Source organism: Chamaea fasciata, unplaced genomic scaffold (genome assembly GCF_029207755.1).
Source record: "Chamaea fasciata isolate MVZ Bird 193981 ecotype frontalis unplaced genomic scaffold, bChaFas1.0.hap1 SCAF_18, whole genome shotgun sequence".
NCBI lineage: Eukaryota > Metazoa > Chordata > Aves > Passeriformes > Sylviidae > Chamaea > Chamaea fasciata.
Window position 1 is genome coordinate 7,646,808 of NW_027094103.1, and position 70,962 is coordinate 7,717,769.

The 70,962-nt window shown below is 46.2% G+C and overlaps 2 long non-coding RNA genes across 4 annotated transcripts; both read left to right on the top strand.

Moving 5' to 3' along the window:
- The first annotated feature begins 2,638 nt into the window (after positions 1-2,638).
- LOC136298902 (uncharacterized) lies at positions 2,639-20,095 on the top strand. Of its 2 annotated transcripts, XR_010723406.1 has the most exons (5): positions 2,639-2,714; positions 2,934-2,973; positions 3,285-3,404; positions 3,853-3,961; positions 19,077-20,095. It is a non-coding gene; the product is annotated as an uncharacterized lncRNA (long non-coding RNA). The 2 variants fall into 2 exon arrangements; XR_010723407.1 differs by lacking the exon at positions 2,934-2,973 and having other exon boundaries at positions 2,642-2,714.
- A 2,883-nt stretch (positions 20,096-22,978) lies between these two features.
- LOC136298903 (uncharacterized) lies at positions 22,979-41,374 on the top strand. 2 transcript variants are annotated; one of them, XR_010723408.1, is made up of 4 exons: positions 22,979-23,123; positions 36,260-36,370; positions 39,692-39,818; positions 39,987-41,374. It is a non-coding gene; the product is annotated as an uncharacterized lncRNA (long non-coding RNA). The 2 variants fall into 2 exon arrangements; XR_010723409.1 differs by lacking the exon at positions 36,260-36,370.
- Positions 41,375-70,962: the final 29,588 nt, after the last annotated feature.

A 70,962-nucleotide genomic window follows, 5' to 3' on the forward strand; every position in this document is an offset into this window, starting at 1 on the left:
ACTTACACTGAGTTCACTAAGTTATTTTTACACTAGTGAGTCTGTCCTTTTATTTAGAAGGTAATTTCTGTGTTGCTTATAAGTACATCATAAGGGTAAGTCATTAAAAAAGAGAAACTGGGGCATTTTTAACAGTTTCTCTTGCTAGGACTCATCTCACTCCTGTTGTGCTATAGGCCCTCCATCATTAATATGCATTTCCAGTTCTCTTTTTTTCATTCACTTCCAAATTTGCTGACAAACAAGGACAGTGGAAATTGCCTGTAAAGTTCTTTTCTTTATTTCCTGTCAGCAGGGTCATCAAGATTCTCATCCCGTGTTTACGTACAGGAGTTTAATGTCACTGGGTACGTAAACCAAAGGTGCCTTCTGGGACAAGTTGTGAATACCATTATTTTTTTCAATTAACTCCACAAATTCAGCAGCACTATGATTGTCCGTAGTTATTCTCATTTTTGTATATATATTTCTTCTTGTTGAAAGGTGCACCAGAAGGGTCATCCAAAGGAATTAACAAAAGCAAACAGTCCACATGGGAAAGGATGCCTCTGCTTGAAACAGCATCTCTGAATCAATCATGCCTTTCCTTCCACCGAGGCAATTTCGTGTTTTCAATAGAAGGCAGACGTACAGTGGTTTTGTTTCCCCCCAGCATCAAATGGCATTCCATACAATGATATTCATCATGTTATAACTCTAGGTGAATGATAATGGATCAGAGGGAATGAAAACAGATGGATGTTAAAACAGACAATTCCCTGCCACAAACCTGGGAGCCCTCCGCTGCTGCCTAGTCCATTCATTCGGTGGATAATTGTATTAGGCGTTCCAACAATAGAGAGGCCTTCTTCATTAATCCTGAATTTACTGAAAAGAAGCTTTGCAGACTATAGCTCTTTCGGTGCTTAGACAACATCAGGGAAAATTTACCACAGACTTAAATGTCCAAAACTCAACTGGATAGAAACTTGCACAGAGAATTCCAAAAGCAAGAGAGATGGGCAAGTGAGGCCAGGGGACGGGACATCCCAGGTAGGCAGGGGACATGAATGCCTTTGGAGCACAGCTGCAGCTCAGGTGATGCCAAGGAAATTCATTGAAAGGCTTTCCCCTGGCTGGAGTGCAGGCGCAGCTGAACTTATCAATATTGGAGGTGGGTGTGAGCTGATTGTCCCTTTCCTGCCCCCAGCTCGCCACATGAGCCAGTGGATGCCAATCCCTGCCATGTGATGGGGCACAACCGTTCTGTAACCCTGGTCTGCATCAGGTGACTGGGGCTAAGCAATACAGATCAAGTCTCTTACCAGCTGTCCTGTGAGTCAGACCTTGATTACAATATTGACATTAACATTTTAATCACATGCATGCTGCTGCGGATTTTAATGACAAACTTGCTGTGCCTTTGCCTTTTGAGGATCAGAAATTAGACCCTCATTCATAGCTGGAATGAGTGTGGCATCAGAGCAGCAGCAACCACTGCAGTAAACATGGCATTGCTCTCGCCACGAGCCTGCCCCTGGACATTAACCTTGCTGGCACTGAGCACCTCGCTGGAGCAGGGACTTTGTTCTCAATTACTCTGTTCCTGTGTCTGGGGCAGTACTGGAAGTTATGAAGAAGGAGAAAGGCGGTGCTTTTGTATTCTCTGCAGCCTGAGGCAATGTGAAAATCCACCCAGTCCCTGTGTAACTATCATTTTCGATTCCCAGGTACTTTAATCAGGGCAGAGTAATCCAGAGACATTTCCTTCATCCAGTGGAGGTGGAAGCAGGGTTGCTCCTGTACTTTTTCTGCCCAGTGCCATCAGAGCGAGGCAAAGAAAATTCAACGCAAATGAGAATCTTGCCCCAAATCTGCGTTGTTCCTCTCACCCCAGACATGCTCCACAATCTGTTGCAAATGCTGCAAGCTGAGTCTGCGAGGCTTTGCTTTGTTAAAGACTGTCATGTCCAAGGTGGAAGGACAACCAAAAGGTCACAATAAATAAACTGAATACAGAATTGCTTAAGGCAATAAAAGGAGACCACAGACTTTCATTACAGCTCTGACATGCACCAGGAGACACTTCAGGATGTTAAATAAGCTGAGGTTTGTGTCAATGGGCTTAGTTGTTTTCTGTTGTTTCTTTCCCTGCTACGACAATAGTTTGCCAAAACAATCAGGCCTTAACTGCTTGGTATCCGTTTCACAAACATCGGCTGCCTTTATCACTTGCTTCATCATGGTCATTTGCACTGAAAATACATAATCACTGTCAGAGTACAAAGAATCATTACGAATAATTAGTTACTTCCAATATGGCAAGTCAGTCTCATAAATCTTGAATATTTGGCTTTGGTTTTGGAAAGAGATTCCTTAATGGCTACACTTGTGAGACTCTGTTAATTGATATAAAATTGTATTCAAAATTAAATTTGTTTAAACAGATCTAAATCACCCCAATAAATCAGCTTCAGCCTATCTGCTCTAAGGGTTCAAGTACACTTTTTTTTTTTTTTTTTTTTTTTGCCTTTGGGAGAAACTGTGAGCTTGCAATCAATGCTCAGAGAGCTGGAAATGACCCTCCCCTCATTGACTAATTGCTTCCATATGCTGACATGGGGTGATTTTGCTGGTCAGAGGAGTCATAAAAGGAGGGGGTGGAAGGTGCAGCCCCTCTGCCTTGCCTAGCCCAGCCCAGCCGCTCTGGGGCACTCAGCCTTCCTGCCAGGCAGGTGTGTGAGGAGCGGGGGCTTCTGTCCCAGTTCACCTCGCAGCCAGGGTGGGAGGGAGGAACTGCCTGCCCCTGTTCTGCGTGGGCAAAGGAGAGGGGCTTTTAATAGGAAAGAAGGAGTTTAAGTCTATCTGTTATAGTCAGATATTGAGGGTTTATGCTATTATAGGTAAAGGCAGTGTGAATGGTGGTTCTTAGGATGCTTTTTTTCCTTCTTTAGAGAAACTGTCTTTTTCATCTGATATCATGGGTGCAAGAAGGTGAGAGTTAATAACAATAGTTTAATTTTACTTGACTGTATAGACTCTATTTAGCTCCTGAAATTGTTTCAGGACAGGATGTTATTATCTTTATCCTTGCTTTAAACCACAGACGTGGAGCTCGAGAGACAAAAGCCCAGTGTTCCTCTCCTGTAATGTCTTTTTAGTAGGTTGTATTCCTCACCTAGGCAGCAGTGAGCCCAAACTCTTCCTGTGATCCTGTGTGGTAAAAATCTGTTGGAAGAATTCCTTATTTGCATCCTGCCTGTTATCTTAAGTATCTCTCCAATTTTTTTTTTCTTCTCTTCCAGAGATTCTTTCCTACCTACTTCATCTCAGCAAAACTTTCCCCACCCCTCTCACAGCTGGGTCTGTATTTTCTGCCTGTCTGATCTCCCTGGGCTGGCAAGTGTGGAATCCTCTGGGTGTGGGTAAGTTTAGTGCTGGGGCGCCTGGGATTTGCATGGTGTGGGGAGGCTTTGGGGGGCTCTGAGCTCCTCTTGCCTCACCTGGGAAAAGCCAGAGCACCGTGTCTGCTGTCAAGCCCTGCAGAGCAGTGATGGTCAGCTAATGCTGTGTCTTGCTTGGCTAGGGATGCTTAAATCCTGTTGGGCTCAGTCATCTATTTAATGATTCTTTTGCTTGCCTTTAGAATGCTGTGAGTGCATGACCGCTGTCCTCACCACTTGGTGTGTTGCAGTGCAGGGTGTTTAGGGGTGAATAAAAGTGACAATCTTTTCAGTTTTATTAGGTAAAACTGCTGGAAGTGTTAGACGTTTTCCTCAGGTAGCAGTTGCTTTTGTTTCCAAGTGTCTTGTAGGTTGTGCTCAATTTACTCTTAAATTTGCTAAAGCAATGAGTTTCATTTTAATCCCTCAGCGCATATTATTAATCAGCTAATGCTACAAAGAAAAAAATATTTGAAATTCACGAATGAACAACAAAGAACCCTCACCCACCCACCTTGGGAGACCTGAAGATTAAGACTGTAAGTATGGTTTTGTGTTCTAAGCCTGGAAAGTGAGGGGAGAGCTAGTAAGAACTGATTCAGAGAAGGTATATTTGGCAGTCTACAACTTGCAGACCTCTCCTAATAAAGGCTGGCAGGGTGTGCAAATGGAGCTTAACACATGGTCGTGATAAACAGGTGCTGAAACATTTCTGCAGCATTTCTTCCACTAATATTTTGTCTCTTTAAAGCAATCATCAGGAAGTTGTGTCATCTTAATTACAGAATCTGGGAGTGAGCTATTTACTAGTAGCTGTATAACTTGTTAATAAAGGCTTCCCTGCAGTGGGATTTTGGCTCTCTGTGTAGCAGCAGCAGGCTAAGCGCTGAGGGAGGCTGGCAAAATCACGATGATACATGATTTACACTGGGTCAAGTTACTGTTCGTGGCAAGTAGATGAGCTGGACAAGTGTTAAACAGGGCTTCACCTTCACTGCTGTCCATGGCTATGATGGGAAATTTATTCCCGGAATGGATGAGGCTTAACTAATTACTGCACAGTTGTGTGTCCTGATGCCTTTGGGTCACCAGACCAACTTTGCACGAGCCAAATCAGAAGTGGATTAAGAGACAGAAGAATGTAATTGTCAAAAAGATTGGCTTGACTGCCTGGAATCGTTTTGCAAAGAGAAAGGTAGAACTGGAAGTTAGATGAAAGGGAAACAGGAAAAGATGGGAATGGCTCTGTTAGAGTGAGTGTGTAATAAGGGCTGAATTATTCTTAACACAGAGAATTTTTGCATGTACCTCATACTATTGCTAATCTTTTGTTGTCCTTCATCTGATTCACTGATTTAATTTCACTTCTGCAAATGAAGTAAGGAGCCTCAGTTTATTGAGGGGGCTGTGAGGGCCTTTGGAAGGGAATGTATTGAATTTCAGAAAGCATTTTACAAGAAAGTAGCCTGCCACAGTCTTGTGCTGTAGGACTTCCTTTGGAAGCATATATTTCTCCCCCATAAGTCTTTTGAACAGTTTTATACCACACATGTTTCAAGAGAATTAAATCAATAACAATCTGTACCTTTCTAACCTGAAATGCAAGCTCTGCACGGCAGGAGATCAAGCTATGCAATTAACTGTTGTCCTTTCAAAGGAATTCTGACAGATATTTATAGTTTACTGTATTCCATTTTCCTGCCATTGGAATATAACAGTGCAACTGAATGCAGCTGACTGGAACTATGAAATAATTATAGCAATAACTATTTTCTTCTCTACTGGGGAAATCTTGTAAAGTGCTGCATGTGGGAACTGCTGATGTTCTTGCCCCTCAAAATCCGGTCCTTACCTCCAGTTTATCGTGCATCCCTGGCTAAGTCACCCAAGAGAGAGTTTTTGTTCCATTACCTTCAGCTTTTTCTAAAGTCATGTTCTGAATCTCACGTTCATCTCGATGTGGAATGAATCAACACTGTGGAAATAAATGCACTTTAAAAAGCTTTCTATATTTGTGCATGGACAGTGTATGCAGTAGAAAGACCTCTCTGTAGTAAAATAAGTCATATCTTTGTGGGGGAGTTTGGAGCAGTCTATTAAGAGGAAACTATGCAATATTACCAGAAGTGAATAGATTGGCATTTGACTGCTAAGCACTTTGCAAATTTCGATATAAAGGCACTTATTTTATACCCTGAGCTGTCACTGTAACTTATGTGCTCGTGCTGGTGACTTAGTAGCATAATGACAGGCCATTGTTACTGAGCTAATTAGTTTTAAGCAATCTTTCCTAACAGTATGCTCGAGGATGACATTCATTTGCTGCAAACTTATGAGACGTTGATGCATCAGGAAAATAGTGATGCTGAATCTTTGAGTTACCTCTCTTGCTGGCTCACTGTGAGTGTCTTACCAGGGGATAGTTGCTGTGTTGGACACTTTAGATGCCTCTTGCCAGTAGTAACACCCTTAGCTACTGTACTTAAAACTAAGGGCTCTAAGCTTCCAGCTTTAGGGCTGTAAACCTGCAGAGGAACCCTGTAGCTTCCAACATATGGTGGGATCTAATCGTTGCTCTGCTACATGGCCATTTTCTATCACTCTGGTTTGAATGTGTGCAGGTGCTTCCCAGGACCTTGCAAACCAGAATCAGATACATCTGGTGCTTTGGGGAGCAGTGTGGTAGGGGATTGTGGTGTCATTTTAAAAACCCACAAGTTCAGGGTAGGATAAGTAGAAGTGGAAAATGCTCTTCAAAGAAAGTATTGGAATCCTTTTCCTATCAATGTTCACCAAGGTATAGTAAAGAAGTGTCCAGATGCCCTCTGCCTTTACCCACATGGACTGGGCATGAAGTTAACCACTCCTTCCAACATGAAAAGAATGAGAATAGGGAAGAGAAACTGTCCTCACTTCATTCTCACAGGTGGCACCAACAGCTTGTGGCTGTTGAGTAATACCACATTGTGCAGCTGCCTTAGAAACTGGTGGTACTGAGTCATTCCCAGGTAATAATTTTGTTGTGGAGTCCCCCCAACTTATATTAAGACTGGGTGGATAAGCAGTGGTACTGTAACAGGAGGAAAAATTCAACCATCAGCCTCTCCCACGTTTGCATTTCCTGGAACTGCTGTCATAAATGGGAAGTCCACCAGAAGGAAAGAAGTGAAGGAAATGGAGAAAGTCTTCTAAACTAACCAGACCTGGGAGCTCCTCATGTTTTTCCATTAGAGGCTGTGGAATGCAGCTGTGTGACCCTACGGTGTAGTAAAGCCTGACTCTGCACCCCAACCTGCGTTACTCAGCTTCTGGAAGTTTACTTCTGTGCATAGAGAGCAGATTTGGGGTTTGTGCACAGGGAGCTGGTGTGTGCATGCAGATCAATACCAGAGCTGAGAACTCTCCTCCTGAGAGGCCTGCAACAAACAGTACATTATTTATGTGCTCCTCTCCTGTTTCCCTGTGCCTTATGTAAATACTAATCAAGATGAAATTGGACTCAGCCACGTCTAATTTTGACTTTGGTTTATTTTGGCAATATCCAAGCAGAAATCAGTCTAATGGTCTTTTAGGGGGGTCTCGGAGGTTTTCTAAGGCTTTGCATGGGTTTAAGGCAGAGTCCCTGTGTAGGCTCATAGCTGACTGTTGGAATCCCAAGAGCTGGTGCTCTGTTGTTCCTAAGCCTTGCCCTCTTCTTTGCCTACAACAGGAATGTGAAAAATACCATGTCCTGTCCAGCCACTGCCCTCTGACCACAGCTGACGTTACTCATTCTGATAAGGAGCAGCAGGTTTTATTCCGTTTATCCAACATTTGTTAGCTTTGCATCCTCTCCCCCACCTCCCTGAGTTTTTCTCTTCATGTTCATGACTCTCTGTGTGTTTTTATTCCAGTTCAGCTGGGAACAGGGGATTTCTCTGGGAATGTTTCACAGTTTTCAATTTGTTTTGTGGTTTCAGCAGTCTAGTGTTGGTTGTTCGTGTTTACTTACTTACAGCACCGCTGTATTTTTTCACCTGTCTGTAGATCAGGGGAAAAAAAGGTGCTTTGCTGGCAGTGTTGCCAGCCAAAGTCTCTTGTTCTTATGTGGTGAGAGCTGGGGCGCTGCAAGGCTGCCGTGATGTGCATGGGTGTGCCTGCTGAGCAGGGCAGCTATTAGTTCTGTGCATGATGATGGTTTCTGTGATGTGCATGACTTTCTCTGTTGGGAAATGAACTGTGAACACCTACTCATTTTTCATAGGCCAAATTACAGTGCTGTTTCAGCTTTCTGAATTGCCTACACCTCAAAAAGAACGTCCCTAGGATCCTTTAGTGCAATAGTAATGAAATAGCTGGGGCTGAGCAGCTCTTCTGTTAGCAGGAGCCACCTCTATAAATTTAGCCATTTGCTTTCTGCCTGGCAGACTTCTGATGCACTTGATGTACTTCTTCACCCTTTTATTTTTTTGCACTTGGGGTAGCCTTTGTGTGCTTGTTGCTCAAGCTTTAACTCTGATTAAACTAAAGGAAGAGATTTTGGAGTCAGTGAAATTTTGCTTAGGCTTCTGTGTCACTCCGAAAAGCTCAAAGGCAGCAGCTTAGGGAAAACAAATTAAAGTAGACGTTACTTTTTCTTTTTCGTGGGGGAAGGGGAAAAGCATCACCAGTAGCATGGCTGCTAAAATAGATAATAAAGATTCAGACCTTGGAAACAAAGGACCGCAGCTCTCAAAGAATTCATCCCCGAGTTGGAATTCCTATGCTTCCACACTTGCACCTTTGGATGATCATTAAATTCTGTTTGTGCTTTCTAATCTAAGGGTTCCCCAGTGGTACTTAACAGCTCAAATATTTGTGCATGAGGTTTTTTTATTTCCTTCTCTTCTAGTTTTGGGGTTATTCTTGATTTGGTCTAGCCAGGAAAAAAAAAAAAGATACTTAGTGGATCTTTTGACTCTCAAGGTAGCAGTACATGGCCAATAATAAACTTGTAGTGGAGCAGAGCCCAGCAGATGGAGGGGACAGGGCCCTTGATGAAATGGGAGCTGTGGGATCTGTCTCATCAAACAACTGTCAGAGCTGTCTTCCCTCTCCAGGATGACCATGGAGAATTCATGCAGTCCCTTCTCCCAGGGAATCAGGTGTGTGTCTGCATACAAAGATGCCTTCAGTCTCTCTCTGATTTTCCTAACGTTACATCACAGCCTGTGTGTATACACAGCTGTCTTTTGTTGTCTGCAGAAAATAAAAATCCATTTTTCCTCAATGCTCTGAGGTTTGGACACTGTAGTCAAAACTGTGGAAGGTTTTCCTTAAAATGAAGCTTTCCGATGCAGCAGGACAGAAAGAATACTGCCAGACAGTCAATTTGAGCTTCAGAGCTGTGCTGGTACTTAGAAGTGCAATCCATCAGGTCCTCTGATCTACAAGTCTGGCTGAAATCTTGCAGCCGTCAGCATGACATTGCTCCCAGTCACATCAAGTGTGACGAATTGCTAATAGATGTTTTGAAAGGAGAACTTAAATTAGCTTCCCAAAATTCACCTCAAGAATACAGGATCTGTCTACAGCTTGGGCGTTAAGGTGTGATTTTAGCCCGTTTTGATAAATCACTAACACCTGTGGATTGTTTCTTTATTTTTTCCCCTCTCCCCATCCCCAAGCTGCAGTTTTAACTCGTGTTTAGCTGGCCGTTAACCAATCCTGTGTTCTGCTGGAGCAGACAGACTGTGTTGGCAGGTAACTAAGATCAGAAGGAAAACTTAGATACGTTTCTTTCTTCTTGGTGGCTGTGACTTTCAGTTCAGAGCAAAGGCAGGCGTTTAAAAGGATGTAATGTGGATGCTGTAGGATGTGTGTAGGTCTCACGTCAGCTCCGATTAACTTCGCTTGTACACGGAGTTCAAAGTGAACTGCCACGTGATCAGCAGGATGAACTCAGCCATTCGGTCATCCTGAGCAGGGAAAAAAGCGTGTTCTGATTCTGGGCTCCTCCTGAGAGGGCAGAGGATGTTCATAACGTGCTTCCTTCAAAGCAGAAAGAATTCGAGTCAGCATCTGCTGAGGGTAGAGTTCCTCGCTGAGGCAAAGTTGCTCAGCTTTATGCGGAGAAGCTGCCCCTGAAAAACAAATGAGGATGAAAAAGGTGATCCTCCAAAAAGTGGAATGAATATGGAAAAGCAAATTTCCAGAGAGGGTGGATGGAGGGATTTAGCTGTGCTGCTGCGTTTCGTATGTTGCCCATGTCCCAGACTTGCGTTCCAAGCACGTGTGCCCAAGTGTCCATTATATGCCAGCCGTTTCCTTGCCTCAGTTGTCTTTTCCCCCTCATTTGGATTGCCAGTTCAGCAGGGAGCAGCTGCAGGGCACAGTAGGACAGAGTGCTGGAACTCATTTTTGAGTACCTGTTTTATGCTTTGTGAGAGCAGCTGGAGAGAAGGGATAAATTACTATAAATTGCCAGTCTATGCAAAAAGGTGTTTGCATAAATTATTGGAGAGCCCACTTGAACTTGTTGAGCAGTGCTCCCACCAGCATTAAGAGGTCGCTTAACCCTCTGTGCGGCCCTGCTGCGGAGCCCAGTCATGCATTGCAGAATTCAATGAGTTCCACCATTTTTCTTCTGAGCATTGCCCAGAACTGATGCAAAGTGACATCTGACAGCACAGGCAAAGCAGTGACAATGCTCCGAGACACTAATAATAGCTGTAGAGCTAGAGCAGTTTCTCTCTATCCTTATTTTTTATTAGATTCTCCCACCACCCCCCCCCCCTTGGTGAGGAAATGTTGTCATCCCTGGCACAGTTTATCCTTGGAAACCACCTTTGCTGAGCCATTTAATCACAAGGCTGGCTGCACGGTGGAGTCAATGTGCTTGGAATGCTCCCACCATAATCTCTTTAAAGAGCAGCTGATACCTCATTGAGAACTTTGAAAAAAAGACCCACATTCCTCTTGGGTGATCCTTGCCAGAAGTTAGGAGCAGTGAGGGGTGCTGACGGGGAGAGGCTGAATCATCTCTGGAACAGCGTGGCAGCAAACACCCCTAGAAAAGCAGGCTGCAAATCCTGTGCAGGCTCCTTCTCTTCCCCCCTCCATTTCCTTTGTTACTAAGGAGATTTACATTGAAACAAGCTCTGCAGGAATCCTCAGGTTCCTTGCAAGGGGATCTTAATATTTCTACTCCTTTATAATTAGTAAAAGAGAGAGGATATTAGAAAGGCTTCCTGTGAGGGATTCTTGGCGCCAAGTTACAGTAAAAAGGGAAAAATTATGAGTAGCCCTCAAAACCTCAATTGTGTGGCTGTGGTCAATTTGATGGGAACCCAAAGGCAATCCCAGGGGCAGAGCAGTAATGTGAGTTGCTTCACTAGGACAGAAGTAGATCAGTCTTTGTTACTGTTTTTGTATTTCGGTTTCGTGATTTCCTGCTGTAGTTTCTTGTTCCTTGCACTCTTACCTATTGCTGAAGGTTATTTATCTTCTTATCTATTTATCTGTTATTTCTCTTCTGTTTAACTGTTGGACTCGATGGTCTTAAAGGTCTTTTCCAACCTACACAGTTCCGTGATTTTTTTATCACCTTGCTGTACCAAAATCAGCTGCAAGGCTGCAAAGGGCAAATGAGGTTCCAGGATGCCTGGATTTATTTGGAGAGTCAGGTGTTTTTGATCAGTGCTCCATGGATAGGGAAGACAAGGAACAGTGATTTGTTTTGTTTTGTAGTGCCAGAATTACAGGGAGGAATGGATGCCTAAGGAGGACCTTTAGGAAGAATTCAGGCACCTCTATCCTAAAGGATAATCCTGACTGCTCCCGCCGACTTCAGTAAGCAGCTGAGTATCACCACCAAGAGGGTTCCTGAGGTACTTAGAGCTCTCCTCTGCATGTCTAGAATTATCCAAGTCTTGTTGATGCTGAACTGCTCAAATCTGATCTCTCTCCTAAGCCCTGTCAAGATTAACAAGCCGGGCTTTCTGCTGCCTCCTGCGAGGCCGTGCTGGTGGCACGGGCAGAGCACGCCCGTGGCAGGGCTCTGCACCACCAGCACAGACAGCTGCTATTTACATTCCAGAGCAGGGGAAGAGTCAGGGACATCCTGCTGCTATAAAATAGCACTGAATATTAAATGGCAAACAAGGAGTGTTTGTATGAGCAATGGGGGTTTGTCCAGTCCAGTGTGCTCCTCCACTGCAGCAATCTTGGCAGACCTTTTTCATTTTTGCTTTGTGATATCCTCATCTCTCCCATCTTCCTGATATCCCTGTTGCCGTTTCCCTCTACCTCTGGCATCTTTATGCGTCTCTGCCATGTGCCTGTTGTCTTCCCATAGCCCCTACATTTTGCTGTGGCATAGCTTCTCCTTTCTCCTGTGGCCTCTGGCTACTGCTGGGAGGGATAAAACCCAGTGGCTTGAGGGTGGGTTGTTAGGAGCAGTATCTGTGCTGGGCAATGTTGATATCCTGTGTGTGTCACTTAGAGAAGTTCTGCAAGAAAGGGAGTGCTGAGCAGTGTTCCACTGCCATCTGTCTGAGTCCACATGGCCCTGGGAGGTCTGGAGTTTCTTTAAAACTAAAGCTGTCTAAAGTAACTTTGATGCAAGGTATAAATTGACAGAATTTAGTGCTTGAGGTGGGCAAGATGGAAAATGCTTTGAGAATGGAATTGTTGGAGATTCTGCAGTGTGAAGGTGAATGGAAAGAAAGCACAGAGAAGAGAGGAATTGGTAGGTTCCTGTAAAAGAGCAGTTGAAATCTTAGAATGATAGTTTCCTCCCACCTCAGCCCCCTTCTCATCTGCTGGCATCTTAGTGTGTATTCAGCAAGCTAACAGCATCAGGTCCTCTTTCACCTTGGCAGCACCACTGGTGACACTGTTATACACCTCTATGGTTACTGATTCTTTTTGCCAAGTGTTCCACACCAGTATTTTTTTCCTATGTTGATTATGCAGAATCTTCTGACCTTTAGAAATATGGCACTTCTGACTGCTGCAGTGGAAACCAGCCTTTCCGTTTCCATCTCTCCTCAATTCCCAGGGCATTGCTATAAAACACACTTTTTTTTTTTTTTCCCCCCTTCCAATGTATTATATTCTTGTAGATTTAACCCTCAGGAAATCAACATCTGGTACCAATTATTTTCTTTAGCTGAGGTAGCTGAATCTCCTGCCTTACAGCAGTGAAGGTCTAGAATTCCTTTAGCATGGGGGAGTCCATCAGGAAAAGGCAGAAGCTTTCTGTGAGACAAGGACATTGGCACACGTCCCAGCACCTGTTGGTAGCACAAAGGGGTATGTTACGGGCTGGGCTGTACAATCCCAGGGTAAAGAAACACCACGAGGCCATTAAACACCCACTTTAAATTGCACCTTTGATCAAATTCCTCAGCAAAGGCAGCATCGCTGTGCAGTCCTGTGTTTGTGCTTTGCAGATTACATCCCCAGATGTACGAACTCTCTGGAGACCAGAGGGGAAGGAATGTCATGCACACAATAGAGCTGGAAAAACCTTCTGTCTTAATGGTGTCCCATCAAATCTTATCTGATAACCTCTCCTTTTGAAAGTATGTGGAAAGCCAAAAATAAGAACAAAGCAAACCGTAGACACAGACTTGCCCTGACCTGTCTTCTGGGCTGTATCTCTGTGGAGCTCTCCTTGCTTGCTCTACTTGTCTTGTTGTGACCTCTCTCTCTCATCTTGCTATCAAACTCACTTGCTGGTGTGAGAAGCTCCCCCTCCCTTCCTCCTTTCCAGCCTCTCCTGTTTGTAGCAGCCTCCTCATGCTTGCCTGCCTTATCCACTTTGTCTTATATTTTCAGCAGAGATTAGAAATAGCTTTTCTTCTGACTCTCAAAGTTCTGAATTCCTCTATCTTCCAGCCACTGCTTATCTTGCTGCTATATTTTTAAACTCTAATACACTCTAGGATATGGTTGTCATCAGGGACACTCGAACAAAGTAAAAGTAGTGTAGCAACCTTCCAAAATTCTCAGCAAAAGTGCTTTGACAAAAGAAGAAAGTTCAAGGCATAAAAATCTATATCTGTATTTTTTAGTTGTTGAATTGTGACAACATATGATAGTAGAATTATTTTGGAGCATGTTAACTGCATTCAACCTCTGCCTGGGATATCCACAGCTGCTTTAGTGGTAAAATCCATTCTGTCCTGACCCATCATGTATTGTATCACTTCTCGTTTGAGGCCTCTGTGGCACTGGGAAGTTTGCAGTAGCTCATTACCAGCAGTGTGGAAGGTGAAGGATCGGTGTTAGCCCAGTCTCTCTGAGTGCACAGATGAGGTGCCCAAGCAGAAGGAGGAAGCATGGCTTGTAGCTGGTATCAGACCAGGGAAATGACCTCTGACTTCCCCATCCCAGCTAGCAGCAAAGGCTGTGGGCCATCCTTCCTCTCCTCTGGGGTTCCCTCCGAAGATGAGGTGTGAGATTCTTATCTATGTGCTTGCTATCAGTGAATCCCTTGAATGCTTTGAACTTAATGAAAAGGCCCTGAAACACCTTAGTTTTCAGAGTCTAAAGAAGAGAAGTACCAGATCTTACTGTCCTTCAGCTGAGGAGGTTGCAAACTGTTTGTCTTACAGGCTATTGAAAGTTTTGCCCTAAAACCTTGGGCTGGCACTCCTGTGGCTTTGGAAGCTCTCACTGAATACAGACTCAGGTGCTTTCCATTTAAAACTTTCTGCTTGGTCCGTAAGACCCCTTTGTGTTTTACCTCAAATGAGGGCCTGTCAGGCATTGTGGAGGTAGTAAATAACAATTTCCTTTCTTACTACTGCCCACTTGGGATCATGAGTTGCCATATTCTGAGCAAGGTTATTTTCTTTCTCTTTGGTTTGCTGAATTATACTTGCCCTGAAGACAGCTCTAAGATACATATCTACCTTTTGACATGATGCCCTTGCAGTCTCTGACGTTCATTTTCACATTGCAGTGCCCACAGCTGTTTTCAGGAACCCTGTCATTTTTCTAGGACTGGAGCATTAGTAGTGTGCAGCACAGTGTCTCCACTCTAAATTGTTTACAAGACCATTTTGCTGTCTCTCCCCTTTAAGTCAAGTCTTGTGCTCGTTGTGGGTTCATCTCTCTCATTTCAGGAGGCATTATTACCTTCTTTATGGAAGCAAAATATTTTAAAACGTGAAACTTGGCTGTTGAAGAATGGCAACGAGGTTGTGGCCTCTGTGGTGTCTGGGCACCTAAAGAGCACTTCCCTTCCTCCGTGGGGGAGGATGCCCAGTGCCTGCTCCAAAACTGGCAGTTCCTAACTGAACAAGGGCCAAAATTCCACCTGATGTTGACCCTGCAGCTCCAGTGACGATTCAACAAATTGCTTCTAATGCTGTGTCTATTTACTAGGAAATTAATTACTTTTTTTTTCCTAACTGGTTTTATTTTAGGGATGGTTGCTTTGCCATCGGGGAGGGGAAAAATCAAAGGAAGAGGCACATGATTTCTGCTTCTTCTGAAATCACAGTTTTGTTATGCTGAATAGCTGCAAACTATTTGCATTACAATGTACTGTAAATAGGAGATGCCACCAACTGAAGTGTAAACTGAGCAAAATGTGGGGAGCTCTCAGCGCAACCGAATTTAAATGGTTTGAGCTGAGATTGGACAGAACTCCAAGGTGAGAACACGAGGTGCTGGGTTTTGGGTCTCTGATAAACCCTGTGGTCAGCAAAAGTCCTTACCCTAAGACACCCAGATGATCTTAATTTTCAATATAAGTAATGTAATGTGTGTGGTATAGGTGCCAAAACTGTCAGGCAAAGAGGATGGGAGGGAATATGAAACCCTGTAGAACAGGATTAGGCAGGATTAAAGTCTAAAATGATCATGCTGCACCGGGTAGCAGATATTGCCACAGCCAACTCAGTAAAACTCAGTGGGACACTTGACATTGCACATTTTCAAGCAGCAAGTCTTAAATCTATATTTATATATAGATATTCATGTGGAATCTTCTGCACTCAGTCTGGTGGGAACAGGAACATGACACAGCTTCAGGTGCTGGCTTAGGGGAATAAAGCACAGGCTGCTGCCTTGCAGGGACAGATCTCTGCTAGGAAAATGGAAAGCAACTGAATGATGTATGTAATTATGTTTGTTTGGAGGGCTATGTATTTTCTACAAACCCACTGAGAATCCCTTAAACCTGAGATTAAAACTAGCTATGGATATATTTTTAACAACAGTTGTCTATATATAATTATATGTACATACATAGCAGTTGGTGTAATGGCTGCCTGTTCAACAGTCCAAAGCACATAAACATTTACCTTTATAAATTAAATCACGTACTTAAGTGCTTTACTGGACAGGGAATTACTTAAGCATTTTGCTAAAACGTTGGGCTGAGTCAGGTTGGAATAAATTGAGTTCTTCCCATCTCACTGTTGGTATGAAACTGCTCACCTTAGTGCTGGCCAGTGTCAGAAAGGTGTTCCAGAGATGTGTTCTCTCATCAGCACTGTGTGTCACCAGCTCCGTGTCCATGCTGCTGGAGCTTTGGCAGTGTGGGAGGATCAGGATGCGGGATCTGTGCAGCAGAGCTGGTTGCAGTCTGGAGCTCCTAACCCGCTGCTCTTCAAGGCTTTGCATCAAACAGATCTTTGAACTGTTGCAGGCTCCAGCCCTGCCAGCCCCTAACCATGAGGTAACCGTTTGCTAGGCCCAATATGAGTCATAGATGGGGAGGATATTTCTGGTTTCCAATTAAAAAGAAAGAAATGGTGAAGCTCATAATCATGAGCAAAAGGTCTCGGTGCAGTAATGGGAACCAGCTGGTGTGGCAGGCCATTGCAGGCTCAAATCTGTCTTTGTTCAAAACGTGGCCCCGCCATTATCACGGTTGGAAACAATCCTTGGTGCTGACACAGTAATGACAGCTTCATGTTTTAGACACATCTAATGGCACTAAGTCCTGATCTTAGCCAGCATTTATCAAGATAAGTGAGCCAGTCAGGCAAGAGCATGGTGGGCTGACTGTACTCCTTTTGATAACGATGTGCGTGTTTCCTCTCTTGGAAGAATAATGAACAGAATATGACTGTCAAAATATTTCTCTCTGGAGAGATTCCAAAATAACTGACACTTACATGAGCTCAGTACCATCAGCACTGTGAGCTTCCTCACAAACCTGGGAGAAGTGGAGCTGTGACCAAGAGATGTGAGGATTTATCCTCAAAGCCTGGCAGAATTGTTTTCTCACAACTCCCTGTAGTTCCTACTTGCAATCGGACCTCTCTTAGGAACAGCTTCACTTGCATGGACACTGACTGAGATGATCCTTTAAAAGGACAATCCTGGTGATTTCAATGAGGTTGGTTCTCAGGTAACACTGTCTTACACTCGCTTTATCTGGAATTTTCGCTAGAATTATCCAATCCAGCAGAGCATCAGGCCCTGCAAGTTCAACTTTTTAATTCTGGGATTTTCCTTCCTAATCTGACTGGGAAATAGCTCAGCTAATGACTTGTCTGCAGAAATAGAGTGCATGCACAGACTCATGCAGAGCTTAATGTGCTTGTCTGGTGCAGACAAGCCCCCTCTTCAGCTCCTTGCCTTTGAGAATTTGGGGAAGTACATCTCAGCCAGCAAAGAGCCTGCTTCGAGGAGCAGTGGTTGTTTTAGGCAGGATCCATTAAAAAGGCATGGCTGGGAATTTGGAAGGCATTACTGAGGGTGCTGGTGAGCTTGTGTCTAACCCAAAGAGGAGAGCTGGGGGTGTTTGGAGTCAGCTGGCTCTGTGCTGTGCTCGCAGAGGGGTGCTCTGGGCATCACTGTGCAGTAACAGCAGAGGAAGCCCCAGCAATGCCGCAGCACAGGTCAGGGCTGGAATGTGGGCACAAAGGGCTCTCCCTGCACAGCAGGTCAGGTCATGCTGCTGATTAAATGTGTCCTGCCAAGCTGTCACAGCGCTCCCCAGCCTGGGCAGCAGGGAGTTTAGGAGAACAGGGTTTGCAAGACTGGATTAAGGTGAGTTTATTCGCTTTTGTTTCTTTCAGATGTAGATTTGTCCCCGTTAGGCTGTGGTGAGCTTGCTTTTTGCAGTCAGCAAAGGGCTGACACTCATGCTGATGGAGTGACTCTTGTATTTTTGCTGACCTCTGTTCCATGCTATTCACTGTAGTTTTCATGAATTTTCTGTATGGGCAGCCAAGAAAGTGTCTTGTGGCTGGGGTTACGGGGTGTGTGTTTGTGTGTGCCTGTCAACTTCTCAGTTGCCAAAGTCTCCCTTTTCCTGAGCGTTTCAGGGTTGTCTGGGGGATGCTGAAGATGACCTGGGCAGCAGTAAAATAGTATTTATAGAGCTATGTATTTGTGAAGGTGGCTGTGGTTTTCTAGGTAAATAGTTGCTGGATTATGCAAAATACTGTGTATGCCCATCAAAATCCTCTTGTCATGGGGAATATCTCCCACACAGTTCTGTAGAGCGCTTCTTTTTAAGTGCTGGTGGTAAACCTGTGATGCTACGTTAGGTTTTTTATAGCTTGCAAAGGTCCCTGATTGATTTTCAACGCCTTTATTTCCACAGCAATAAGGTTTTACATACTAAGATGTGGGGAGGATTAAAAAAAAAATATTCACAGGATGTTGAACGTGTTTCAGAACCCGATCCTAAGTGTCTGTCCTTCAAAGGCTCTCAGCCTGGGTGTGGGTAAACTAACCAGATGAGAGGTGGAAAGTTTGTACATTCTCAAGTAAGGGATCACCTAATTCCCTCAAAGATGAGATAATTTGAGTGAATTCCCTGATAAACCTGGCTCACACTGGCAGCAGAGCTTGGCCATGCCTTGCTGTTCCATCAGTTCAAACACCAGTTGCTCCAGCACTCCCTGAACTGCCATTTCACGTTATTTCTGTGCACTGGCAGGGCAGGGCAGAGCTAAGGGGCTAATTGGGTGTGTGGGAGAAAGGCTCTGGTGATGTGGGTTCAGTCCTGGTGCTCCTGCTGCCCAGCCTCAGCCAGCCCCAGCTGTGCTGTTCTGCACTGTCCACTCAGGCTGGAAACCCCCCCAGCAGAACGGAAGAGAACACCTGATGGGATACAAGTGACAGCGGTGACCCAGAACCCACCCCAGGAATTGTCCTCACCAGTTGAATTTCAGAGATCTGCAAAGCCTTGATGAAGTTTAATGGGCTGTGGGTGGTTTTGTCATTTGCATAGCAGACATCGTTATTGGGGATATTTCCTCCTATATCTCACAGCAGCCTGTTGGAAGACTGGAGTCCAGCCTGGCTCTCTCAGAGCTCCTGAGTAAACAAACAAGCATGCATCCTACTTAAAAAAACAGACTGGCAATTAAAAAAGACATCTTGCGTTGTGCAAACAGGAAGGGCTGTAAAACACACTTTGCAGGGAGTCGGTGGAAATGCATTCAGCCTGGTTTATAATCACAGCACAATGAAATACCCAGAACATAAATAGCAAGAAATCAATTTTCCTTAGAAAAAGTAAAATAAAGAACATTAAATGATCATTTGACTAGATAACTGCAGTTTACTTGGTGGTATAACTGTCATCTTGCCTGTGCACAATAATGGAATTAATGCAGAGGGGGTACGGTTTAGATGTCTCCTTCTTTACAGTGACAATAACTCCCTTGTTTTCTCTAGTGAGTAGATGTTTATATTCTAATTTTGTCTCCGCAGGCTACACAGAGCCTTAAACTTGCAAAAGGGATTTGTGAGCAGCCTGCTTGTCAAGAACAAATACTAGTCAAAAGAAATGTGTGACTTACTGACCCTGGGTTCGCTGAACCTTCATCTTGATGCTTCCGTAGCACTGAGGAATCGGCTTCTCTGAAAATTAAAGTTCCCAATTTAGAATAGAAGCTCCAACAAAGGACCTGTGTGGCTTTACAAATACACATCGATTAGAGGACTTTGGAAGAGCTTTGTTAGAAGAGTGGAATTATGAAAAGCAAATGTTTGAGAGGTAAGAAACTGATTGAGGTCAAAGTTGATGAAAACCAGACTTTTGAAAATAGAGAATTTCTTATTTGCATTTTGGCTAAAAATCTTTACTCTTTGTCTTTACCTGTTATGTTATTCATTTGGAGATACTGTGACAGTGTCAGGCTGCTCTATTCATCTTGCCAAGATGGTGATGTGCTGTGGGGAGAGGTGATAACTTTCAGGAAGACTCTCTTTTGGTGTGTGCCCAATATTTGTTTTGTGTTATCCAGTTCAAATTAGTTTGTTGCATCTTCCAAGTTTTTTATGAGCTTACAGAAATATTTCAAATTCCAACCCCTAATGTCTATGTTTAATAATTACAAAGCCATGACATCTTTTTTTTCTTTTCTGTTCCTGAAGAAACATCTTTCAAGAAACCAGCCAAAGATTTCTATGCAATGTCAAGGTTCTAGTGCTAACTTGGTGCTCAAACTTTTTGCGGGTTCAAAACTATGCCTCTTTCCAAGGCACCAAGATGAATCTTTATGCTAAGATGAAATTTATAACAGATCAGTAGTTCCTATGCAGAACTATGCAGAGGAAGTGCATTCTTCCTCTGCAGAGCAGTGTATTTGTGCACATGTGTGGCCACGATGTGGATGTGTTAAATACTTCTGTTATGTGTGTACATATCCACAAAACCTGACAGAATGCTATTTAAAAGCATATAGATAATAAACTTGCATATGCTTTTCATATGCTCAGGAAATGTCTTCTGTGTGGATGGTAGTTAACTTTTAAAAATCGATTCACTACATTGGTTCCAAGGTTTTAATGCCTACATATTTTACCTGTTTAATTACAGAAATATTTGTATGATGAGAACTCAGAAAACCGAGACCTCGTTTTGCTTACCCCATAATCTGCAGTTTGCTTTGATGATAGTATGTCATAATTCCTTCTGGGTGCCAGTCAAAACAAAGACTTTGCCCTGTACACAAGCAGTTCTTGTTTGGATGGTTTTGGGATTTTGAAATGTGGAGTAAAATCCAAGACAGATTATTTCCCTTCCCATAGCTGAATAAGGATAAGGCTGAAAGTGTTAAGAATCTTCAGGCTTAAAGTAACAGAGGATTCAATCCCCTTGACTCAGTGCCACTGTGACGCTGGGCTGCATCATGGATAGCTTGAAAGCAAAAGTAGGAGGGGAAAAAAACTTTCAAAACCTTTAAAACTGTCAACTTCTTGCTGAAAGAGGATTCTTCAAATGCTGTTATCAATATTTTGAAGCTTCTAGTGTTGGGTAACATTTTAGAAGTACTCGTATTTTCAGTAATATTTTCATATTTGTTTTTAAACTACCCTACCACTGTGACTTGAATTAATAGGGTGCTGGGTTGTCCCATTATCATCTTGTTGTAATGATACTGTTGAATTACGTGACTTAAACTGCAGTTGTACTTATGTGCACTCACACCTTTCTGGCTAGAAGAAAACTTCAATTTGACTTTTGAAACTTAGATGGCTGGACAAAACAAAGCACTCCATGGAATCACAGATCACAAAACCTGACAGTCAATACTGTGAAATGCCATTTCCATGACTTCTTCATGACTCTGGTTCACTGCTGGGGCTGATTACTGCCTGTCTCTGTGCTCCTGCTGGAGGATCAGTTGTCTGAGCCTGAGATTATGCTCATGTTTAAAGACAAGCTCAAGGTTTTGGATTTGGGATATCAATTAGAAGGCAAGGAGGAGGGAAACATGTTTAACTGTGAAGTTGGAGGGCAGCCATTTTCTCTGTGTGTGTGTTCCCAAAGCAGTCCAGGGTCAGCTCCAGCATGGGCTGGGGTAGGGCTGCCAGACCAGAGCCTTTATCCCATGGTCTTCCTCTTCTGCCTCACTGCAGCTTTCCTCAGGCAGCAGTTGGACGTTCTCTGTCATACCTTGACAGTCAGTGCTTTCATTTGTCCTCGCTTGTCTGGAAAACAGGGGTGATTCTTATTTTCTGATTTGGTTGAAAAGGCTCCATAGTTATCAGGATTAGCTATTCCTTTAGTGAGTCTGGTTTTGACATTACTGGACCCGAACCATCCAATCTCTTGCTTTGCTCTTGAGTTCAGAAATTGCTGTGAATTAACTTTTAGGCTGAGGTAGAGTTTTACAGCCTTCTAGTAATCTAAACTGAGGTGTAATCCACTGTCTCAAGCAGAAGATAAGAAGAAGAATAGTTAATGGCCTCGGACGAGACACACAATGAAACTTCCAGCAATGTTCCTGAAGTGCCTTGGGAGAGTTGATGGTGGGCACACAGAGAAACCAGCTGCAGTTTGGACTGCCTGTGGTACCCAGGAGCTGCACTGGCTGCGAAGCTTGTAACCAACCAGGCAGAGGTGAAAAAAGGTCAGGAAGAATCTTGCTGTTCCCAGTGTCTGTCAGTAAGTAATCATGCAGATAAAAATCACACCACACCCTCAGCTCAACAAAAAATTTCTTTATCTATATATCCATATAACATTACAATACAAGCCTCAGGGCATCTCTTGTCCTTATCTAAACAAAAGTCTTCTCTGGAAACCTTAGTCATGCAAGTTATGGCATGAAATCACCCTTTCAGCAGAAAAATGGTAATTTTGCATCTGGAGTCAAAGGAGGACTGGCTTGGTGTACAAAGCTATTATGTTTCTCAGATCCAATCACCCTCAGTAATTCAGGAGCAACTCACAGATCAGTCTGTGAGGGTTTTTATTCAGTGCAGGTATGTATCCCACTGAACTGTTCCTGGGTTTTTCTTGGGGTCCTGCTGACATGGGAGTTCTGTATAGTGTTATCTGCCTTCTCTGTGGAAGGCATAATAAAAATTACAGACAGAAGAAATTAGATGTGAATGACCTGGCAAAGAGATGCAAACCCACAACACATTGTGTTGTGACTGAAAGTGAGGAGGAAAAAAAGGGGTTTTCTAGGGAAAAGCAGGACTTTGCTTGTTGAATATGATTATCAGTTGCCACTTTTGTTTTCTAGATTTGGTGCAGAGTAACAGATGTACCTTCCCTCTGGTGTGCTGGGTGGCTCTTCTGCTTCTTGATCCCTGTTGTCTGTGGGCAAACACACAAAAAGAAGAGGAGGGAGCCGTGTGCCCTGGCTGGGCAGTGTCGGTATGGCTCTGGGTAGGCTGTGGAGGATGCAGGTAGGCAAGCAGACACAGCTATCTCCTGGTCTCCTGGGAGGCAAATCTGCGTGAGAATCCTTTCCCAGACAGAGAAACCTCTGTGGGTTCCTCAGCGTGTGCAGCATTAACTCGTACAGTTCACATTGAAAAGAATGTTTAAACAGTTCTTTAAAATAATTACACATAATCATCCTTTTTTCCTCTGTCTTCATGCTTTAAAAATAATTTATTTGCCCTGATTAGTGCAGGTAAGACTCAGAACTGAGCTGAGCCTTCCTTTAGATAATCCTGCTCCCGGGTGGCTGCATTGTTCACCCCAGCCTGTTCCAGAGGCAGCTTAAAGGCTCGGTTTCCCCTTCCTGACACCATTAAAATGAAGCCTGGAGCCTGTCCCCATGTGGGTGGTGGGATGCTGGGCAGGGGGAAGAGGGCTGTGCCTGGGGGAGAAGGAGGAAGCCCTCTTGGCTGCCTGGGAAAGAGAAGGAAAACAGAGCATGACCTGCGGGGTTCCTGTTGTCTGTAATGACTGTTACTTCTTTTCCCTTTCCTGGTACTTCTGCAATGTGCATTACTCTGTGGAAAAGATCCTGTAGCATCAGCTGCCTCCCTGCTCCAGACTGATGATAACTGGTAAGCTTTGATTTCTTTCCTTAATTACAGTGTCTCAGTGCAAAACTTCAAGAAGATCTTTAAAATACTGCTGATTATTAAGAACTGCACTCCCTGCTTGCAACATTATTTCTTGACATCGCTTCTGACTTGCCTTTTTTCCTTCTTGGAGAGGTGAAAAGCAGGCTTTTGTAGTTTTCCTCTTTAGACTTTAAATAATACTGTGTTGTTTCTGCTTTAGTTTTAAATGTTTGCTTTCCTCTCGCTGGAGACCTGGTCTCCCACCCCCTCCTACAGTCCCCAGATGCAATGGGGGTTTTGAAAATGCTGTTTGTTCTTCTCACTTCACTGTTTATGATGCTGGGCAGTGATGCATTCAGATTATCACAGCACGGGTAAAATAATACCCAGTTCTTCACTTACATCCTCTTACTGCACCTCAGAGAGCTCTCTCACTTAGATTACTCAGGGGAAAGTCAATGACATACGGTCCTTTGATTTCAAATACAAATTGTTGTGCAGAGATTTAAAAGATACCCTAATTTATTTTGAAATGGCCTGTAATGTGCTGGTGCTTTTTGATTGTTTTATTAGACTGTGATTTTTCTATCTAGCTTCTCTTCTCGAAGCCTACCAAATGACCATGATTTACTTAGGACATCTGTTAAATGCTGGGCTGTCTGGGGAGCAAAGCAAGGGAGCTGCAGTCCTGATGGGAATATTGAAGGAAAGCAGTGAAACCGACTGTGATCTCCCAACAATAGGGCAATTTGAGCCAAGCCTTACTGCAATTCCTCCAGCTTGCCTGGCTTTTGCACAGAAATGTGCACATCTCTAGAAATGCTATGATTAACTGCTGGTAATAAACATATCTATCTCAGGACCACCTCAAGACTTTTAGGTCTATTGCTCTGATATTTTTTTCCCCAACATGAACAAATCTGGAGCCTAAACAGGAGCACTGACAGGATGCTGGGACCTGTTTGATTCCCCCACCCACAAATGCTGAGACATTTCTGTTTTCAGCTGTCACTATTAGTGTTTTCTCAGTTCTCCTCCCCTCCACCCCCAGTTGAGACCAGTGCTAAAAAGATTTTGTGATTCTTTCCTAGCAGTTGAAGCAAACCCTGCTGCATTTGAGCTTCTTCCTGCAGGACAGATTTACTCTCTGTGGTTACCCTGTGGTTGCCACATGTTAGTTACATTAAAGGCACTGCTCCCATATCTAATGAAACAGAAATTCATGAGATATGTAAAAACATTCTACTGTTTTCAAGAACATTTCCTGTTCTTCCCTCTCTCCCCTCAATAATTTCATTAATATGGGCTCAGTCTGTTGGAAGAGAGCTTTTTGTTAAAATATAACCCCCTGTTTGGCTCTCAGCAGTTGCCATCACCAGGAGCATGGAGGTGATACTCCTGTTTAAAGTGGAGTGATGGATGTTTATCTATGAAATATGAGCCAGTATCCAGGGTCCTTAATGGTTTGGTGGCATTGCAAAAAGCACACTGTGAGTCAATACAAGTTTTACCTGTGCAAAGATGATTGAAATCTGTACAAAAAGGAACTTTTGGAGTTTGATACTATGGCCAGAGATAGCGAGATCTGCTCTGTTTGTCCCTGAAGAACAAACTCTATAACCTGAATAGGGGGCTAGAAAAAATTACTCAAGACAATTTCTAAGTGTATTTCTAAGCATCAGTCCTCACAAAGTGTTGAAGGAAGTGTTTAACTTCAGCCACAAAACAAGTAGCACTATCCTGGAGACTTGAAATGGTCTGTGCTTCTGCATTTATGAGTTTTATTGTTGTCAAAATAGGAAGTTTAAGAGCAGCACAGGGCAGGAAAAAATGTTGGTGTAGTTTTGTTTTGTTTGGGTTTTTTTCTGGCTTATAATTTTTTAAGTGGGTGGATCAACCCTGTGTAGAAGGGTTCAAATGGCTGTGAGAGCTGGGAAATGGAGCTGGGAGTTCTGTTTCTCTCCAAGTGCTTGAACTCTCCATAGAGTCAGATCATTTCGTATCTGGACTTCAATATAAGGTTTAGTCAGAGATGACGGCAACAGAACTTCTTCGTGAGTCATATTCTTAACCCTGTTCCAGACAGAGGGCTCTTCCTTTTGCTACATCAGTCTGTCTATAGCTCCCTTGTCTTGCTCTTAGATGTGTTGGTTATTGCTGGTTCAGGTTCTTTCTAAATTAGGTTATTTTTCCTGTGCTTTCACTACTTGTGGCGGTGGTATTTTCACCCATTGCATGGATTCTTGTTACCTCTGCAGGGTAGCCCTGTCTTGTGCCATGCTCAAGCAGATTACTTCCAGTCCTGAAGGGAAAACTGTCTGGGAGGTTTCCCATGAAGAAGCTGGTAACAGATTTCTGAGCTTTGAAATGTGTCAGACTCTTCCTTACAAGTAATTCCCGTCAATTCTGAAGCAAGGCAACAATGATTTAAAGAGAGGATGATATCTGCAGGTCTGTGACCTGAGAGAAGCTCTTCTAGTAGTGGCTAGAAGTTTCTATAATGAAATCCCAAACCCTGTGAGAGATCCCAGGCTTTGCTGCCAACCTGAAACCTGAGTTGGGGTTTGGTAGGTCCATGAAACTTTCAAGAGAACTGTGGCCAGTTTTTGATTTCAGCTGAGTTTCACAGTGGTGCCATAGGTTCATTTAAATGCTGAATATGTGGAAATGAGCTCCTCTCCTTCCATGTGAATGTTAATTTAGTACACTTTGTTTAGCTGCGATGGCAACACAGTTTTTGGAAACGTTCTGTGTGCATTAGTCATCAATATCTGAGCGATGTTTCTATTGTGCTCATCTGCCAATGGTCCTAAAAAGCATCAGCAATTCATCTATTCCAGCTGGGACAAGAAAGCCTGACAAACTGCAGTGCTGCATTGAAAAGCAACTAAAAATGGAATCATAGGGCATGTTTATTGTATTTTCATGACTGCAGCAGTCAGGGACTGATTTTCTAGCATACTGCAGCATTTGGGATTACCGCTGTGGGCTGTCCTGTTTCATCCCACAGGATGACTCAGTTGGAAGTCTCTGCAGCCCGTGTGGAGGGTTGGCCTCTGATTGGTACTGAGGGGGGCAGAGAACTATATGTGAGTCCAGCTGCCTGGCATGGTGCTGCTTTTACTTTGGCAGCCTGGGGCTAGGGTGGCAATTGCCCATGAAGTTGAAGAGTTAGGGCTGACTCTTACAGGTTCAGACTAAGAGGATTACACTGGGAGGTTCAGCTGAGGTCCTGAGCTAGAACCTCATGAATCCAGGTTTGACTTCTGCTCTGAGAGCCTTGCCTGACCTTGTGCTCAAAGTGTTACCAGAGGTTTAGTTTCCATCCACAGGGTGAAGATGTTGTTTCTTCATCTGCCTGTTCTTTGTTCCTCTAATTAAATTGGTGAGTGAAGATGGGCCTTAATCAATGAAACAAGAGAGAGGTCTCACAAAGCTAACTTCAGCTGGCAAGGTTTTTTTAGTGTCTGTATTGAATAGGCTCTTCCAGAGGCTGAATCAGAGCTGCTAAATGGCAATTCCTGCTCTGAATGCCTTGATTAAAGCTGCTCTTTATGAATCCCCCTTTTTCCTTTACACCTAGACCAAATGCCACATCCACTTGGGTTTGGAGTGCTATTACATTTTTGCCATCTGTTTTCAAGGCAGTCACCTTAGAGAGAGGTGTTTCTACCCCACTGCAAGCCTGTGCCTGTGCTGCTGATATTCAGGAGCACCTGCTCTCAGATGAGTTGATTTATCTGCAATTTATCAAGAGGAAAACAGGGCATAAGAAAATTCTGCAGAGCAGTGGTGCCCTGTGTCTCCTCCTGGCTGGAAGTGCCCTGGCTGGCTGCTCCATCACATGCTTGCGAGGAGGGGGACTGGGACTGGAAGGTTTTTAAGGTCAGCACCATCTATTCAGAGCAAGAAGAGAAGGTGTGACCTTTTTCAAATGGTAAGCTTTGTCAGTGCTCCCATTGGGATTTTCCCCCAGGTGACTGCTTAAATGTCACTTGTGGTAAGCCAGGGCATTGGAAGCACTGTGAACTTCCCTTTCTCCTTCGTGAGGCAGCACAGGGAAATTCTAATTAGCCACAAAACAGAGAACCTCCTATGCTTTCCTAAAGCCAAAAACATCAGAGAAGTGAATAGCAATGTATTTTTCGTATCTTCTCTGTTTTATAAAAGCCACACTTCTTGAAGATGTCTGTTTCTTCAGCAATGAAAAAGCCCTCCTGTATAGCTACAATTAACACTGCAGCAATAACTCAGTGGCATACATTCCTCGTGTTTATTGATTAGCAAACAAGCCCCCTGGGGTTTACACTGCTTCCAACATATTTGGTTCCAGCTGAATACCTGCAGTGTGCATTGATCTAAGCCTGTGATTTCTCCTAAATATCAGCCATCCTATTGCACCAGCTCTACGTGTGCAAAACAAGTGGCTGAGGATGAAAAGTTGCATGAAAAAATGAAAGGGCACCTGTTCCAGGCTCTGTTGACATCCATGAGCTCTCTCTGTCACATTGAGGTTACACCTGCATAACTCACTTGGCTTCAATAGTGTGACTTGTGATCTGTATTTGCATGTGTGAGAAGAAACTGAAGTCCCTCAGGGGCTGTGGCAGCTCAGGGCTTCAAAGAATCGGGTCCCTGCTGCAGAGAAAGACCAGATATCAAATGGATGCTTATTTCTTTACAGCTCTTGTTTTCTTTGTATGAGCTACAGATCATTGCACAGGCATTTCCAGTATAGGTGTGGCTGCAGTAATTACTGCTTATTCTTTTGAAGGAACCTGTGCTTACAAAACACAGCAGGCTGGGAAAGCAGAAGAACATGCTGTCCAGAAGGGCCCAGTGTGGCCAGCTGAAGTTCAAAGATTAGGAACAGAGGAATGAGTTGCTTGGCAAGACAAGGGCTTCAGCAAAAACTGTGCCTGGTGGGCCCCTGGAAGGTGCAGGTGAGCTCTGGCTGAGCAAGGGCTGTGCTCTGCTGGAAGGATAGGACAGGTGGCAAGCGGGAGGCAAAGGGGATAGATGGATGTGAAGGAGAGGAAGACTGCAGGAAGAGAGTGGTGCTAGTGCTGTAGGAGTAACAGGCTGGATGAGTTTCAGCCTCTCATCTATTTTAGAGTCGATATTAAAGTATGAAATAGCATGTGGCAAACAGGATGGAGGTACAGACAAGCTTTCAAATCAGCATTTAGGGGCAGGGTAATTCTGCATTTCTATTCATAGCTGTGTAGCAGAAAAAGCAGAGGCTGCGTGTGCAGGAGAGAGGAGAGTCTGATAAGCAAACGAGGGAGCGTTAATATACCAGGAATCGGGAATTTCGTCTTTCAGCGGCATGTGGTGTTGGCTCCTACCAAGTATGAAAATTCCACACACATCTGGTACGGCCTCTCCCAAAGTTTGCTAGGAAGAGTGATGCTGAGAGGGTCTGGCTGTGCTGTTCTGGATGTGAAGTGGGCTGGTCCTATTCAGCTCCTGGAGAAGAGCTGCTCCATCAGGGTGCCTGTGCTTGAGCTGCCCTTGCTGTAGCCCAGCAGGGATGAGACCTTACCCTCTCAAGTTCACTCCCAAACCTGCTTCTCTATAACCTAAGAAAGTGTCCCTCTCCCTTTGCTCTTGAGGACGTGACCTCACCATGGCTTTTTGCAAAGACCTGAAGCAACGCCCTTTTTCCAAAATGAAGGGTTTCTTTAAAAAATGCAGCCTTTCTTTACCTTGAGCTGTTCTAATGAATGCTGCAGCAGCCATAGTGTGGAGAAGGCTGTGGCAGGACTGCAGATGAGTGTCTGAGGATGTTATTCTTGTTAAAAGTCAGGGCTGAGGCTTTGGTGGCAGGAGGCTTGGCTGCAGAAAGCGAGGAGGGCTTCACCCTGAGCTCACTTAGCCCTGCTCACCCAGAGCAATCACAGCTGCTGCTTTGGACTGTGCAATAAGAAGCAGTCCCCAAGGTTCATTAGGCCCTCGCCTATTAAGGGCTTTAAAAACTCGGGTCAGGACCTTGAAACAGATCTGCAGGCTGGGAGTGAGCAGAGTCTGTGCAGTATCTGTGCAGCAAGGGGAGCGTTTTGGTTCAGCTCCAAGTGGATCGGTGCCTGTGGAACAAGCCCACCTGGAATTAATTGAAAATGCTGGTGGCCACTTTTGGCAGAGAGGCAGGACCAGGCCTGGAGGCTGGGAACATGCTGCCCTCATCCCCTTGGGCACGCTGCTGGAGGCTCTTGTGGGAGGTTTGGGCTGACACTGCCCACGCTATGTGTGCTTTGTGAACTTTCATCTCCAGAGCTGTCAAGAAAAAGTCTTTCCCTGTAATAACAGGCATGTTTTATTTTCTTGTAGTATGCTTGCGTGCGGTTGTTTTAGATGTAAGAAAGATTTTTTTTTGGTACAATGAATATGGTGAAACACAGGAATATACGGCCCAGATTGGTGGTGGATGCCCCATCCATGGAAACATGCAAAGTCAGGCTGGATGGGGCTCTGAGCAACCTGATCTCATTAAGGTTAATGCAGAGGGGTTGGGCTACATGATGTCTAAAGATCTAATCCAACACAAATTATGCTGTGATTTATTTTCACTCTAACTGTGCAGTCCCAACAAGAAGGCACTGCTTAGAATGACAACAGCTTCTTAAATATAAACGTAGCTTTTCTGCTCTTAGGTACCTCTCTCTCTCCACAGACCACATGCATGGCAGAGTAATTGTGTGGGGTACAGGACTCTACTTGTTAAACCCACGGAGATGAAGCTCACCAGAAAACTGTCTCAGGTTTGGCCAGGATTTTTAGGTGAATTCCAAATGTCATTAGGAGGATTTATGGGCTTGTGTCTGATGAACAGTGTCCTTTGTTTCCTTTCTATTCTTTGGCTTATGAATATGAAAGAATATCTAGCTGATGAGGCCACTGATATTTTAGTATATGGAACAAAGTTAGAATGCTCTGAGTATTTATAAATGTAATCAGGGAGAATTATCTAGATGTCCCGTGCCTGTGTCATTTGGGAAGTACAACTAAGTACAGACAATAAAACCAATACATTCCAGCATTGATTTTTGTTGGCCTCGGGATCCTGGAGGAGATGAGGGACTTCCTGCTCCAGGAGAGTCTCAGCTGGAAACTGAGTGGGACTGTAGCTGCAAGTGTACAAGAGGAGTGAAAGGTGGAGAAAGGAGGCTCTGGTCAATGTCTAAGAGGAATTGATCATAACCTCCACTGGAAAAGTAGATTTAAGAATGAAGACTGACCTGTGCTGAGATGCAAGTCCTGTTGCATTGTGTGTCTTGGTGAAGAGGGAGTGATGTGGTAAAACAGGGTTTATCATGCCAGTGGCAGAAGAAGGAAGTGTCTTGGTTCCAGCTCTGTCAATGGGCTGTTCATGGGCATGGACAGGCTATTCTGCCCCAGATTTTCAGTTCTTTCATTTATTCTCTCCTCCCCACATCTCCTCTGGCTTCTTGCCAGGCTGTGTTGTCCTGCAGGAGAACTTTGAGTCACTGTTCCTCTGTGGAGCTGGGCCTTTCCTCTCTGCCCTGTACTTTTGGCAGCTCTTGCAGAACAGCCCTGGTACCACTGAACTTTCTGAGATCTCTTGCCCCTGGTGCAGCCAATTTTCCCAGTGCTGATGCCCCTATTTCAATTAGAGCAGGTTTTCCACGTGCAGTTTTATGGTGTTTGGATGAAATCTGAGGCTGCAGCTCATGGATACACAGCTGCTGGATCATATTTCTTGTCTCCTTTGCAGCTCCTAAGACATAGCTCCAAATGAAATCTCAGAAAACTGAAGTTCCAGGTCCATGGAGTAGGGTAATGATTTTTTGGTTTTTTTCCTCCTGTTTTGTGTTGTTTCACACAGGTATGGTGGCTTCCTCCTTGCAGCAAAGGAGGTGGAGGCTAAGTCCTTCAAGGGGAAATTCCAGTTTGGGATAATGCAAATGAAAACACCATGTGTGTCCTTTTTTCATTCAAATTACATACAAAAAAATTGGTGATACGAGACTTGAGCAAAGGCAGAAAGAAGCCTAGAGTCTTTAATCTTTAAAATCTATTTTACATGATTAAAAGGATCCTGCCTAGAGAAAAGCAAGACTGGCTATTTATATCTCCATTCTTCTCCCCACTTCTCCCCCTTTTTTTTCCCAGAAAATACCGCACAGTCTTTCACATCTGAAAGACCACGGCTGGCTGCCATTAATTTTAATGCTAAATCCTCATCAGCATTTCAAAACATTATGAAAATGTCTAAGAAACTGTCTTCTAGTAGCTTGAAAATATCGCAGGCAGCAACCTAAATAATACTGTAAGTGCCCTGGTAAGTACAAGAGCACATGCTGGAAAGGAAAAGAGAAAAATAAAAGGCTTTAGACCACCAAGCAAACATCAGCTCTACAAAGCGGGCATAAATGGATTGCAGGATTTCATGGATGCTGAGAGTTTGAATTGCTGGCTGGGCTACACCTCACTTACAGAAAATGTGGTTTTCTTTTTTAGGGAACGCATCAAATATTGAATGCTAGCGTGCTTGTCCATGGACAAGTACATAAATAACCTTACATGGAGGGTTCTGTTTAGGCTGACAAATGCAATTAAATGAATGGAATATGGCCAGGCCCCCCATATTAGTGCTCTGTTACACTGCATTGGTGAGGATGATGGATGCCAATTAAATTGAAATGAATGGTCATAGGTTAAACAAATGATGACTCTGATCAAAGTACTCCTCCTTCAGCAAGGCATTCAACCTGTCCTAAGCTTAAATACATGGTTCTAAGTCCTGCTTAAAATTAAACTTAAGTAATTTGCTGCTTAGGGAAGGGCTGGACCATGGATTTTTAGTTCAGAATACCCATGTTACCTAGTCCATTACGAATATGCCAAATTTCACTGGGCTTTCAGGACCTGCTACTGCTGTCTCATGCTGGTTTGTATTTATAGTGCTCCAGTGGGCTTGGGGAACTGTGTAAGGGTTGCAAAATCTCGTGCTATTTCTGCTTTCATTGATGGTGCTTTCACTGAAGCGCTGCCCTGCAATGCTGGCAGCAGAGGCCTGAGGAGTGGCCCTTCTCCTGTGGTAGCAAGTGAGATGTTACCAGTAAAAAATGATTATTCACATCATTAGTTTCCCTTTAGTGAGTGTTTTTAAGTATTGCCACATCTTTCTGCTTTTCTAAGATTTAAAGTGGATTTTTTTTATCCTTCTCTTTTTAAGAGTTTGCAAACCTAAAGCCCCATTTTAATAATTATTAAAATTGAAAGAGAACCCCCAAACATGTAATTTTTCAAGAGCAGAGGGCTAATAAACCCTATTGTTTTTTCACAGTTTGCAGAGGAACTGGGACAAGAAGGGTCTCTGAGGGTATTCTGAGCAAATAGTCAGAATATCTGGGAAATCCCGGGGCTTAGGTGAGAGAAGTGTGGAGTTCAAAACAAAGGCATAGATAGGAAACCACCTTCAGCTCCTGTGCTGCTTTTCCTCTCTTTGATTAGACATCAGGTTGAAGTATCATCAACAGTGTGAATTCTGAAGAATACAAGAGAATGCACTTCAGGTTAGAAAGCCTGTCTTTTATTCAGGTATTAAAAAAAGAAGCCACTACACTATTCTCGAAATAAATCACTGAGAGGGTGAGGCAGGGGCTGGAGGTGCACACTACATTTTTCACAGCCAGCTCCTCGTAGCCAAGGCATGTTGTCAAGCCCAGCTTTGGAAAAGCACTTCCCCGTCTCCTGCCCGTGTGGCTCTCCATGGTGACATCATTAATGCTGATGGCTGTAATTGACCACAAAGCACAGACCTTTAGTCCCCACCTGATCTTCCCGGGTGTTTATACACTGCTGGCCTGACCACACAGCAGCCTAATGAGCATTGCGCTTGACAAATATTGTCATGCCTAAACAGGAGATAGTGATTCTGCGAAGACGAGCAGCAAGCCTGGGGGCACGTCATGCTCAAATAGGAAAGTTAGGAATTAATGTTAATTCTCTTCCGCTCACCAGGGGCCTGATCCAGATCCCTGATGTCAGTTAAGTCTTTCCACTGTGAACTTTGCTTCCCTCCTATGAAGCAGCACTTCAAAACAAAATACAATCAAGGAATATAATCATAAATTTGACAGTAATAGCAGATGGTGCAAACTATTTTTTATCTGGGATCAGGACTGTTCTAATCGATGGACAAGGCACTGATTTGAGATGAAAAAACACAGGTCCTAATTCCTTCTAGATTTTGCTGTCTGGAGACTTGATATATGTTGGATAGCATTCCAAATTTTATGTGCCAGAGCAAGACATGGTGAGCAATTTAGAAAAAACGAGAACTTGTGGTTCTCTGTTGCCTGTTTGCCTGTCGTGTAAAGCTCTGTGTGGCTGCTGTGTCCAGTCTGCGTGCAGAGCTTTGGGAAAACTCTTCTCTCCCCACACCAGGGCTGCTCATAAATCCCTGGGAGCTGTAGCACCTGGACTGCCGAGTTGCCTTTCCCCTGCCACCTTATATTCATTTTTCTTGATTACAAAGAGCATCAAATGCTTTAATGGCTTCTTGAGGTTTTCTTTCTAGATGCTATAGCTTATGTTCATTTTATATAATTTAAGATAGAGAGCAATTCTTTCAAAATTGAGATTAAAAATTATGCTTGTGTCTACATATCTCTTTGGTCTGTTTTTCTGGTCTCTAGGCCTTACTGCACTTTTTTTTTTTTGTCATAACTTGCCATGATTTACTCAACTTCTGCCTCCTTTTTAACCTGTTTCTGGCAGAATCCTTAATATCAGGTAGGGTTGGACTTCGCTGAAGCTTTGGGTTAAATTAACTAACTTTTCAGTGCAGCAGGAAAACACTGATGCCGTGTTGAGCGGGTGGCCACGTCTCCAGCCTGCTGCTGCCAGCTGGCTCTGCCCTGGGAGTGATGGCTTTTTGCTTTGCCCGGAAAGGTTCTAACATGGAACAGCCGGTGAGCTGGGCTTCCCAGTGTGCTGCCTGGGCCTCTCTCCTCTCCCTGCCCCACGGGAGAGCAGATCTGAGACCAGCATTGCCTGACTGCGGGGTTTGGAGGCCCTGGGTCCGTGCGTGTCTCAGTGGTGGGCTTTGCCACCTCTCCTCTGGGCCTGAAGTGCACAACCCCAACCTCGTGCTCTTGACCAGCTCCCGTCTGTGCCGACAGCGCCTGAGGTCAGGGCGCTCACCTGGGGTTTTGGGCACCCTCAGCCTGGGCAGCTCCCTCTGGGCAGGGAATGGATTCCCAGGAGGGCAGGGCAGCTCTGTGCCGGCTGCTGTTTGCTGAGGCCCGCGCTGGAGCGATGTCATCGTGTCAGACAAAGCAGTGCTGAGCATTCCTGTCACCGGCTCCCCTCGGGGTCAGCAGAAGGCAGCCAGCCCCTCTGGAGGTGGGGGCGAGCCAGTGTGCCGCCAGACCGACGTGGAGCCCTTTGCAGGCCCTGCTGATGCCAGGAGGTGATTTACTGGGATACGCATCCAGGGCCGAGGCAAACTGAGCCAGCTGGAGCACACGGGTCTCGGTACAGGCCAGGCCGAAATGCAGCCCGGAGTGTTTTGCCTGCCATGGCTGCAGCTGCTCGGAAGCAGCATTTGAGGGCACAGTCCCGAGGCCCAGCGCGCGCTCAGGCTGCCCTGGGTGTGCAGGGCTTCCCTGGCATCCCTGACTGTGTCCTCAGCCGCTCTCCTCTGGGGCAGGTGCGATTCTTCACGTTAGGATCTAATTTTGCGTTCAGAATATTTTTGGCAAAATGGAGAAAAATAAGAAGTTTATCACCGAAAAGAGCCGAAGGATTCCTTCTTTGCAGGGCTGGGAAGCAGGTGCAGGGAAGGCTTTTCACCAGCCTTGCTCCTTTCCCAGCGGGGGACGTGCTCAGTGCCCCCATCAGCACCCCCGGATCCCTGGGACACGTGGGCAGGCCCTCTCAGCACACTGGGGGCGAGCAGTGAGCAGTAATTGAGCTGTGCAGCGTCGCAGGACTGTCTTGATCCATGATGTTTGCTGTCAGCCAGATCCCACTGGGAACTGCTGCAGACATGTCAATGTTCTGCTTCCTCTGCAGAGAGGCTCCAAGCTGCCAGGGCAGTTTTTATCTCAATATCACCTTGTTGCTTTCACCTGTGTGCTATTAAGCTGTTAATATATCAGGGGAAAAACTCATGCAGGCAAGTGTATCAGGGATACTTAAATGAGGTAGCAAAATATTATTGTTATTAAACGTTCCCACCAGATACTTGGGCAGCTTGTGTTGCAACTGCAAAGCTAACATTTCATTACAGCAAGATATATATTCATAATGGATTGCAATTTACCAAAATACACAGAGGGCCCCGGATTTGTCAGTGTGCGTTTGCTCTGCAAGAAATGCATCTCACTAAAAACCAGATGTCAAAATTAACAGTGGAGCTGTTGCAGTGTGGGGAGGAAAGCTGACATTTCTGAGCTGGCATTCCAGCTGTGTTAACAGCATCAGGAGCTCTGTGTCCTTAAACACAATGTCTAGCACCAGAACTGTATTAATTTGTTCAAATTATAAGTGCTGGGAAATCACCTACACTGTGTTGGTGGCAACAATTGCAATCAAGTGAGAGATCCCCTCCTACACCCCAAATATTTTCTCCCTTTCCCTTCACTTGCCATGTTCCTGTCTAGCAAAATTGCAGGAGGATGTAAAAATTATTTCAGTTCTGAGAAAATTGCTGGGGATCATTGTCAGGGTCAAGATTTAGAGAGAGATGAGGGAGACAGGTGTTTGAAAGCTCTTGTAAATGTCTGAGTAACTGTTCTGAAATGTAAATTATTGATTCATATCCTCCTGTTTTTTAATGTGCTTTATCTTCCTGGTAATTTAACCTAGTTTCCTGAGTATTTTTATCTGTAGTTTTCTAGAACCTGTATTACCCATGTATTTTATCTCATCTCTTTCTCCTGTTCTTAGATGTTAGGTAGTGAGTCAGGGCACTGATTAGCTTGACTAATTTGTTGGCATAGTTTTCTGTCAGGGGAAAAAGGATGCACATTTTTAAAAGTGAAGATAATTAACTGTTGGAACAACACAAGCTCCAATGCCTTCTTCAGTACGAGCAATAGTAATATCAGGATGTATGTTTTCCTAAAAAACGTCTCTGGTTTTCCACTGTCATTAATTTTTAGGAGCCCTAAGGCCTGTACTACATGGAAGATGGATGGTCCTGATTAGCCATCACGTTTTGGGACTTCCCAAACCTGGTGCTTGGGTGCTGTGTTTAGTTCTGTGCCTTGCAGGTGAGGATGGGAGAAAGGGTTTGGTCATGGGGTCCACCCCGGAGGAATGGGTACTGTGGGGCTGGAGATCTGCATCTCAGGCCACATCAGGCGAAGGACAATAAATTACTTGTGAACTGGTGGGAAATCTTGGCTCCTGGAAGGTTCCTGAGGTCTCTAATCACTGATTGAAATGTGAATTGCGATCTCCCAGAGTCTCTGATTGTGTCGGCTAGAGCAGGTGCTGACATGGGATTCACCTGCTCCCTGAGGGGCTGGAAGTGGGAATATGCAGTGTGGGGACACTGCTGCATGCAGGGGTGCAGTGTCCTGGGGGATCATCCCCTCCCTGCTGGGCTGAGAGCCTGGACAGGGCGAGGAAAGCACCAAAAAGGGAGAGAGCAGTGTGGGAGAGGTGCCCTGTGGGAGCTGATATCCCACTGATAACAGGGGCTGGTGTGTTTATCTGTGGGTGCTGTCCTGCTCCTGGCCACTGGCATTTGAGCCCCCCAGGGGCAGAGCCTTGCTGCTGTGCCTGTGCAGGGTGGGAAACGGGGTTTGTTTTACGGGCAGGAGGAAGCTCTGGCTCACCTGCAGACAAGGGAGATATTCAATTTCAAGGCAAGATCATATTTCCTCTTTAAAATCCAGACAGATAGAGATGGCTGTTGACCCCAGCAGCATTACCTGACCTTATCTACCACACAGATATTTTCCTGAGGTTTTCTATTAGGGAGGCAGGCCCTGGGCTCCGAGGGTGAGCCTGGGGGTGATGCTGAGGTTTGAACCCCCCCACCCACACTGGGCAGAGGTGGCTGGTGGGGCACACGGGGTGCTCAGTGTGGCTGGCTGGGTGAAGCAAAGGGAGCATCATCCAGAGGAAAACAGCTCCCTAAAGCCAGTGTAGAGAGAAATGCTCAGTAAATCACTTGAGCGTGATCTCGAGCTTCTCCTGAAATGTTTTGCTGAAGGGGGGCCCCAGCAGAGGAAAAAAAGTCCTTGGGCAAATCACAGTGTATAAATACCTCTGGTGTGCGTGTAATTAAGGCTGCAGCCCTGCCACACGATGCAGTCAGCAATAAATAGGTTCCTGAATTGGAGAGAATCTCTGCTGTATTTCAGATGTGACTGTTTGAGTTACATGTATAAAATGGCCTTTGAAATAGCAGCTGTGTCTGTGTTACCTTCTTCTGAGAGATAAGCAATTATGAGAATGTTATAATGATTTCTTTAAAAAAATTGGGTTTAAACAGCAATTGCTTTTCAGTGCAGGAGATATTTAAACATCAGTACCTTGAATTGATTAAAAAGAGCTGTACTGATAATGCAATTTTGTAGCTTGTGATTTGCACTGAGCAGTGCAATGAATCATGTTGAGAGGCTGGAGAGGAGGTGTCTGGTGGGACCTTCAGCCACTTTGGAGGCTCCGAGGTGGTGTGTTCATCCCACAAAGCAAGCTGCACTTGTATCAAACTCCTCATTAGTGCTGCTGTGTGTTTAGTGGCAGGTTGTTGTTCATTAACAGTGAATGTGGGAATACCTTGCCTTGCTGAAGGGCCTCTTAGGACAGCTGTGTTTCTAAGGAACACTCTGCATTCCTCTGCACACTGATGCCTTCCATACTTGAAAGATTTTAAATATCACACTTTGACAATTTGTATTTTTCCTGACTGTTTATTAGTCAGAGCAATTACATGTATTTTTCAGACTTTCCCAAATGCAAAATAGATTCCTTCCACTTGGCTAGCTAGCTGCTCGAAAACAAAGTCGCCCAGCTAACAGATAGTATCACTGAATTGTTGGATCACAGAAGATTTTGTATGTTCTCCTTGAATCACGAGGCAATTTATTTATCCAAGCCCTCTTGGAATCTGTTCTCCTGCAGCACATAGCTCTGGTGCTGGTTTATGAGTAAGGAGTAGAGAGGTGCTCGCTGTTTGAGTGTGTTCATGTGTCTCATGGGCAGTGGCAGGATGCTGTAGGCAGAGAGAGCAGTTACCAAGGTGAGCTGGACTCTGTCACTCTGTTCTCTTAATTCCTTTATGCTCTGTGTGAAAAACCCAAGCAACAACAACAACAAACAGCAAAAGGGGGGGGGAGGGTGTTTCATTTCACTGAGCTACACTCAGAGCATCATTAATTTCACTTCTGCTTGAGGTGACACTTAGGTCTAGAATCCTTCTGTACCCTGGCTCCTGCAATTAGTCTGCTACCTCCTCAATGGGGTCTCAACCATCTAAATCCTCGTCTCCAAGCAAGTACTGACAGCCCCCTCGTGTTAAGTTTTGTAAACACTAATTTGTGACATCTCCCGTGGCTTAAATCAAAGCACTCAAGTAAAAGTAATAATACCACTGTTAAAGTGAACGTTACAGAAGAAAATGCCTGTCACCTGACACTAAATGGAAATGACACCGAGCATGTTTCAGGAGAGGCTCCTAATGAGGAGGCGCCGGGGAAGCGATGCTGCATGTGCAGCCCTGGCTGTCAGCTCCAGGGCCTGCCTGGCACAAAAAGGGAGAGGGAACGGGGCTTCTTTCCAGCCTGTTCTGCATTTTACTCAGGTGCACGTAAAAGGAAGAGAGTGACCTGGCTCCTGCAAGTCTTTGTGTGTACGGCAGCTGTGAGATCCACTGGCGCAGAGCATGGCAGAGCCGTTTGTGCTCGGTGCTGGACACTCAAGTGTCTCCCTGTCCTGTGAAATTTGGTTTAGTAACCAGGAGCCGCTATTGCTTGAAGTTATGCTCAGACTATAGAGCTCTTTTCTGTTTGTCATGTATCTCTCTATTTTTCTTTTTTAAATCCAGCCTTTCAGACTTTCTTCCGTAATCACGTTGTATAAATTGAATGCATCTTTCCCCCTTTTCCTTTGTAATGCCCTGAACGTTGTTGTTGTATTATATGAAATTTCCATGTCTGGCAATACTGGAAACAATAGGAGCCCTCGAACTCAAAACTGTGTGTCACACTTGCTAATTTTCAAAGAAACTTCTGTGAGCATTCACAGCACAACCACAATACAGGCTTTCCAGCAGGTAGCTGAGCTGGTTGTACCCATCTGCTGTGTTTGAGCCTGTTGAAGGATAAAATAAACCTCTGCCAGCTCATAAGGAGCCCAAGCAAACTGGGAAAACAGACAAGATTATCAGCAAGAGAAACATCATGCTGTGTAAATTCCTATCCCCTGAGAGGAGCAGGGGAAAATGCCTGAGGCTGTCTGTGCATGAAGTCTAGGCTGGGAGGGGATGGGTGTCAGCACTGGGTGGTGGTGCCCGCTGGGTCTCACCAGCATGCAAACTTGACAGGTGCTCTTGTGCTGGGGGGTTTTGTCTTTTTCCACAGGCATTTGTCTGTAACTTCAGAAGGCAACGATGGTGTGGAGCACTGAACTGGAGTGGGAGGGAGACAATAGAGAAAGGAGGAGGGGAGCTGCTCAGAAAGCAGTGTGGCAACTCAGCTGGAGCTGGAGGTGAGAGCTGAAGGCAGGAATACAAGAAACACCTCTGCACCTTCAGTGTAGGAGGACGCGGTGGTTTAGCTTCAGTGAGCCATTGCATGGAGGTACCAGCTGAGGGAACTAGGCCTCGGGAGTTAATTTATGCTTCTCCTTCCCTAATTTATTCTTCTCCTTCCCCAGGCTGCCCAAGGGGTGCCGTGGGGCCCAGCTGTGACAGGCTGTGTGGAGAGGCAGCGCCTGTTTGTGGGGCTGGTGCCAGCACTCGGCACCTGCAGCCCTGGCCCCGCTCTGCTCTGTGACAAGGGACCAGGGGCACAGGTGGCACTGCCAGCTCCTCTGAGGGATCCACAGCAGCTCCCTCGGGTCAGCCCAACTGCACCAATTCCCATCAGCGAGGGGGTTTGGCCTGGCAGGGGCAGCTCAGGGGTCTGGCTCAGAGCTGGGCTGCAGAAGGCAGCAGTGCCCTACACTGCCCAGCTCCTCCCCTTCCTACTGCTCATTAATCCTTTATTCATAAAAACATAGAATCAGTAAGGTTGGAATTAAACCTTTTCAGGCACTCCTCTGTCAAGAATGTTTCTGATGTTTTTTATTTCCTTTCTAATTTAATTTAACTGGAAAAAAGCACTTTTATTTTTGTTCCTTATTTCTCGATTCCTTTATGATTAGGGGAAACCCCATCTAGTAAGTCTGAATGCTTCTACCGTGGAAATATTTAGTACCAGCTCTGGCATATTTATGTTGGCTCCCTGATTAGACAATGTGCCAAGCTGTCCTTCGTGGCCTTAATTATCACAACTTCAGGCCAGCGTTGCCTGCTTTACAGCATAATCCCACGGCCTAGAGTGAACCCTGAAAATGCTTAATTAAATGGCATTCCACAACAGATTAAGGAGTCAGAAGCCCAAGATAAAGAAAAAGGGAGACTGTGACCATAGGAGTGGCAGGTGCTCTTCCTTCTCAGGACAATGCTCCTGACATGGACTGTTTCATTTTGAGCACATTAAGAAAACAATGTTATTTGGTAACAGTTTGGGGTCTGCACTTCTTGCATTTTCAGTGGACGGTGGTTCAGAGAGATCCTGCCTTGGGATGCAGTGGGAAAAGCACTGTGGACTCTCACTGATTTTACATCAGCTGAGGATCTGCTCTGTGCTCAGGTAATTTGCTTTGTGTACCTGGATGAAAACCTTTGCCAAAGTCAGTGGCTGCCTTTGCAGTTCTGAAATCCAGGGTGAGCGCTGGGGTCAGACACCAAAATTCGTTGCTTAAAAAAAAAAAAAACCCAAAAACAAAAAAACAAATTGAAAAAACCCCAACCAAAACAAACATTTTCCCCCATGTAAAGTCTAGTGTGCAGTTATTTGGAACAGACAGGATCACAGTGTGTTAGGGAGCCCTGCAGGAGCCAAAGCCCATGTCTAACCACAGAAGATCAGCACACAAATACAAATGCTGAGATAATGTTACAGTGCACAGATTAAGGCTCAAATCTTCAGCAAATCTGTTCAGAGCAAGGAAATGACAGCACGTGGGGCACGTGCAGCACACTGAGCACGTCTCATTCAGAGGCCCATCAGTAAAGGCAGTTATTGCTATTATTGTGTTTTATCATATTATTCCTCAATTATTTGCTCCAGCAACTCTCTTGTCTTAGCTAAATAAACTGGCTGTGCAGAAGCTGACCTGATGTGATTTCTTCTTTGTGAAGAGAGTGGGTTGTGGTTGGGTGTCACGATGTTTCCAGGGGTTTGGTTTGTGTCCTTCTCCAGTTCTGTAATATAATTTCAGCAATTAAACTAGAGGAGAAGGGAGTGAATTAAATGTCCCTGCTAACACAGGGACAGTCCTTAGAGGAAACAAAATACGGAGGAGCTGAGCGAGGGTGGTTCCTGGCTGGTGCCTGTGGTCAGGGGGAGGTGAAGCGGCCCCAGCCCAAACCCCAGTGGGCACTTGTTACCCACAGTCCAAAATACACCCCATGCTTTGACACGAATGGAATCTCTGGGTGCACAGAACCAGGGAATTTTTTTATATTTGATAACAGAAGCAAGGCACATTATTCCTAAACCCCATCAGCTAAGCTGTGCAAGGGACCGTGGCACATCATTTCCCTATCTCTGAAATGGAGGCTTTTTTGCTGAGCTGGGCTATTCAAGTGATGAATTTTTAGCATGAGGGAGGCCTCTTGCTGCAGCTCAGAGGCTGCATGTGCTTAACCCCTTACCCTGTGACTGGTCATGCTGGGGTGCAGAGCAGCAACCTGGAGCATGTCCCAGCATCGAGCCAGCCCTGAGCCTGATCTCCTCTCCTCTGAAATGCTTTTACAGAGCCATCATCTGCCTGAATGCTCCACGACTTCACCCAGCACAGTGCATTTACCAGCATTAACATTTATCATCTTCCCCGGCAGCTTTCCTTTCTGCAAACGAAAAGTAGAAGAGTTTTAAAGAAGGAAGTGAAATCTGACAGCAAAAACCTCTTTTTAGGTATTCCATGGAGGAATAACCCAGGGCAGTATGTGAAGCAGAAGTATTCCTATTTACCTAGAGGTATTCTATGCTTGGAGTCAACAAGATTGCACTGATTCCTGTTCAGAGCTTTATATGTGATAAAAAGCACCTCCTCAGATTTCTTTTCCTTATTCTATGTTTACTGTCACTCTTCAAACTGAGAATTTGTCTTGTTCCAGTCTGAAGATGCAGTTCTGTAGGTATTAGAGCATCCTCAGGTTCTCTCATCACATCTCCAAGTCATCCAGCAACATGAAACTTTTGGATGCTTTGCTCTCCAACTGGGTGGAAGGTCAGACAGAGTCCAAGACTGGGGATTTTGCCCAGTTTGGTCAAAGCTTCTGTGTGTGTGTGTGTGTGTGTGTGTGTGTGTGTGTGTGTGTACAAACTGGGACCCCCTCAACTGCAGCAAAGCTTTGTGCAGGTGGAGCCCCAGCCTGAGCAAAGCTCAGCTGAAGACCTTCTTTTATATTGCTTCTTCTGGAGCAATATAAAAGTCTTTAGATCCAGTCTTCAGCCTTGAAAGTGCTGCTTTGAAGTTTCTGGGCCTTCACATGTCCTCCAGACTTTCATTTCGTGTACTGGGTTTGGTTTGGTTTGGTTTTTTTGTTTTTGTTTTTGGGTTTTTTTGTGGGGTTTTTTTTGGTAGGTTTGTTTGGGGTTTTTTTTTAAGATTTCAGGTAAGATTTCAACAAGCTGGGGATGTATCAAAGTGTAAAATACTTTGCTTGAGTCTTAATCAATCCAAACTGTTCTCTTAAGAAAGGGAAAATGAAGGCCGTTAAAGCCGGCCAGACACAAGGCAGCAGATGTTTCTCTTTAGTGTCAGAGCAGCAATCTTTATTAAATACCAAAGAAAGCCCTGTAAATCCAGGAAGGCAGTTGAGTCTATGCTGAGGACACCTCTTCCTGAGGCCAAACAGCCTTTCCTGAGTAATTTGTTTTTCCTGCTGATCTTTCAGCGGTGTTTCTGTGACATAAAAGCAAAAGGGAGAATGAATATTTAACTGTGGAAACAACCTGATAGTTTGATCTTAAAAAGAGAAGGGAGAGAACTGGGATGCTGCCATTCCTACCTGTGCTGACTCGTCCTTGGCGCCAGGACTGAGGTGGGACCATCCCAGGGGACTCCTGGAGATGCCCCAGGTGGAGCAGGGAGCTGGTTTGTCTGGTCACCACACAGTTAAGGGCATATCTTCTCCCCAGAACATGTCTGAGGGAAAGCAAACAACTCCTTCCTATTGCCTGGGCATGGCAGAGGGAGGTCTCTGCAGGAAGGAGAGCTCTTTCAGGGCTGTCTGGAGAGCACTGGCCATAATGAGCCTGGTAGTTTTCATTAGCATTGCTAATGGCATCTTCCACTTTTAAGAAATAACAACAAGGTTTCATGAATTAATAAAAGGAAAATGGTGATTGACTGAACAAAGGGTGTGCCAGCCTGTGCAGCTGGTCTGCTTTAACTAGGTAATGTCCATAGATACGGCGGTAATTTAATTCTCAGTTGAAATACTCCAGAGGAAATGTCAGATCAATAATGTAGGAAAGGGCAAAGATTTGCTAAGCCTGGCTGGCTTGTGTATGTTAACTACCATGAGATAGATATGGATAAATGCCGAACATTAAGGTGAGTAATCACAACTGTCTTGGGTGTCTGAAAAAATTTTCTGCATAAACGCTGTGCAAAACAAACATGTTTCAGGCCAGAGGCTGGGTAACAGGTTGTTATTTCATGCACAGCTCTGCAGTTAACATCCATGGGCTTGCTTTTTTTTTGTGGAAGAGTACAAAAAGCCTCATTTCAAACATTGTCCATTCCTCCCTAGTGTGGTGCTGAGAGTCCCTGTGCCCATCCCTACTCAGGGTCCTGCACCAACACATCTTCATGCCTGCACACGTGGGGGTACCAGCTCTAGCTCTTAGTGGTTTTAAATCCTGGTTTTATCTGAATTTTACCTTTTACCACATTGCTTGTGAGATTTCCACTGGACTGGGTGGCAAAGGTGCTCTACAAGCAAATCCCATCTCTCCTTGTTAAGAAGCACTTCTGTAACCAGGAGCTGTGCTCAGTTGTGGTCATGGCTGGCACGCTTTCACTGCAATGAAACAAGAACAGACACCTTTCATGGCCTTTGGGCCTAAATCTCAACAATTTGACAGTTGCACAGTAATTTTTCCATGCAGTCTTGGCTAAACCACTCAGAAACCTTGAGGATTTATTTATTTAAATAACACTATCTCCTCCAGCACTGAGAGCGAGGGCTCTCCCAGAACCCGTGTGTGTGTGTGTGGAGTTTATGGGAACACTGTGATTTCAGAATTGCCAAAACAAACAACAGGTGCCTGTGTTATTTTGCAAGTGGGAGCTGCTCAAATATCAGACTTTGGCAGAGAAGAGGCTTTCTTACCACACTGATCTTCTTACCCCAAAGGCCCCTGGGAACCTGGGTGGTGTGTTTATGCTAAAGGATGCCGAGTTGGAAAATATTTTGAAATCACCTTTGATGAAGAAGTCTTTAAAGTGCCTTCCCAGCTACTTGTTCTTCTGCTTAATTTCTGCTTTCAACAACAGTATGGATCAGTATCAGGTTTAAGTACAACTAGAGAAGGCACAGGGTGACTCAGAGGATCCCATAATAGCCTTTTTCCTAGGGGCTTGGCTTACCTTCTCCAGAGAACTGAGCATGGGTGTAGCTACACTGAAGTCTGTACCAGTACAAACCTGTGGTTCAGAAACAGGGTGGGATGGGGAGAAATGCTCACAGCAGTTCAGGAAGCCCTCCTCCAGAACTGTGCAGGTGGCAGGGATGTCCAGGCAGAGTTTGTCATGCTGGTGGCTAAAGATGGGTGTGCTGTGGGAGTGACACTGTGCACAACAGTCCTTCAAGTGGGGCTTCTTCCCTTCTCCAAGGGATTCGGTACCAGCTGCTGGCATTTTTGGGATCTAGTAAAACCAAGGCCGTCCAAAGAACCAGCTCCTACCTCAGGAGCCACCCACTCAATATTTGCCTTATCATGGCACTGGTTTCCCAGCAAGGTGACAATGGACAGGATCTGTCCCCTCAGTGACAGGGAGCCCCTGCCTGGGCAGGACAGTGTTGGAGATGTGTGCTGCTGCTTTGAAAAGAGCTCTGAGCAGCCCAGTGCCTCCATCCCCAGTGTCAACCGGCCTCTTGCTGGGGCTTTTCCCAGCTGGGTTTTAAAAGGAGGAAAGAAAAGAGCTGACAGAGCTGGAACTGCTTTAAGGTGGAACTGAAACAATAGCTTGTGGCTGTCTGAATCAGTTCCCTTGTTCTATGAATTTGACTCAGAGCTGAGTATTTCAGAGCCTCAGAAAGAAAAGGCTTATTTCAATTTTGGTTCTAATAATGGGCAAAGGTCACAGCAGTTGGGAGGAGAGGGGAAATGAAAGGCATGGGCTTGGCTGTTTTCTCTGAACCAGCTTCACCCGTTCCTGGTTACGATCTCAGCAGGATAATAGCTGATCCTGAGCAAAGCCAAGAAATGAAATTAACACATGCAAAATTACATTACAGCCGTGTCAGGATCCTGCTGCCCGGCAGCGTGAGCAATGAGTCCTGGAGCACGTGGCAAGGACAGCACAGGAGAACTGATGGCTGGAAGCAGAGCAGGCTCTGCCAGGCACAGCCCAGCCCTGCATCTCTGTGCTCTGGGGCACCTGCAGCTCCGCCCTTGGGGCTGGAGGGATGCTCTGCTACCACTGCACCCACGGCTCAGCCTTCTCTCAGCCCCCCACGGTGCTTTAACACGCTGTAAATCCAAACCTGAAATCTGCCAGGAAGCTCGAGGCTGATGCTTGAGCTTCTCCAGGGACTTGGCCAGCTTTCAAGGGTAGATCATAGCACACCATGAGAGCTGCCTGGGAGGAGCAGCCAGGACCTCTGGCCTTATGGAATAACCCAGCAGTAGGCACTGCCCTGGCCCTGATCACCCGATCCAAGCCTGTCTTGAGGGGTGGATGCTCATCCCTCAAGGCTGGTGTGCCCCTCTGCCTGTGCTGTGCTGGGCTGGGAGCACAGTGTGTGCCAGAAGCCCGGCAGGGCTGAGGAGATGCTGGCAGGTGGTGAGGCAAACACTGGCTGTGGGGAGCCCTGGCCAGAATCTCCCACCTGCTCCTCCATTCCCAGCTCCACAGGAGCCAGCAGCAGGGTCAGGCCCCACGCAGCTCGTCCTGCTGCCGGTACCAGCAGCTGGGAGCTGCTGAAAATGTGCCAGCACACCCACTTTGACCCCCGTGGCTCTGGTGTAGAGGCAGGTTTGCTCAGAGACGGGAGATTAACATGACTATTCCCACGATGTGCTTAACGACATCATTTACTTCAGAGGCTCTTGGGACGGCGCTGACACTCGCTTCAGCAGCTGAAGTGTTTAATGTGTTCTCCAAGGCACTCTCTAAACACAGATAGAGCTGAGCGACACAAATGTATTTGCAGAATGTTTTAGGGTTAGCACGCTCCAGAGCCGCGCAATCAAACGATGCCGAGCGCCAAGGAACGGTTCTTTGAGAGGATCATGATTCAGCAAGGGGTCGTGATTATTAAATACATCACAAGGCTCCCTCTTGGTATTTTTCATACCTTGTTCTCAAAGTATTACTCATATAATTTTCCCTCTGAAAGTTATTACAGGTGACTCACCTTTAGCTCGAGTGAGCAAACATGACCGAGTGTTTATTCTCTTCACAGCTGAGCAATTTTAAGCCCAGATCCTGACCTTAAAAAAGCCCCTGATTGAGGCTGGTGGGTAAGACAGTACACCACTGGTCCCTAGAGCATCGTGACTCAGAGGCATATTTCTTATTAAAATGCTTCTGCTTTTAACTCGAGGCAGTCACATCTTGCTGACCAACATCCACAGTGAATTTCCCGTCCCACCCCGAGCAAGTGCTGGGCTGAGCTCCCACCAACTCCCCAGGTCCCCGCTGCTGCCAAAACATCATCTGCCAAAACATCATCAGCCTACTGCTGTCCCACCCAAGTGCTGGAGGAAAATATGATAGGAAATGCCTATTTTCTTCCATAAGCAATTAATAAAAGTCGGGATGGGTCCGATTGTTACTCCAGGAGGGGAACAAAAATGAGCATCCCTGGGACAGGGGGAGAACGGGGAGCAGGGGCTCAACTTCTTTTCATGGCTGCTGCCAGCTCCCCACTGCTGTCCCATCTGAAGGCTACCTTGGGTGAGATTTCTCTTTGGCATTTTTTTCCCTTGGCACTTGAGATCAGCAATTCCATTTTGCAGTGACAGCTCAGGGAGGGCAGAGCGTGTGCTACTGTCCTGTCTGTGAAAGCCTCTTTGTCTCCTGCTATTAATCTGAGCAGTTTTGCAGGCTCTCAATGCTTTTGTCTCAAGTTTTCTTTTCAGTTTGGGTCTCACCACCAATCCCACGTGGTTTCCTGGCTGGCAGAATAATCTCTAAGCTTAGCAGAGACAGAAGGTTTGTAGCGTGTCCAACGAGCAGGTGAGGAAAACCTCACACCCTGAGAGAGGGGAGAGCCTGCAAAAGAAAGGAAAAAAGGCAGTGCAAGGGCTGGTGTCACAAACCCTCTTCCGGGCTATTTGCAGAGAGGAAGGGACTTTGGCAGGGGACCAAGAACTCTGGGTCCCTGCATTGGTGTTTACTGCAGCGAGGAGAGATAAAGGGAGAGCAGCGACCGAGGTTGGGCTGGGCACATCGCGGCCCCTATGCCAAGAATCACCCGCAGCCCAGGGACACAGAAATGTATCCTGAGCTCAAACCTGTGTGCAACTGGCTGGGAGGAGGCTTAGGCTCGGGAACCGACGCCCTAAAATCTTCTGAGCCCTAGAAGTCGTGTTTAATTATTAGCTAATTGGCTGGGATGTATTTGTAACAAATGAAGGGAGGAAGGTTGTGAGGCTGCGGTTGGTGGAGGCAGAGCTGGTTAACTCCTGGTTAAACTGGCATAAGGAGCTGTTGTCCTGGTTTCTAGGAGGGGGTTTTGTGGTGTGGCGGTGCCTTATTCAGGTGTGTGTCCACTAGAGTGGGTGGATGTCACCTGCAGGCTGTCACCTGCAGGCTGTCACCCACCAGGCTTTCTTGCTTTGGAGATTGCCATGGTGCTTCATGGGCTGATGCCCTCAGGAAGACAGGAGTCAGGTAATGGGGGTTACATTTTAGTAGCTTTATGACCTGGGAAATTGCCTTTTGAGAGAGAGGGTTGGGTGGGGATAAAGCAGAGTAGCTGTAATTCTCAGAGCCCTAAACTCTGTGGCAAAGCTGCTGTGGAGAGACTGAAATTTTTTTGTCAGGAAAATACCAGTAGCCTTAATCTCTCATTGCCTTCTTTTATAAAGCATAATTTAAAAACATATTAGTGTTATCTTTGTGTGATATAGGAAGCAGCCATGTAATATTGTCTCTTTGAAGGTTGTCTTAGAGCTCACTATCTCTGCTCAAGTAGCTACAAGGTCAAATCCTGGCTGATATCTCAGAGGAATTATAGAACAGATGTTAAGCTGAGCCTCTGACTTGGGGTGTCCCTCCCCTGGCCGTGCCATAGATACTTGTGATAGCAACTAACCGAGTTAATTTGTCTGTGCTCCCCTCCTGCCTTGTGAAATTGGGATAACAGCAGTTTGTTATCTTGTAGATTCTGTGTTGATCAGCCCAGTGAAAGTTTTGAGGGAGTGATGATGGGATCTGTCCCAGAGCACGGGGAAAAGATGAGGGGAAAAGGAATCAACAGGACCGAGCTTAGGGTTGAAACTCAGCAGTCTGGGTTTCAAAATCTGTAATCCTCTGGGAAAAGAAACTGATTTAGTGGTTTTGGTGCTGCATCTCGTTGAGAAGAAATGTTTCACTGAGGGTGCTGAGATGTAATTAGCGGAATAATTCCAGTTGAACTGGCTCTGCCACCAGCTCCCAGAGCCAGTTCCCTGTGCTGTGTGCTCTGGACATGCTGCTGGGAAGGTGCAGAGCCCTGAAGCTCCTACTCTCCCTCCCTGCTCCCCAAATCAAGCAGTGTCAGTCCCTGGCACTTGGTGTGAAGTGTTGGCCTCATTTGCTCACAGCTTTGGTCTCTCCATATCTGAGACAGGATTATTAATATGCCTTTACCTCCCAGGATGACTGAGGTTAATTGAGATTTGTGAGGTGCTGAGAAGGTGCAGAAATGAGCAGGGCAGAAAGTGGAGGCAGCAGAAATGTTGATATTTGAGGGAAGGTTTTTAAAAACAAGTCTGGAAATTCATTCCTATCTTTTTGTAACTAGAAAATTATAACAGTAATTATTGGGGGAAAAAAATTGTATGCTTTTTAACAAAACCCTCTGCTTTTATCTGATGGCAAAGCAGATCAAACAGAACACTTTCTGATAAGGGAGATGTATTTGCCAGTTGTTTGAATGAACACCTGCAAGCTTTACCTTCAATATTTGCCTTTAGAGATGGCAGGGGACAGCAGCTGCCAGTGCCCAGGAGCTCTGCAGACCTTGGGGAAGAGGCACAGAGCCTGAATGGAAATGGGAAATCCCATGAGTGTTTGTCTACACTGAGTTAACTTTGTGGTAGTGGTGATAAAACCCCAGGAAATGAGGTGTGTTGGGTTGGAGGACACACAGCCAGCTCCCAGGAGGCCAGAGGAACACAGGGCACATTTCAAATGCCAGTGGGTATTCCATGAGGCTTTGGGGGAAGGCTCCTCCCCAGCAGGTCGGTGTCTCCCTGACAGGGGTTATTCAGGATGGTCCCCAGTGCTGCCCTGCTGCTCCTCCTGACCCTCAGGTACCTTCAGTGAACCTGATGGTGAATTTCTGCTGCTTGAGCCCTAATCCTGAAAGGTGGGCCTGGAGCACCCTTGGATCTGTCTATTCTTCCCCTCCTGAGGAGCATTTTCACCGTGACTTTGTGGTTTGCTTACTTGGCTTGTTTGGGATTCTTTTTTAAGGAAAGAGGATGCTTTTGACTTGAAACTCAGAAACAGGTGTGCAAGTGAAAGGTTTGTGCCTGATAAATGGCACTGAGAACAGCATGGGGAGAGAACAGTGTGTGCCTGAGCTGCTGGTGTCAGATTTGTTTGATATGTTCTTCTGGAGGGCCAGGGTAAGGATGAGTTTGCACACTCTGGTATCTGTCTGCCTCTGGTTTGCTTTCTGTAAGAGAGAAGTGATACAAGATGGAAAAGTAAAATGGAAACTGGGATGCTTGAAGCTTGTGCAATTCAAGTGCCAGCTCAATGCCATAATCTAATGGAAACCAGCAGTGCAGGAGGTGCCAGCAGAAAATTCTTCTTGTCCTGGCTCTGTTGTAGAACCACTGGCTAACTTGGATTGGTGTTTCACTGCTTCCTCCTGCTGCCTCTGCTCCCTCAGTGGTCTTGTGCCAGTTTCTGACCTTGTGCAGCTCTTTATGTGGGGAAAGCGGAAATCCCCTCATGATGTGTGGAAATTCCCATCACGTGCCCTGTCCCAACCTGGCTTCATCCCATCCCAGTCCACCCTTCCCAGGGGCAAAAGTGTTCCTGTTCCCTCACTGCACTGGTGATGTGCAGGAAACAGCATGGGCGCTGGGGTGCCCCAGGGCACCAGGAAGCTGATGGAAGGTTCTCCCAGGCAGCCTTGCCCTGACAGTTTGGTTCTGTGCTGCTCACACTGTGTAGCTGTGCAGGGGTGACAGCAGGTGTGGTGGTCCTGGCTCACAACCAAGGCAAAGCTGGGATGAGCCCCTGGACATTTTGGGTCTCCTGTGAGTGCCTGGCTGGCCAAGCAGCACCACCTGCACCTGGGCTTGGGGCACTTGGCACTGTGAGAAATCACTGCTGGTGACCTTGAGCCAGCTCAGCAAAGGGCTGGCACCACATCCCTGTGGATTTCCCTGGGGTGACACAGCTGGGAGAGCATCAGGCTTTGTGGCAAGGACTGGTGTTAGCAGCAGCAGCAGGGTCTGCAGGGCCGCCCAGCCAGCCTCATCTCATCCCCATTTCCTCCTCTTCAGTAGCACAAAATGAATCCCTCAGAAGTGAAGTTAACTAAATAAACAAATATGGAGCTATTTATTTTCTATTGTCAAAGAAACGCTGTGGGCTCAGGCGGGATTCTGTATTCACTGTTCACATCTGCAGCCCTGCTGTGCTCGGGGTGGGGGAAAGACTATCCCTTTTATTTGCTCTGGCCTCGCCAGTAAATCAGATGGGAAGGATCCCACCCTGAAGCCAGCCCTCTCCAAACACTCTTCCCTTTCTCCCCGGCCTGAAGGGAGCGGGGCCACACCATCCTCGTGGTAAACACTGCAAGAAAAACAAACGCTTTTTCCTCTCTGGGTGGGGGGGAAGAGAGAAGAAAAAGGCATTAGCAATGTCGTTTTTCCCTCCGAGCTAAAACAACACAGCAGTGAGAGCTAAGGATGCAGCTGTGGTTCAGAGGGGGTTTATTTTTATTTTTTTAATACACCACGGGGAGTTCAAACAACGTGTCAGTGATACGTTGCCTTTTGTAGAGAGTGGCTCTGTTGTCTCCACCCTCTTTGGGTTCCTTTCTTTTTTTTTTTTTTTTAATTTTCTTGAAGCATTTTAGTCACCCTGTTGAACACATAGCTCATCTGGATAAAAGCCTCTGCTGTGACATCCACAGCCTGGATCTGCAGAGTTGTTTGTTTCCCAGCAATAGTCTGGGAGAATTTATTGAACTGGCTTCGCCTCCCCCCCCCACCTCCCATGTAAATTAATGAAATGCATGTTCTGTGGCACTTGTTAAAAAGCTATAAATCCTTTCTTGCATTTATTGCTTTGAAGGTAAGGAAAAGAAGATGTGATTTAATCTTGAGGTGGCTGGAGACACTGTGGTTCCCCTGGTGCTCTGTCTCAAAGGTAAAGTGCTTTGTTTCAGCAGCCAAAGCAGCTTGAGAACCCAGAGATGCCCCTGGACCATGGTGGCCTGATCCTGTTGGCTGAAGCCCCATCCCAGGTGAATTCAAATCCTTTGCATTCATCTGGAGGCATCACATCTCCTGGTAAATGCAGCCCCAGGCTCACAGAGGTACTCCAGAAGCAGTGGAACAGGGGGGCTTTTGTGGGCTAAGTGCCTCTTCATGTCTATAGGCAGCTCTGTACATCTTGACACTTGGTGATTAGAGATGTTAGTCTGCACTTAACAGTGCCTGAGTATCTCTCAGTGCTTTGCAAATCCTGATTAAACAAACCTTAGTTAATGGCTTTTTGATTTTTTTAGATTTATTTTTTTTTAAATCCTTATATTCCCAGGATGTGGTAAAGCTGCTTTCTTAATCTCTGAGCGTGCTGTATCAATGGCAGTGCTACAAAAACAGCCAGGTGCCCTCAAGCATGAGGGCTGGGTGGCTCCTGTCCCTCTTTCCCAGGGCTTGGCCTGAGCTGCATGGGCAGGGGGGCTGAGGTGGATGTGCAGTGACCTGGGCTTGTCCCTGTTCCCTGCTCCCAGGGCTGGGAATGCCCCCAGTGCAGAGGGGAGGTGGGAGACATCCCTGCAGCCCTCCTGGGCTCACATCCCTGAGTGTGCCAGCTCACACCAACAGAGGCTCCTTGGTGTCCCTGCCAAGAAAAAGAGAAAAACCACAGCCTGGGGAACTTCTCTGCCTCAGCTAACTAAAAACTAACTAAAAAGCAAAGGAGAGCTCTCTCCCACTGTCCATCCATGCTGCAGATAACACAGTCCAGGAGCAGGATGTGGGGGAGTGAGTGCAGTTTCTGAAAACAAACTGCCTGCTTTTTCTTTCCTCCCTTTGCTCTCAGAACCAGTCTTAAAGGTGCAGAACTTGATATCCAGCATAAACAGGACAGAGAACTGGGGATACAAGTATCAGAAAGTCACCCTAGGACAGTGGGACACACAGGTGTGGGGAGAGGAGCAAGGCTGCTGGCCCCTTGTGCAGTGTTAATTTCTAGTCAGATGGGAGTTTTTGTATCTCTGAGAATGCTCAGTAGGTGGGAGGAGTAAGTGCAGGTTGGAGACAGGACAGGATGGTAGGAAGGGGGATTTGTGACTGCAGACACAACCTCTGCCTGTCCTGTGGCCCCTGCTGCACCATCAGCCCGAATCACACAAAAATCAGGACAGAAAGTCCCTTTGTCTGACCTGACCACCTTTCTTCTTTTAGTCTTTGCCTTCAGCTTCTTCCTGGCTGGCTGGCCAGAGGCAAGTGCGGTTCCAAGGGCTGTCCCTGAGGGATGCCACTGGTAATATTGGACCTTCCCAGTGGGAGAGGACACAAAAGTGATGGGAACACCAGTCCCCACAGCATCCTGGGCAAGTCCCAGCCCTTGGGTGAGACCTTGCTGTGAGGGCACTGCAGGTAGGGTGACATGAATTTAACTCCCATCAGAAATGGAGAGCAGGAACGACTGGGAGGATGTGGTCAATAGGCACTTAATGCTTTCTTTGTAACCACAAACCCCAAGATGCTTTTATTTTTCCCTGGAATAATGCAAAACCATCTTGGCTTGTGGCATTTTCTGTGAATCAAACTGAATTAAGGACTGGCTGAATATATCAAAAATTCTGGTGAGGGGTTGAGATGCTGGGCTTGAAGGTGTTTTTTATGGAGCACTGCAGATTTTTCCCGTTCCACCTCCTCTTGTGGCTCTGAGGAAAGCAGAAACAGAGTGACCTGGACAGAGTTTACTGGGCTCTCTCACATTAGCTCAGAGTGGGTCCAGCAGAGTGGCAGGAGCCTTGCCACACACAGGAGATTAGACAGTGAAAACAGATTAATTTCTTATCACTGCTTGCAGCATATTTTGCAACTGGGTTTTAAGTCCTCCTGTTGCAAAGTGCCCTTGACACTTTACACACTAAAATATGTGTATGTGCTCCACAGAAAGAGACCAGACCAAATGCCACCCTCTCACCACCACCAATGCACTTGGCATTAGCATTTGGCAGTGAGGATCCTCTTCAGCATCCTCAGCAGAAGTTCCTGCAAACATGGGCTTTGTGCCCAGAAGGGTCTCGATTTTCTCTTTAGATCTGGTGATTTGGAAAGTACTTGCTCCCCACAAGGAGCATCTTAATTCATGTTTCCCTGCAGTGGAGCACCTACAGAAGGGATTTTCTCTCTTTCTCTGCATCAGAGAAGGCCTTAAAGGCCATGTGAGCTGTGTGCTGCCTTTCCCTGCCACTGACCCCCTGGCAGCAATCACAGGTCAGTGTGGGCAATGGCACGTTTGTCATCACACCTCACCCAGCCCTGGCTCTGCCTTTCAGCTGCAGCACTGAGCCCGGTGACAGATGCCAGCCCTCCCAGCCCCAGCTGTGGTCCCTGGAGTGAGTGGGATTGGGTTTTGTCAGCTAAATAAGGATTTCAGTGCCGTGCTGGGGAAAGGCACTGGCTACTCCCAGATGTGTTTGATTCCAGAGTGAGGGTGGGATTTGGTGCTCGGTGGTGTTGGAGCAGTTGATGTGGAGATACCAACAGATACCACAGATACCAACCCTTGCCCAGGAGCTTGGGATGCAAGCACCAAACCCTGCTTGGCTTTGGGATCTGAGTGCTTGTCCCCCCCTGTCCCAGGCAGGACATCTCAGCAGGATTTGTCCCTCTTTAGGAATGCTCTACACCCAGCAGCAATATGTGGAAAGTGACTTTTTTTTCTTTACCTGATTTATTTACTCTGGGAAAAGACCCATTCCCTGTATTTTTATGGAACAGTGGAGGCTAATTTTTAGCACCTGAGGCTTTAAAGCAAAATAAATAATAAAACCAGAAAAGGTTTATTTCTATTTCCAAAACATTCCTGTGTTTAATTCAGCAACAGAAGTATAACTCTTGATTCTTTCTGTGAAACAAATCATTACCTGGTAACAGCAGGGAAAACCATTTCAAAATCTCTGCCAGGTATCCAGAAAATCACAGAGCAGAGTTACAGCCTGAAACTGAAGCCCCAAACCACTTCTGAGTGGCAGGTTGAAAAGCAGCTGAGGTGAGAAGATGCCTGAACATGCATATTTTGTAGGTGGATAAGCAGCAATGAAGTGTTGTGTTTCCTGCCTTTTGGAAGGCTTTTAGTGGGTTGGCTGATCCTGATCTCCAGAGGTAATGAACAGAGATGGGAAATGGTGCCTGCAGCTGCAGGGGAGGAGTGGGGAGGAAGGAGGAGAAGTAAATGAGCAGGGTTTGGAGACTGGAGGTGTGCTGCCCCTGAAGGGCTCCGTAGGCTGCCTCTGCTGATCTGACAGAGTTGTGTGGGCGCTCTGTGATCACCCCATGGCTGCAACCACCGCTAACCCAGGGACAACTGAAACCTCAAGGTCTGGCTTTAAACCAAACAAGCATCACCGGCCTGATACTTTTCCACATTTTTGTCCAAGGTGTAAAAGAGCCCTGAAGGTAATAATTTTATGATATTGTGGGCACAAAGCATGGGATGAGGAGCCTGATTTCCTCTTCTCTCCTTTGCTGTAGATGAACAAGAACTGTTCCAACCCAATGCCGTTTTCTCCAAGAACCCCCAAGTCCCGAGCAAACTTTTGACAGTTTCCCTCTGAAGCTCAAGCCTAAGATAGTCTATGCTGATTTCTGTATGATGTGTCAACTTTTTGGGTGCTGAGGCGCAGAGGTGGCAGGACCTCACAGGGTCTGGGCTCCCTCCCCTTCGCCAGGATGGGTAACCCCAAAAGTTTTCTTGGAGCCTTTCCCTGGCATCACATCTGATGGAGACCCTTGAGCTTGCACTTGACTAAACACTAAAGCCTCATCTCCTTTGAAGTCAGATCCCTGTGTTGTGTTGGGATTTACAGCCTGCCGGTGCTGCCATGATGTCATGGTGTGTGCTGAAATCCGTGCTGAGCTCCCCAGGGCTCCCCTCAGCCTGTCCTGCACCCTCGGGGCTTCAGCCAGCAGGAGGCTGCTGTGACAAACAGCGCTGTCAAACCCTTCCTGCTGCATTCCCTAACCTTGGTCACTTGGCTGGTGCTGCAATCTGAACTGCAAAGTCCAGCGCTGCTGGATTTATAGTGGGCACAGTGATCTGCAGTGCATGTGTCTTGTGGAGTAAATATTCCGGGGGGAGAAATAAAACATAGATTTCTGAGCTGTTTGTCTCCAGCAGCTTCAGTCTGCCTTTTTTTTTTTTTTTTTTTTTTTTTTTTTTTTTTTTTTAGTGTAAAGTTTGAGCTGTAGAAATAAAATTAACTCTGAGGTTAATTTGGTTTTCTTTGGGTTTCCCTCCTCTCTTTGGATTTTGGAGTGAGGGAGACCTGTATGTTTTGCCAAGAAAGATGGATGTTTGTCAGGGACACTTCCCGTATCCTGTCCCTTGAGAGCCATTGATGACACTTGGGAATTGATGCCTTTGAACCCCGGGAATTAATGCCTCCCAGCTGTTCACAGCACAGATCAGTCCCTAGATTGCATGTTTTAACTAAATTGGTTACAAAGCAAATCTGTCTAAACTGGTGTGAGCCCCTTTGTGTGGACACTCCTAAATCAGTTTAAGAGTGGCTGGTATTGATTTTAACTTAATGTGGTTTGTTACTGAAGTAAGCTGGATCAATAGTGCTAAATAGGTACCATTTCTTGTGTTGACTATGCTATGGAAAACATGCATAGAAAAGATGGGCAGAAAGGGAAAAAGATTGAGTTTCTTCTTTTGTTGCTTCCCAGTGATCATTTATCACTCTTTATGGCCGCTTGGGGGATTTTCCCCCAAAAGATACCACTTTAAACAGCGCTTTTGAGGTGGCAATAAAGATTTCCAAATCCACCTTAGCAGGGGATTTCTGGGAATGCAAAGCTCTGTTTCACTTATTTATCAAATTTGCCTTTGAGCCAGGAACTCATGAAGGAAACCAGCACCTAAATTTTCCCAAAAGCTGCAGGGAGGATGCTCCATTATTCACTTAGTGCCTGGAGCTGTGCTTTGCCATAGCATTACTGCATGGTCCTGGGAAAACCGTGAGAGGCCTCCACCTCCATCACCCACAGGTACTGATGGCTGTGTGTAGCAGATACAGAGATTCTCTTGCACTGATGAAATTAGCAGGAGAGCACAGAAGTACCTGTGAGGATTTGTGTTCAGGCTTTGCAGCCCTCCTGCCAGTTCTCTGCCCTTGCCCTTAGGTGAGCCAGAGGAGCAGGATCTGGGGTGTCCTCAGGAAAGATGGAGTGGAGGATGGTGTGATGGGAATGAGCTGCTCTGTCTCCTCATTAGGACTCAGATTTTATTGAATCCAATGGGATCTTTGCCTTCCACCTCTCTGCAAGCAGCATTTAGCCCTTGCTGTCAGTGCCCTGGGTTTTCCCCTCATGCATTATGCACGAGCCTTGTGTCCTCCCTGCCTTTGCAGCACTGCTGGGTTCAGCGCTGTTATCACAACCCTCTGAGCTCAGCTGCTAAATTTCATTTGCTGTAACTGTCAATGATGGATCCATGCTGACCATCAGAGCCTTGTGTTGAGCCCCTGCTGGCCCCCGTGGAGCAAGTGCTTCCCTGTCCTGGTGCTTGCAGTGCCCCAGGGCTGCTCCTTGGACACGGGCCAGGCTGGCTGTGACTTCACACCCCTCCTGCTCTCACAGCCTGTGCAGCAGGAGAAATCCAAGTATCTACATCACTGCAGCTTTTGACAGAACACCTCTGAACCTTTGGTTCCCACTAGGTCTTGGACAGGTTTCCCTTTTCTCCCCCTCTCTTCCGTATCTCATCCCTGTAAGACACATGATGGAGAGGCCTTCACACAGTCAGCTCATTGCCATGCACATTGCAGTCAAAATCTCATTTTCATTCCAGAAACAAAAGGTCTGTCAACTCGTTTAACTGCTCAGAAAACACAAAACAAGAAATAAAACCCAATTAAGAATGAAGAGAAGGAAAAGGCTCAGTATAACAGATTGTTTTGGTAAGTGGTTTCATCAGCTCCATTTGGGAGCTGTTGCTATGTGACCCTGTGGCCAGGCCAGGACTGGTTTAGGGGCAGGCAGGGCAGGCAGCTGTCCTGGGGGCTGTTCCTCAGAGCTCTGGGGGCAGTGCAGATGAGGATGGTCTGTCCTCAAAGAGCCTGTGCCCCCAAGTACCCCATTTCTCCTGACAAGGGGTGAGAGCAGGAGCTGGGGTGTTGCTCTCATCCCTTTGTCCGCCGTTGGGAGCTGGACCTGCTTTGGAGATCTGCCCAGGTAGCTGCAGGTGGAGGAGGCCACTGTCCCCGTGGCTGGTGACCTTCCTGCAGGCACCACCAGGCTGTTCCTGGGGATGGCCCCGTGCTTGCAGGTTTCTCCCGAGCTTTCCCCGAGCTTTTCTCTTCCCCTCAAGAGATGACCAATTCAAACAACGGTTCTGCTTTCTGATGCATTAAGACTTGGAAATTTGCCATCCATCACAGCTGTGTGTTTGAGCCTGTGTGATTATTTTGGGAAGTGAACCATGGTGATTTGTGTGTATGTGCTTTATTGGCGAGCAGGATGTTCCCTATCTACCTCGCCCTGGCTGTCTGCATTTGCATTGGTTAATAAAATGTCTGATGTTCAATGACTTTCTGATGGGTGAACAAGATTTGGCATACAGGATGTAGTAGTTTTTTACGGAGGCTAAAATTTCATCCTGGGAGACTGAACCCTCTGTGGCAGCCATACACAATCCATAATAACAGAAGCTTTTAACCCATCCGTAATTGCTTTCATATAGAAAATGATTGCTGTAAGTTAACTTCATAATTCTAAATCAGTGGCTCTCAGTAGGAGTTCAGATGCTTTAATTTGCCCTGAATTATCTTTAACTCACAGGCAGTTCATCTATGCTCTTTTCTGATTATGCTCCTTGTCACTCTGACCCAAACTTTGTCTGTTTAATTTTTGTCTCCTCTTTCTGAAATTAGACCAATTTCCAGTGATATTTCACCAGTGGGGGATGATACTCGGTGGGTGAGGCGCTCCCACCACAGCCCATGCTGTGAACCTGTCCTGTGTTACTGATGTGGTTGTGAGGGGCCCAACGAGGGTTCTTTTCCTGGGTCGAAGGTGTGGGGATAATAATAAAGTGAAGAGCACCCCAAGCAGGGCCATCACAGTGGTGGTTTCTGGGTTGGTTCATGCCATGGTTCCCTTTCTTTGGCTGTGAGCAGAAGGGAAGGACATGGTGGCTGTCTCTGTGTGTACCCAGCACATGGAGGTTTCCTGGGCACAGCGTTTGATGCACTGTGATGGCACATACAGCACAGATGTGGTGGCAATCTGGGGGTGCCTCCCTAATGAGGACAAAGCTCCTGGCTGGGTTGTTTGGCAGTCCCAAAATGAGCAGGGTGGCCACTCCTCCCCTTATGGCAGCAGCAAGCTTGTGTGATTTTGAGTGACAGCAGATGAAGGGATTGCATTACAGCTTGTCTCTAGAACTGCACATCTGTGTCAGCTCCTTGCTAAATCAATAAACAGGATGCTGAAGGAAAAATACTTTCAGGCTTCTCATGTCTTTATGCATCAAACAGATTGAGCAATGAGAAACTCGGGTGATAGCAGGGATTGTGGTGGGTCTGGGCTGATGAACTTCTTGCCAAATCCAAGGTGAGGGCTGGGTCCTAGAAAGTGCTGGCAGGTTCTTCCCCATGTCATGTGGGTTCCTTTCCTCTGGTAGTTACTTTGCAATTTGGAGAGAAATCTTCAACCTAGGAGCCTATGGTACAGCATCAAGAAGTGGAGAGAAATCACTTTGCATGTTCCAACAGACTAACAAATTACCTATGGAAATGCACTTGGGAATATTCCTCAGTAATTGGATTTCAGCTGTTGTTTCAGTGTATGTGCCCCCAGGCTGTGGAGGTAAAAGGACTCCACTGAAATGCTTTGAAATGTTCTCTGGCACCTACAGAATGTGTTTACCATTAAAAAGTGAAACCTGCAAGTCAGAACGCTACTAAGTGCAGTTTGAAAACAAAATTGCCCCCCTGCAGCATAGCTCAGGGTGCTGAAGCATCTGGTTTATCCAGACAGTCTCTACCCAGAAACATTCCTGTGACTTGAGTGGAGAAGTCGTGTCTGTGTCTTCTGCCAGGCTAACACGGGCACAGCTGTATGGTGCAGCAGGGCGCAGAGCAGGAACCCTTAAACCATGCCTGGTTTGAGCTGGGGAGTCCGCAGGGCCTGGAGTAGGCTAAGAAACACCTTGGAGGCTTTGAAGGATGAGCTCTTCTGGTTTTGGTGTCTCTTGGATGCACTGGTCCTGCCGTGGAAACCAAAGTGCTCTTACAAGCCTGAAATACAGAGATTTTGCAGAGTGTGAGGGGAAATAGCTCCTTAAAGTATCTGCAAAGTGTTTGGTAAAGAGATGTGCTCTTGGGACACTGACCCTAGATGTCTGGCACCTTTTTCTTTACATGCTGGTGACATCTCCAGTCCTGGCCTCGATGCTGAAAACACAGGTGAAATAGGGAGGAGTAAGCTGTCAGTAACATCACATGATGACCTCTGAATTTGATATGGAAAAATTTGAAGTGCCAGTAAGTTTGAGTCTGGATGCTGAGAAAAAAAATCTTGAATTTGGGCGCAGAAGGGAAGCAAAACCTTTTCCCTTAGTCATACAAATCTGATAAAGCTGAAGAGATGGTGGAGTTGGGGTTTTTTTGTTTGTGGGGTTTGTTGGTTTGGTTTGGGTTTTTTGTTGGTTTTTTTGAGTCATGATCCCAGTTGTCCAAATTCTGATCCTCAGTGGCCACATGCTGCAGTTGTCTGCTCACACTGGGCATCACTCAGCCTCTTCCAGTGGAGATGTATACTGAGATAAAAAGGACTAGACTTGCACTTCAGGAGCTGCATGTGCAGTTGCAAATCTAGCCAAGAGTTTAAAACACAATATCCTGAAAAGATGCTGATTCTGAAGTGGGAGGGGTCCCTTGGGAATCTCTCTTCGGGGGTCACCTTCAACTTGTTTTGCTCAGAAACACGTTTCTAGGATTCTACAGAGCAATAAAACCCTAACATCCCTAGCGTGAAAAGTAGAGAGGGGTTTTTTTTCACAAGGTTTTTGAGTGTAAAGCAGAAGTTATTATGTGTGTGTTACACGTGTTGAAGAGCAGGGAAATTGGATTCTTTTCTCCTATTAAAATAGTGTTTAGACAGGTGACTTACAGAGCTGAATTACATACTGGCAGTGGGTCAGCCATAAACAACTGAAAAAATCAGAGGCAACTGAAATAGAGGCAACTGAAAAATCACCACCTTCCCCCCTAGATTTTACTCTTTTTCTTTTGTCTGAAGACATTGAAAGCTTCCCATCTCCATGTGAACTTTTGAGCTCTCCCTGCCCTTTGGCAGGAGCCGAGAGCAAACCTGGCCCCGCCGGCAGCCCCGGTTGGTTCCGCGGGATCTACACGGAGGGAAATAAATCTGCTCTGCCGGCCGAGGCAACGAGTTCTGTGGGTTTATAAACGCTGCAATTGAGTGTTTTGACACGGCAGTCAGATACAGTTAATCTTTCCCGTGACCTGGCGGGGCCGGAGCGCGGGCTCCAGCCGCTGGTTAAGCACGTCCGTCTCCTGTTGTAGCATTCGCGCTCCAGCGCCCCGGCTAATCAAGTGTAATGTATCTCTGGGTAAAACACACACACGCACTCTGCTTTTCACAGCTATTTAAACAAAAAAAAAAGCAGACCTCGGCGCATTAGTTACGTACACAAATCACGGAGGGTTGTGGTTCCTGTGGTTGGGAAAAAAGTTGGATAGGCTGGGCTTGTTCCGGGGAGGAGGTGTGGGAAAGGTGTGGGAAATGTTTGCTTCCATCTGCCCAAATATGTAAAAAAACCCAACAATAACAACAACAAAAAAAACCCCACCCCAAACCCTGCTTGGTGTTGTATCAAAGGCTTTGAATCCTGATGGGGGTGATGGTTTTGTGTGTGGATATGGAAATGAGCTGCTTGGTGTCATCCCAAAGGTTGTGTGTCCTGATGGGTGGATGGTTATGGGCCCAGAGTCCTGCACCAAGAGTTTGGAGAGGTGGGATTGGCTCTGGGTGAGATCAGGAGGATCTTGCACAGAGGCTGCACAGATTATCTGGTCTCAGTGCCTTGTTTTGATAAGCCCTTCCGACAGCAAAGGGTAGCTCAGGAGACAGTCAAATTTGGGCAGGACAGTGAGTGACAAGGATTAGAGGCATAGTGTTTATTCAAATCGATGGGCTTTTCTCTTTGGCAGCACAGCTGGATCTGTAAAATGTGCTGTCCACAGAGGTCCAAGGGTGACTCTGACATCTCAAAGCAATCTTCTTTGTGAATCCAGTAAGACCCGTTTGCTTTTGTTAGACTTACTCATCCCAGCTTTGATTGGAAGAAACTAGAGATGTTTTGACAAGAGGTATAAGAAGGGATGCTCTGTTTTCAAAAGCCTGTAACAGAGCACATCCCTGTGCAGGGAAACCACAGGAGACCTGATCACAGATGATGGGCTGAGGTGTGGGATGGAGCCTGGAGGTCACCGAAAGGAACAGCATTTTGTCTTGGGTTGGTGTGGATGGTTTTGATGGCACCTGTGACCTTGGAAGGTGAGGCCAGGTGTTCACAGAACTTCCCATGGTAGCTCAGAAGACAACCAGGAAGAAATAAATCATGCAGGAGATTAAAAAATAAAAAGGGGGAAGAAAAAACATGTTTCAGCATTCATCCAAATCCTGGTTAGGTTTGCAAGTAAGGCAGTTGTGCCAGCAGTGCACAAAGTAGTGACTTCTAGATTAAAGAGAAGTGATTTTTAAAGGTTTATAAACATTGGACTGGATGACCTCTTGACACCCCATCAAGCTTTATATTTTCCTGTGATACTTTGACAGTTTTGTCCCCAAGGATCCCAGATGCATTCTCCTGTAAATTTCCAGCCTCCTGTTTGATCTCCCTGGGATCTCAGTGTGGATTCATTGATGTGCCTCCGTTAAAATCCAACAAAGCTTCTGCTTGCGAACTCTATTTTACAGAGCAGCTCATCCTGTTGGGATATTGAAAAATCACCCAGCTCAGGATAAAATATCTCCTAACCCACCGAAAGTCCCGCACGCTGCAGAGCGAGGTTCCTCCAGGCAGTACAATGTGTAAGCCCCTATACAAACGTCCGTGTGAAAATAAGACACTCAAATCTCTTTTGAATCCTGGCTCTCCCAAGCCCATCACAAAGCCAGCCGGCGGTCTCTGCCTCTCGCTGCCTTCCCCGAGGGCGGAGCTGCGCAGTCCCTGCGGGGCCGAGGTGAGGCTGGTGTTTGTAAAGCCCTTGGAAAGGTGTCAGCGCGGACCTGCGGCTGCAGCCGGGCTCGCCGGCGCTCATTGCCATTCAGGGCACGCTCGGAGAGCGGCTCCGTGCCGGTGTTAACCGCGCTGATAAATCTTGTGTAAAAACAACACTCCACCGCGCCGTTAGAGCTCCTTCCACCTGGGAACATCAAAGCGCGACACGAGCAGGGCTTGATCCTCGCAGCGGCTGCGGGTGCCTGCGGGGCAGGCGGGGCTGCGGGGACACCCCTGGCTCTGGCAGGAGAGACAGGCAGCTCTTGGGGTCCCTTAGCAAGGGGCTGTCCCCACCACAACAACCCTCTGACCCCCAGTTCCTATGAGTGTACCCAAAATATGCTGCTGGGACCTGGCTGGTTCTCCCAGGAAGAGGAGGGCAGCCTATAAATCACCGCAGCCAAGCTCAGGTTTTAGCAATGAGGAAAAAAAAAATACATAGGGCATATTTTAAGTCTATCTTCTATGCTATGAAAAGTAATTGAATACCATTATGAAATCAAATAGCAATGGATATGAAAGCAGCCATGCCAGCACTGGAACTGGGTGCCTGCCTTGTGCATTGCTGCAGGATTGCAACCTGTGCCCTCTTTTAAAGGCTCCAGTGCCTTTTAAATGTATTTAGTTCTCCTAAAGCTTTGAATCCTACACAGTTTCAAAATAGGAGGTATCTGTTATTAAGCTTTCTTTTTCCTGTGGCTTGCAATAAGTTACTTCTATGAAAAGAAATGGAAATTTCTGTTAGGGAAAAACGACCAGATCAAAAAATAATTTAGGTTGCAAAAGCCCTTGAGAGGTCACCAAGTCCAACCCTCTGCTGAAAGCAGGGCTGACTTCAAAGTTAAATTGGGTTGTGATTTAAATGTGATGACATTTATTTATATAGTGATAATTGTATAACACTTGAGTGTCAAATTATGTTCGGTCTGGCTCTTCTGAGTAAAGGGCTAACAGGAGGAAACACACTGGGGTTTTTGAGATTAGTGTCTGGGTTATAATCTAATCATCACTGCCTTGGGATAAGTTTTTCTCAGCCTGGCACAAGCCAGCACCTGAAGGAGCTGTGCAGGGCAAGTCCCAGATGTGGACATGGCCACATGGCCACTGGGACCCGAGGAGGGTCCTGAGATTGTCCCCAAGCCCATCCCATGGGTGCCAGGTTCAGCTGCCTACACTGCCCCTGGCAAAGCAAGGAACAACATTAACCTGTGCACAGCAACATCAGCCCCAGCTCCTGCAGCTCTGCTGCATCCCCCTCCCCTCACAGGCATTGAAGAGGAGCTGAGGAAGAACAGAGAAAGTTTTAGTTCAGCAAATCCATAAATCATTTCATTTGATGATTATTTATGAACTAGATCAGAAGTTTATGACAGTAGCTCTTAAGAAAGAGTTCCTGGCTGCTGAGCAGTTGGCATAGTTGTCCTCTGAGAACATTAAATATGCATTTGCACAGGTGACTGTGTCTTCTTCCATTAACCCTTGGTTTCTAGCTTTCAGCCATTTTTGCATTTTTTACACACATGCATGTTAATACTTTGTAATTCTACCCTAGAGACTTCATTAGGAGTGCAGTGCCCTCTCCCTGAGGTGTAGCAAAGGTTGTTTGTGTTGTCTCCCACTCAGCAGTCCTGCCTTTCTATTCTGAAAGCTTTTCCCCACAAACTATATTTACTGCTTGGGGATGGAGACTCCTGCAGTGGGGCAGGACCGATGCGAGTTGCTGTTTTTTCTGCCAAGTAAGGCAGCAAAACATGACCCTCCTGTCAGCAGCTGTCCTTGCTGCTCCTGCCACCTCTGGAACGTTTTTCAGGATTTTTGCTGTGCTGATGCCACAAGAGGCATCCTCCTGGTCCCTCTGCCAGGGAAGGGCCCTGCAGGCCTGCACACTCTCCCAGCTGCTCAGGAAGGATCCAGCAGCCACAATGCACGAGCTGAGTGTGAACAAGAGGGGTTAATGTTGAATGCCAAAGGGCTGCAGGGCTCCTCTGCAGCTCCTGGGCAGGTTTGGCACTGTCACTCCATGGTGTCACTTGACGGAGCAAATGCAAGCCGTGTTGATAAGAACAAATTAATTAGATTGGACAATAAGACTGAGAAACAACTTCGGAGTAATTTGTTACAGGAAGGGAAAGTATTTAATTGCTGACTTCTTGGCTTTTAGTTTAAAACCAGACACAGATTTCCAGCTCTTGTGTGGGAGTAGGCACCTTTCTGGTGTCCAATAATGGTTTGGATAAGTGAGTATTTCCACTGCTGTGGAACTTGTTACTCGGCATGAACCGGGAAAAAAATACTGGGTTCCTTCAGTATTTGAGAATCCTGTACCAAATTTCCCCACTAACATGGGAAGTTGGGTGGATCTGAATAGCAAACTTGACTGAGTGCCTGCCTTCCTGCCTGTCTCATGCTATAGAGCTCAGTACCAGCTGCTGGTTTGCACCTTTGACTTCAACTGAGTTTGACACAAAAGCTTCTGATTACCACAGAAAGTTTGGGAGATTTTATTGCACTTAAATCCAATGGTTGTTCTTTCCTGGGACCATTTTGGTGGCTACAGAAATACATTGCCAGTTTCCAGTACCTGTAGTAAGATGGGCACACCCACCACTTATGTGTCTTCTCCAGGTACAGCTCCCCAGCTATGCTGGGTTACCTCTCCCACAGCTGCAAAACCCTAAAGACTCAGAATAAAATGCATTTGAAACCTAGAAATCCTCTTCATTTCCTCCTTTTACCAAGAGCCTTGTTCTAATGTGCAAGCGTTTATACAATGAGCTTAACTGTGTAGATCGACTAGTATGGGTTATAGCTCCAGTTTCCTTTAACATTGAATATTAGCATTTATTATTTATATAGTGCAAACAATGCACTAAGCTCAGTGGAACTGTCTTAGTTACAGATGATATAAACCCCTGATTGTTATTTTTGTGGCTTCATAAATCCAGAATTTCTGATGCTCCAGTGATCCACCTTTGACACATGGAATCTGCAATGCTCTGGCAGTATTTGCTAAAGGTGGGAAGTTCTGTTGATGGATTTCAGGAAGAGTGTACCTGAGTCACCCTGCCTGTAGGAATTGGCTTGAATGACACAGCTGTAGCACTTATGTGCATTTCTTGGGGATGAAGGATTAACAGATGATGGATTAGGCAAATTAATCTATGGTTTGTCAGGACTACATTACACAAAGTTCAATTTAGTTTGATGGATTAATTATTTATTATTTATTATTTGCTGTTGTGTGTCAGTAAGTGGCCCTTCCTAATGTGATGATGTATGAGAGCAGCCCATGCCTGAGCTGCTGTATGTAAAGGTCATCGTTTCTGTAATTAACCCCATTTTTCATGGACTTTTAATGCCAGTACATTAATTTGTGCTGGTCTGGAATGTGACAAAGAAATGCCTTTCCTTGAGTTAGGCTTTCTTCAGCTCCAAACCACAGGGCTACGAGTGGAGTCTTTTGGGGTACAAGCACACCCATTCTTCAGGAGTTGCCTGTAGCTGAATTTCTCTGACCCAGCAATATTTTCAGGGAGACAGAGAGGACTTAGGTGCCTACAATGATGGTTTTAAAAAGAAATATGAAGCAGCGTGACAGAGCAGCATAAACCTGGCAGTGAGAGGTGGAGTTGGAACCAGAGCCATTCTTGAATTTCTCCAAGGCCTCACCTTGAACCATTGCAGACAGATCTTTGCAGCAGAGCAATATCCAGGTCTTACAGGCTGCAGGGCTGTGCAACAGCTATTTTTCAGTGGTTTTTCTAAGGTGTGATCCCATTTCCCACCCTCTTAGCTACCTGACTGCTCCTCTGCAGCCTGCTTATTCCTGCTGAGCTGGGTTTTCAGGATGTGCTTGGGGACAGTGGTTTCTCTGCAGGGACACCTCCTTGGCTTCTGCCCAAGGCTTTGGAAACTGCTGCTCCCGTCTCAGAGCCAGCCCCAAACCCAGAGTGGAATCTTGGAGGTGAGGTCACTGGGCTGCTCCAGGTGGGGATATGCCCTTGCCTGGGTACCAGTGTCCATGTTCCCAAAGGGCACCAGTAAGCAGGAAAATTCTCTTTTTTCCTGGTGCAGGAATTGGGGTCAGCCTCTCCTGTGGAGCTGAGGCTGCATGTGCAGCCCCATCTCCCCATCTGCCTGCAAGGACAAGGAAATGGCAGTGTCCTGCCTGCCTGGCTGCTCCTCAGGCAGCAGCAGGTTCCCCTCTGAATTTCCCTGGTTGTGTGGCTTAAATCAGAGCCTTGGGGCTGGCAGAGCGCCTGCTTAACGATACCATGGGCTAATCATTTACAGGAGAATGCAAAGGCAGAGAAGTGTGTTTTTAATCTTTACAAATGTATCTAGATAAGCCAGGAGACAGACTTATCTTTTGTATTACAAGAATGGAGGGTAAAAAAACCCACACTAAGGAACGTTGCTGTAGCGTCCTTGGCCTTTTCTTCAGCCTTTGTCTTTTCCTCTGTATCTTGTGCTGTTGAATTAATGGGATATGAACTCGGAATACTTAAGTGATTTATTCTTTTTAATTAGCTTCCTAATAGCTTCTGGACAGTGATGGAACATAACGTTGGGGCCTGGGCTGTTTACCTCCCAAAGCCGAGAGTGCTGTGAAGTTCCCTGTGCACAGCTCTTGCCCTGCCTGAGCTGCCGAGCAGCCTCTGGGACCGGAGGAGTTTGGGGCAGGTTGCACGGATGGAGGATGTGAATGTGAGGGGGTGGAGAAACACAGCTGCGTGTGTTGGTGGCTGGGAGTGCCTCCTCCTCCTCCTCCTCCTCTTGGCAGGCTCCCCCTCGCCAGCGCTGAGCACGGGTGGGACTGAGGCTGAGCCGGGGGGATGCTCCGGGTGCAGGAATCACGGGTGGGAAGCCTCGGCTGCCTGGGGCTGAGCCGGTGGGATGCTCCGGGTGCAGGAATCACGGGTGGGACTGAGGCTGAGCCGGTGGGATGCTCCGGGTGCAGGAATCAGGGGCGGGATGCCTCGGCTGCCTGGGGCTGAGCCGATGGGATGCTCCGGGTGCAGGAATCACGGGTGGGATGCCTCGGCTGCCTGAGGCTGAGCCGGTGGGATGCTCCGGGTGCAGGAATCAGGGGCGGGATGCTCGGCGGGTGCGTGCAGAGGGCAGCGAGGGCTCCTCGCCGCCCGGACACCTCCACCCGCAGCGGGGAAGAGCTCCCGGCAGATGGGCCTGTCTGGAAATCTGGCTGCACCCTCCGCAGGAAACATACGGTGGGAGGCTGGGGACAGCGGGGTGAGGGAGCCAGCCGCGCTCCTCGCCTTCCGCTGTGCCCATGAAGCTGTGAATGGGAGGGAGCTCCGGAGCAGCCAAGGCTGGGGGCAGAGAGATTCGCACCGTTCCAGTTTACCGAAGCTGTGAAGGATGTGATAGATGAATCACTTTTGCAGCAACCTTCTCTGCCTGAGATGTTAAGCTGCTCTGTACGCGGCGTGTACTTGAGGAAAAGATAGAAGGGATGTTCTCTGAATCAGGGGAGAGGCTGACGCACAGAGACATTTTCAGGGGAATAATTTACATATGCATTCCCTTTCTAAAAATATCAGTCACAGTACTGCCTCTATTTTTGCATGCAAGGCTCTCCAGGCTGGTAGATGGAGAGAACTGGGAATTTGCACTTACATGGGCCCAAATACCAAAGGGCCATTGGGATGAGAGCATGGGATGCCTTGTGCTTTGCTCAGGAGGCAGAGGTTGGAGCTGGCTAAGCTCCAGAGGGGGTGAAAATGGGTATGTTCGAGGTGACAGACCACCTGTGGTCTCATGAGTGTGGCCTGATGGACAAGGGTGGAAGTCAGTACTGTTCCCTTCTGGAGAAGGAAGCTGGCATGGCTGAGCAGAAGGCAATGACCGCTTTGGGAGGGGCAGAGAAAAATGTAAGAATGCTTCATTTCCTTGATCAATGGCTGAGAGAGATGGTGGTGAAAGTGGGTAGGACACCACAGTGATTGTCCTGGAGGCTGGTAGGTAGACGTGGAAGGGCCTTTCTCACCAGAGCTGCTCTTGGCCTGAGCTCCATGCTGAGAGAGAGGAGGGACATCAAGGGTTTGCTCCAGCCCTGCCTCCTGGCATAGAGAGGAGAACTGAGTTTTCAGATGCTTTTGACATTGTCCTGCTCACCTGCAGCAAAGTCAAATATGAATTCCCTCTGACAACAGTGGGGACACATCTGGGTCTGCACTGAGCTCAGCCCATAGCTGAAAACTGTCGGACTTTCATCTTGGTGGGGGAAGGTTGACGTGGGGACAAAGCAGATCTTGTCATTCCTTCATTTGAAGACCCCTTTTCCTGTGTGTCTGGGGACCCCAACCAAAGAGTCTCAGTCTAAAGGGACAGGACTGCCCCTAATGTCATTCCTTGGTCCTGCAGGATAAGAACACCCACCTCCTGAGATCCTTAAGGCAGAACCTGTGCCTTGGCTTTGTAATAAATTAAGTAGCTCAATAGAAACACACATTTGTCACCAACTTCTATCATGTAACATCCTACAGAAACAAAGTGGTGGAGTGCTTTGATGTCACTCCAACAACCTTCTCCATCCCCGGGTCTCCCATCTGGAATTTACCTTAACCTTTGCCTTGAGCCTGTTAGGGTCTGCTGGTGAGTGAAGAAAGGAAAAGGAGGAGGGGAAATAAAGGTACAAACTGGCCATTAATACATGTAAGCTGGAAAGAAAACAGGTACTGCTGCCACCAGAGGGTTGAGGTTATGAAACAGCTGTGCAGCAACACTGTGTCCGAGCGGTTTTATGATGGAAGCTGATAAATTTATGGAGGAGATTATACAGTCCAGACTTTGTGTTAGCAGGGACCAGCCTCTCCGAACAAACTGCTGGGAATTTTGTGAAGTCAGAGCTACGCTGATATAAAAATTCCTTGTAACCCTGAGCAAAACCCATCGTTGGCCACAGCTTCACTGCCATGACTGATCTGAACCTGGGCTGATGCTCCCTTGCAGTGTCACAGCATCCTTCTCAAACTGGCCACGCAGGGCTCTGACTAATGGGGACAGAACACTCAAGGCCGCAGCTGAAACACCAGGGAAAAAATTTTTAAAGTGTTTTTTTTTCCCCTTTTTCTCTGTGGGTTTTGTTAGTACTCTCAGGAAGTCCCATTAACGCCCACTCACTCCAGTAAGACACATCATTTTGCACCTTATTGTGTCTTCTATGAAAAGCTGGTACCGAGGAAGCAGTCTTGTGCTTCTTTGAAATCGTCTGTCAGAAAAAAACATCACCCGGAACAAACAAACAACCGCACGATTCCCCAGCACGCCGAGATTGATTTGTAGCACTCCTCTCCCCCACCTTCCCTGTGCAGAAATGTTTTGGCAAGCCGTGAAAAATCAGAACCCTTTACTGTCAAATGCTATCTATTTCTGAGGGAGCTGCACTGAGGGCTCCGGATGGATAGGAGGGCTCTGCCAAGGAGCTGAG